Source organism: Oxyura jamaicensis, chromosome 2 (assembly GCF_011077185.1).
Source record: "Oxyura jamaicensis isolate SHBP4307 breed ruddy duck chromosome 2, BPBGC_Ojam_1.0, whole genome shotgun sequence".
Classification (NCBI taxonomy): domain Eukaryota; kingdom Metazoa; phylum Chordata; class Aves; order Anseriformes; family Anatidae; genus Oxyura; species Oxyura jamaicensis.
Genome location: NC_048894.1, coordinates 81,138,657 through 81,209,861, shown reverse-complemented (window position 1 = coordinate 81,209,861; position 71,205 = coordinate 81,138,657). Strand labels below are relative to the sequence as shown.

Genomic DNA, 71,205 nt, shown 5'->3' with positions numbered 1-71,205 from the left:
ATTTTAGTTTCAGCTGCATTTCCTAGCCTTACTTACAGGACCAAGATTAAATGACAAAAATTAATCTCAGAAGGTAGGAATCTCTTCCGAAAGGCCGCAGCACCAGAGGAAGACACTTTTCTTAAAAGACTGGCCTTTAAAAAATGAAGCAGTAAAAGCTGTTGGTCTTCTCTTAATTTCTGCTTAAAACCATGCATACATTAAAAAGAGTGGATGTCTGGCTTTCCAAAAAAATACATTCCTGCTGCAAAGATCTTGAGATCATCATTAGCAGATGGAGAAGGGATGAAGAGGAACTAGTGTTAGCCTCATTTTCCTGATGTGCAATTTTTAGCGTGGTCTTTGGTTATGTTTACCCTCCCTAGACTGAAGTCTGGTAATAAATATATCAAAGGTAGCTTTAAATAAGGAATTCTACATTCACAGTGTAAATTAGACTTTTCAAAGTCTTCATGTGCTCCGGTTGAACTACCTTTGCCTCTGAACTAATTCATATGAAGCTCTACATAGCAGTGTAGACTTTCCCAAATGCAGGAAATAACCCCAAGTTTTCCGAATCTCAAATCCAGTATCTTTGCTACCACCCTTCCTGTCTTCCAATAAAAAAGGCAGGATGTGAGAACTGGGAGGAGAGCAAAGATCTGGAATTCATCTTCCTTTTTAGCTTACAGAAATTAATGAGCTGAGGAGATCAAGAGTTTTAGCAAAAATGAAAATAATGGAAAGCCAAAAAATCCCTGATGCTCTAGAATATCTTAAGTGAATCATCAAAGACTGCAGGGGAAAACGTATAGAAGTAGATATAGTGCTAAATTTAAAACTCAGATCTCTGGCTCCCTATCTTGGATCCCCAATGAGTGAAAGGGAGGGAAGAGTCTTAGAAAGCTGATGTGCAAAGGAACTGTAACATTTGGATATTGCTGGAATATGTAGGTTTCCAGAGCTGGGTAAGTAAACGATGGCACATAATAGTGAGACTGAGCAGAAGATGTTTGTGTTGTCTTGATGACTGAGACTGTGCACAAGGTTTTGTCTGTGAGGCTAAGGCTATATTAGTAAAGGGCTACTGTCTCTGTGTTTTTATAGGAGATGCCTTAGCAGTTAGTGATTTAAAGAAAAAAGAAGTAGAGTCATTGAATCTGAGTCTAATTTAGGTTGGATGAGGTCTCTGGAAGTTACTTAGTCCAAGCTTTTTTGGGGTTTTTGGTTACACACAGTCTCTCTGGGCACCTGCTGGAGTGCTTAACCATCCTCCCTGTGACCAAGTGTGAAACTCTAGAGGGCCATGCTGGAGAACGGCACAATCATTTAATTTGAAAGGGGTGGTTGCAGCATTAGAATAAAGTGCAAGAAGTTGACAGTGAATGAGGCTACAGGAGTGGCAGGTCAACAGCAGTTTTATATAAGCCCTTAAAGTATGGCAGCAAGAGCCCAGCCTTTGCTAAAAAAGCTCCTATGAGCTCTAGGGATAAGAGAATTTAGGTTTTATTTGCATTGTTAGGTGGCCAGTTAACTTATATCCTTCTGTAGATGTTAACTCTTTTAATGTCTGACCTGCACATATTTCTATCCCAAGTTTATGCTCTCATCTGTGTGATTTATTCGTGGTCAGATACCTCTCCTAATGTTTAAAATATTCTGAGGAACTAGAACCAGGTCTAGGAACAAGATTTAATTTAGCCAGAATGCCTTCAGTAGATGCTCTTCTGTTTGGAGGATTTTTCTGTCTTTCAGAAATGCCTGGGTAGCATACAACCTTCACCCAAAACCAAAATCAATAAAAACGCTGTTGACTTTGGTGGAAGCAGAGTTAGGCTGACACTTTGTGGTTTTGAGAATTCTACCCAGAGATGACAATTGAAACTACTCAGAATATTAACTGTGATGGAAAAAATGCATAAGTAATCATATTTGAGACTGGGAGTTACAACTTACAACCTAGTAATATCATGTACTTCTGTAGGTGCCAGACCTACTCAGTTTTCTCACCTCTCTGCCACACACACACGAGTGACACCCTGCCCAAAGCAAGGCAGAAGTACCTTATTATCAAAAGGTGTCTGGGGGCCCACAAAATAATGAAACAATAGTCCAAATGTCACAAGCATACGAGAAGCACGCAAAGCACGTAGCAGATTTCCAGCCGAAGAGCAAGCAGGAGGTTTATTTGGCTAAGTAAAACCTATAGGAGAAGCAGTGCATTGCATGTCCTAGGGAGAGACTCACACTTTGCAAATGTTCCAGATGACCTGCGCCATAGCTCCTCTTGGGTTTGCACTGCTGAGGTGTCACTGAAATAGGGATACTTGTGGTTTGAGGTCAACATTTAGCCAAACTGGTTTTAGGATGCAGCTGAAGTGTGCACCTGGTCTCAGGAACTGGGAGGTTTTTCCTCTGTTTCTTAATCTAGAGGGAGCTTCAATGCCTGTCTTTCATTTCCAAGAGGTGTAGTGCTTCTGACTTTGCTGCTGCCCATCTAACCGTCACCATTTCTCCCACATCTTTGTTGAAGCAGTGACCTTCTTTCTGGTCAGCCAGCAGACTAACACTGGGATAGGGTCACCGAAGATCCACTGCATCCTAAAATGGGATTTGTGTCTGATACTGAGACGAGCTGAATGTCAGTCCAAATGTGGCTCTGTTCTGAAGTCACCGTGGAAATCTTCCACCTTCTACAGGGAAAGCTGACATCATCGCTTGCATTGGTGACCGGAGAAGGTTTTTTCCCTGATATTATCTCTGTCCATCTTGTAGCCATGCCCAATTAAGAAAATACTTGCTTCATCTCTGTGTGAAAAAACAACAACAACAGTCTTATGCAGCAAAATTTAACTCAAAGTATAAAGGACCACTTCCTTTGTTCTACAGTATATTCCAGTGAGTTTGCATAAGCAGCATGTAGGGAGACAATATGATCTTCTGGAGAAGGAAAGAAAAAAAAAATCAAGAAGGAAAGAAGCCACCTTGAGCTCTAGAGATGAGGCTGGATTTATGCTGTCATATTATACACATAAATAAGCACACTTATGATGGGAAATCCTGAAGATGACCGACATGAAACCCCACCGTACAAAGTAGAACTGCCTCTGAGATGTTAATTTTGAATTCATAAAGCTGGACAGTACCTTTGCTGAGCTCAGTGGGCAGTAAATGCTACTGTACATAAAAGAGCCTTATTTTGAGTCAAAATAGAAGAGCATAAAAACAGTCGTGCCTGGTGAGACTGCATATCCTTTTAGCCCTTTTCCAAGGGTGGCTGACAGCAAATGCCTAAGAGGGAGTAGAAGGGTAAGGTAAGGTTATAGTGAATTTTTTTCCAGTATATTCTTCTGTCTTTCAATACTGAAAGACAGAATCTCAGGGACTTCCATTGCCAAAGGCTTTCTTATTCAGTGATTCTTTATGGATTTTGGTAGTTGCTTATCAAACCTTAGTACACACAGTCTTTTACAGCAAGGGCCGCCACAGTTTAACTCTGTGTAAAGGATCACTTCCTTTGTTCCAGCCTGCTCTGTGGAAGTTTTATTTGATGCCGCTTAGCTCTTGTATTGGTAAAAAATAAAAAATTTTAAAAATCTAGGAACAGCCATCACCCGTTCACTTTCCCTGTGGCACATAATTTGACAGATCTCTGCACACACCTTTCTTCAGCCATCTCTTTTCCAGGCTGGAGTCGGTATTTCACACAGAAAACAGACGCTTTGGTTTACCTGAAAGCCTGACTTTACCTTTATACTGGAAACCAGATTAGCCAAAATAAATAAATGAATAAAATCAGTTACTCCCCTTGAGGAAAGGTCCAAAATAAAGTTCCTCTGTATGGTTGCTTTCATTCTCAGTAGACGAAGCCCAGATTCTTGGAAGGCAGAAGTGAAGGTAAAGGCAGACTTGCATATAAAGAGAAGCAAGCATTCCATTGTAACTAGTGTTTGACCCACTTACCATTTATCCTTTATGTATTATTATCCCGCAGAATAAATTATTCTGCAGTTTCTAGAGAATAAAAGATACTAAGGCCTGGAGCTGTGATTTGTGAGCAAGAACGGGACTGGGGTACTGAAATGAGTAGAGAGATGAGTGAAGGACAAAGATTAAGGGAAAAGATAAAAGGGGAGCTGGATAAATACGTACTGGGGAAACAGGGTAATTTTGCTTCCACATGTGCAGAAAGCTTGTGCCTTGTCTACTGGATTGAGTAATGATTTGTCACTACAACAGAATAAAGAAAAGAAATCTATATTTCCTTCCTCATTCTGGCTTTGACACATGGGTAGAGGAAACTGACTTCACGATCTTAAGATTTAGTATCAAAGTTTTCAGCAGAGAATCAAGTATGCACTGAAGGTGTCAGACTAACAGCACAGAGACCAAAATCCTCCTTGTATAACTACAGAGAGGCTCATAGAGGCAGCAGCAATTAAGACTTCCCAAACATCACTATAGAGCAGTCTTACTCTGAGGGAATCACTTCTCCCTACCTCCCACGGTACTAGAAATGGCTTGAGTGACCTCTTCTGTGTCAGAAACTTGTTGGAAGACTTTCAGACGTAGGGGTAAAAGATACAGCTCTATTGATTTCAGTGAATGCTGGGCTCGATGTACCAGACCTGGCTGTCACCTTTGGGTTTCCAGTCAAACACAAACTACATCTGGGAGTTTTAGAAGGCAGACATACAGCTCTCCTATTCGACTCAGCAAATGCAACCCCTTTTACTAAAGGTCTCTTTCAAATTTCTTTTAGGGGCAGACATACACTGAATTTGCAGCACGGACAGGATGTCATAGCTCCTGATCCTCAAGAGTCGGTGTTTTACTTGTTTGGTTTTCTGCAGAAAATATGGTTTTTGTTGCTTATGATCTAAAATAATCCCCACTGTTGGAGTGAGTAAACCAAAAGAGATCTACATGCTTCAGAGAGCATCCTGCTACTACGTAGGCTGTCCACCAAAACACCAGCTGGCAAAACTTTTATTCTGTATGATCACTCCTGTGGGTGTCAGTTATTTATCGCCGGGGGAGGCTTTAGTGAGGAAGGGACAGAAGAGCCAGTGGAGCAGCTGCTCTTTGTTTGCTGCATGAACTCTTTTCCCCTTGGGCTTCTTGGGATTGATACTTCAAGCAGCATAAGATACCGTCACCTGGATCAGCACCAGCTCTGCTGCTCGGGCGTGATTCAGAGCAACACAGAAAGCAGAAACGTGTCTTGAGAAAGTCACAGTAGCAACATGAACCACCCACCCCAGGGGATGCATATCCCTGTACCTGCTACTTCCACTAGCTCTCATCCTTCCTGTATCATTTCCACTGAAGTCTCTTTTGAAACAGTGACATACAAAAATGTTTCATTTTTTATATTGTTTCTCTTTATATTGTTTCTCTTTCCTGCTGTATTGCAGGGGCAATGTGTTTTGTTAATATAGGTGCTAGCCTTTTTGCAGATGTGTCAGTCCTGCTGACTGACTCCAGGATGTGCAACGAAGACAGATCTAATGAAGATGTTGAGATTTGTCTGTTGGGTTCATGAAGTTCCTCAGGTCTGGAAAATCTGCAGTAGTTTTTTAGCTCTAGCTTTTCAGGCATGTTTTCTGGGCACTGAATCTCTGGAACCACTTCCAGGAAAAGCGATCTTGTAGTCCAGCTGCCCCAGCTCATTTTTGAAAGCAGTTTTGTTCTAGCAGCTTTTGTCTTTGTTATGTCTTTCCTACTGTGATATTTTATGTGCAGCCCCGCAGACAACCTGGTGCCATTAAGCTACAGCCATCCCATTGTTCTGTGGTGCTTCCAATTTGCATGGAAAATTATTCATGTTAATCACTCTCCATTGTTCATGTCTTATCTTCCAAAGTCATGCTGGAGAGCTACACAATACAAGCCCTACTGTCAAAAGGCTTCTGTATATTTTAAGGCCTGGAGTGATTTGCCTTCAGTGAATTCAAATGAATTCAAGGCTTTTAGGGATTTATGTAAAATCAGCCAGAGTTCTTCAGATTTTCTTAATTTCCCCTCAGGTCACGTTGGCCACCTTTGCCTCTGATAGCAGGCTTTGACCTAAATGCTTCTGCCTGTGCTACGGCTGAGCCTTGTCTTGCTTCAGAGACCGACAGCTTGTCATTCTGCACAGACATGGGATTTATTCAGTTTACAGTGCAAGGGAAGGGTATTTTCTGAGCTGAGACGGAGCTAAAAAGTTGCATTACAGCTATCAGGTGAATTCAGCACACATTTTTTGCCGAGCATTGCATGCGCTGCGAAGGGTGTTTTCTGTTCTTATGAACCGACAGGATAATTGTTGGTTACGTGGAGATATAAGGCTTTTAGGTTCGTTGCCATTTTCCCCCGTTTGTATGCAGAAGATAATGCCCTGGGAAAGAACAAATGCTTTTTAGCAGTTGGGTCCACGAGCCTAATCCTCAACACTTGTTGACACGCTCAAATTACAAGAGGGAAGTTAATATTTGATCGGTATAATCCAAACCACAGGAGCAACACGAATGTAAGATCCAGTGTCTTGTAGGTAACTGCAGAAAACTGTAACATGTTTTAGAATATAAGGCAGTGCTTTAAAAAACATCAAAGCATCTTTTCAGTTGCTGTTTAAAACCACTCGTGTTTCTCAGTTTTTAAGCACTATCACTCAGCACTGGTTTTGCTTCCTAATGTTGATTTGCTTTCAGCTGAGCTTTTGTTTCACAAAGTTTGTGAAACACACCTGCTTAAACACTTTAGCAATATGGAGCAAATCTGAAAATGGCTCGGTATCTATTATTTCATAACTGAAACCTAACCAGGTTTCTTTTGTATTTTAGTATGATATTGTAAGCCACACAGGAAACCTACCTTCATTTCTATAATGACTTATTCTAGAATATTTGGTCAGATATTATCAAGTATATAATATTTTAAAATTACTCAGTGTTGGCACCACTCCTAAATGCAGGCCCGTCTACATGCATTATAGCTCTATTCGGATATTAAAAGAGATTAAAATGAGTTTCATTTTCTGCCAGACGACAAGTAAAGTAACCATCAAAGCAGGTAAAGGAATAACAAAAAGAAAAAAAAGACACTGAAATTTCCTGAAACGTCTTCCTTCTTTCTTTACCAAAAAGGTTGTGTCAAGTAATTCTTTTACGACAAATGGTGTTCCTGTTCCTACCGAAATGAATGACAAAGCTTCGCCGACTTCACTGTCAGCATAAACTCTTCCTGTTAGGCAGCACAAGTACAAACCCTGACTGTGCCTTCTCTGACTTCGGTGTAAATCTGCACGAACTCTACTCGACTTCAGTCTAACTGGAGCTTGGTTTTTCTTGCATTCCATCCAAGTGGGTTCGACTCTTGCTGATCAAAGTACAATTGTTCGCAGTGAAGACACGAGAGGATTTTTACTTAGAGAAGCAAGTTCAAAGACATGAGCTAATAAAACCAAACTTAATAAATCCGCTGCTCAGCAGAATATTCAGCGAGCGTCATCAGCATTGCCAGATGGATTTCAGTGGAAATGTACTGCTGCTTCACACGCAGTGGTCTGGCAGACCGCACAACTTGCTCAGGTCAGGGGAAGCTTAGACATAAGAAAGACTGGAAACTTTCTGGTCTCAGAGATGAACTGTTTCACCTTTCCTCGTTCCCCATCCTTCTCCCCATTCCAATTTCCCCCAGCATTTGTATACCAGTGATTTTCAGAAAACTTTTCACAGGATTCCCTCCACCCCCTGAGGGCTCATTAAAAAGCCTTAGCTTGAAGGAAGGTCCCTTTGTGGGGATGAAAAGCAAAGGTGGGAGCTACTGATCATTTCTCACAATGCAAGGAAGTTACAAGAGGAAGGCAGGGGAAGGAGGCTGTGCCAGATCCTGCATTATCCGACGCATTCACAAATGGGCTTGAGAAGACAGTGGACAGCCAAGGTGGCTGATGATACAAAGTTGTTTCCAATAGCCAAAAGCAAAAACAAACAAACAAACAACAACAACAAAAAAAAAACAAACAAAAAATCAACAACAACAAAAAACTGCCTGAGAAATTAGCACAGGGATTTTACATCAGCTGCCTGAGTAGTAGTATAATGGTAAAGAAAATATGGTGCTGATGAATACAAAATAGTGCATCTGAGAAAAATACAACCTTAGCAAATGCAGATAGTTCTGAATGAGCTGTTGTCACTCAACAGACATCTTGGAGTCACTGTAAATATTAATATATATATATATATATATATATATATATATATATATATATATATATATATAACAAACAAACAAACAAAAAACAGCTTAATGTTCATGCCAGGGACGGGGTGTGCCCCTTGGCTCAAAAACCTCTACTACTGGTTGCCAGAAACTGGAAGATATAAAAGAGGAAGGAACCCTCTGTACTCACCGTGTTTCTCCTAGGTGTCCATTACTTGTCACTGCGAGATGTGGAGCTATGCAGATCTCTGCCACGGCCTAATACATCTGCTCCTACATTCTTATGTAAAATGAACAATTCAGAAGAGTTGATCTGTGCTGGGGTCACAAAGGAAAGCGAAACTATCGAGAAGTATTTGATCTGAGAACCAGTGTTGCGAGTCTCAGGTGAAGGACCAAAGGATCAGAACAAACAAAAAAGCCTCAGAAGAGACCACAAGGAGACCCTGAATTAACACCCGGCAGGTTAGAAGCCTGCTAGGTGTTACTGGTGCTTTAGCAGAGGGCACGACTGAGACTCCGAAATACCAGCATAAAACATCACAGAAACACTTGAAGAGCTCAGAGGCAGATGTGAATAATATGTCCTGGGACTGCAAGGTGTCCAGTAGGTGTGGCAAGAGGCATCAGCTTAATGACCATGGAAGACAGTACCTACCCTTGGAAAGACACTGGTTGAAAAGAAGGTAAAAGCGTTGTCAACTTGAAAGCAAACGCGGGCCCATCCCAGACTACTAATTCTTATCTTCTGTGACATAACTTTACGGCTAAACTGGTGATTGCACCTGTTGTGCTAGACAAGGCATATGCAATATTATAATGTCTGAAAATGCCTTTAGTTTGATGACTCTGAAGTTAGGCCAGAAAAGTATGGCTTCACAACATTGGATGTACTTCACTGGGCCACGTCAGTGGGATATCTCTCAGGAGAGACCACAGTGCTCAGCAGGAGGTGATGTTAGACAGACGTAGGTTCTGCAGAAGTACAGGGAGAAAGAAGTCCGGGCAAACAATAGAATTTTGAAGTCCTGGCATTGTTGCCGTTTCCTGAGCTTGACTTATATCCTGTCCCTAATCATATTGATCCAGTCCTATTGATAGAGAATAGTAGCTTGGTTTAGTAGAGAATAGCCTCTTGGTTTAAACATTTAGAAGATAGATAAGTTCAATGGATATAACGTTTTACAGGCTTCCTGCAGAGACGTTTTGTGAAGACCCCGTTTCCCTAGGATTTCCCATACATGATTTGGAAGCAGCGTTTAAGAAAAAGTGCTTAAAGCTGTTTTTCCATTTGAGGACACTTTGACATGTACCTAGAGAAACAAATACATACCTAGCTTATCAAGGGAATGCGTTTGGATGTTTTCATTCACACTCAGCAATGGACTATTCTTAGTAACTATTAACATACGCGTGCCTTGCAGTATGCTTTTTGATAGCCTTGCTTCTATTGAAAATACTAGTCTTGCTTTTAGGCATCAAATATTTTACTGTATCTCCCCCAAATCCTGGCTTAGTAGACAATGCCTTGCTCTTTTTTTTTTTTTTTTTTTTAACGTATCTTCCTGAAAAATAAATAGACCTGCTAGAAGCAATTTCTTTCCTACATAATAAGCATTGGAGGTAATGGTGTCAGGCTGACCTGGTAAACATGTGGAACAAAGTCAAAGCAGAATGAGTTAAGGGTTAGAACTGATGGCTTTAAAGGTTAAGAAATTGTGTACATTTTAACTGGTTAGCAAAATCCGAATTTTCAAGGCATATTATTTTTTCTACCTCTATCTTCTAAATGTTTAAACCAAGCGGCTCATGACAATTCCATCTACACCTCATTTGCAATCCAACCTGATTATTAAGGTGGATTAACTTTTTTTTTTAAAGCCTTAAAAACAAACACACAAACAAAAGTGACTGCTGGCAGGTTTAGAGGCACAGAAGTGCAGTAATTTGGTACATGGTTGCCATGGGAGCTAACCTACATCTAAATTACCTTGCACAGTTTTCTCAGCCATTGTCCAGTGTTGCTCCTCCTGTCTGAATCGTTAGTTCCTTCCTAGGGGTCTGCCTAGAAAAAAAACACGAACCTCCTTTCTGCTACTTTTGCCTCATCTGCTGGCTCAGCTCTTTCATCTTGGCACACTCCTTATTCCGGTGATGCTGATGGAAGGGGTGGTGAGAGGAGTGTGATGCAGAAGGTGACCACCCTCTCAGCACATTCAGAAAACAAGACCGGTGTTATTTATGAATTTTAAGGCTTGGGGTTGTTTATTTCCGGGTGAAACCGTTCCTTCCTGTCAAACCAGCCTATTTCAGAGGAAAACTGACAATTTCCGACTAGCCATTCTTTTTATCTCCCTTCTTGCCACCTCTGAGAACTAAGCTGTGACGCCACTTCAGGGGAACCCAGCCCAGGTCTTATCAGTTCCTGGCAGATCATGGATAGCTGAGATACCTTTTGCTTATGGCCGAATGTGAGCTCAGCACTCCAGGGTTTACAGAAAGTGAGATCAGAGGATAAGAAGATTATTTACTTATTTATTTTTAACATAACAAGCTCAACATACTGTCAAAGCAGAAGTTTTGTCTTTTTTTTTTTTTTTTTGAAGTCGACTTAGTTTCAGTATCGGTTTGTTTCTGTTTGTTAGTTTTCAGGCAATTGCCTAGAAGACGATCGCTGCTGCTGAACTCTTGGCATCACCAGGTTACCTTTGTGTGCAAAGTCAAGAAGTGGAGATTACTCAATTTACCATCCCCACATCACAGAGCAGTAGAAGCATCCCCAGATCTGTGGGGTTATGGGCCATTCTGATGTGATGGCTCTTTTCAGGGATACCAAAAGCTATGAGATCTGGCAAGAGCTTTTTGCTCTTCTTTGCAGGTTTTTTATTCAGTCCAGTCATCTCAGGATAGCTCGCTTTTTAAAACAGACTTTCAAAGCATTAAAAACAGTGCAAATATTAAGGACAAGTAATAAGATCCCAGGAAGAAACAATCAAGGAACACCAATTGTTGATTTAGGTCTGCTGAAGACCAGCCTCCATAAATGCATTATGTGATAGTTTATTATAAAGAGTGGTGAAGAACTGCAACTATCGGTTTTTGGAATACCTGTCAAGAGAGACGGGTCTGGCAACTATATCAGGATTCCCCCTCTAGAGCTGTGGGGAAGAAAAGCAGATACTATACATCACCCTAAATGTTTAAGGTACATGTGGATTTCCTCCCACTGCTATTTAATCTTGGTATGTTGCACTCTCCCACTCTAATTTTTGTTCCTTCACTGTAGAAAGCTGCACACATGCAATAAAATTCTAATAAGGGAAAGCACTGCAGGCTGAAGTAGATGTCCTGAAGGGAGCCACGAAACTTGAAAATAAAACAGAGAAGACTGCGTGACACTTCCCATTCAGAAAAATGTTAGATGACTAAGCTAGATGCGCTTGTATTCCGTCTGCATTGCCTAAGACAACGTAACGATTTCACATGTATTGCCCAAGCACAGGGCTCTTCAGGGCTCTTCACAGAGGACAAAAATACTGTCCTTTGCAGATGGAGAAACTGAGTTATGGGGAACTGAAGTGACCAGGCAAGACTTCCAGCATATTGAGCACAAGGCTTTCCAGTTATCGCGGACCTCTTAGCACAACACAGATCAGGAACTTTACTTATTATCTTTTTTTTTTTTTTTTTTTTTTTTCATGTAAAGAAAGCATTTGCCAGTTGCTGGCAAAGAATTCTTCCACTTTGGGGGTAGAATGTGTTTAGTAGTTATTATGGCAAGCTGCAGTTCAGACCTTTTGAACCTTAGCTGTATTTTGTGTGGCATGACAATAAAGTAAATTGCATTCTGGAGAGCTTTGCCCATGAAATATTAAAGCCTGTATCTGCAATAAAGCTCACTGCTACGCTTTTCAGAAGGATTGAGGAGGAAGGAAGGAGAGAAGTGAAGTACGTTAGGTTGAGTAGCTAGCCTTCCAGCCTTACAAAGAGCTCCTCGGATGTTTTTGCAACTAAAGACATGATATACACCACAAACCCTATGTAGCCTCAGGGAGGGGGAGATTCAGGCATGGTTCAAAAGCGAAAGCTTCATCTCCCTGGTGTCCCCCTGTTCTGCTGTGAGCTGGGGCAGGGCCAGGCGTACTGGGAAGTCCATACGATCGTGTGGAGATGTCGTGGTGAAGCTAAGATCTTGATCCAAAATGGTCTGGGCTGAAGCATGAGATGGCTTCCTACTGACCTTCTGCCATGGTCCTGTGGAAGGCAGGAGGGGCCCCGAGCCTGCCCTAACACGGGCTGAGGTGTAAGCTCAGAAGCACTCCCAGGCCCACCCAGTCCAGATCTGAGTGGCCTAGCTTCAGCAGCCCGTGCTGGTTTATTTATTTCCTCTTAGAAGCCCAGGTAAGATTACTCAGCAAACCTCTTGCTAGCAGCCTGCCTCCTCGCCAGCCGCTTGGCACCCCTCTGTCACGGGTGCTGGCTCTGAACTGCCTGGCAGCTGCAGGCAGCTCGAGTCGTGCCTGCATCAGCTGCCGAGAGCTGTGCTGCTCCAGCAGCGCTGCTGACGGGCGCGTTCCCTTCCCTTGAAAATTAAGCACCTGTGGAGATGACATGGCTGTTTTAAGGGAAGAGTTTCCCAGCTTTCCAGGCAGGTGTCCCAGTTTGAGGAACTGATGGCTTAACTTCTATTAGCTTTCAAGCATGTCGTTGGCTTCTGCGGGAATAGCTCCGGTTTGGGACGATGTGGCCATCTAATGACGAGGCGTGTGGGTCTGCTCCCAGTCTCCTCATGCTCTGGTCCAGGCCCGTGGGGAGCAGGCTGTTGCCCCCAGCCACCCGTGGGGCTGGGTCTCCCAGCGGGCTCACTGCTGGGGTTGCTCAAGGAAAGGGGCACACACACGTACTGCTGAGGGCAGCACGGAGGACGCGTGACCGCCTGTTTGCCAACACTGAATTACAGCTGCAGGTTGTGAAACCACTCCCTGAGAGCATGCCTGTATTGGCATGCACTGCCTCCACGTAAGCGTTCCCCGTCGCTTATCTCCCAGCCCTTCCAGAGTTCATCCGTCAGGTGTTTGATACCTGGCTGTGTTGCCTGTCAGCCCTACTGAGGCGTGCCTTACAGACCTCACAGCACCAGAGTCACAGGTGACACACAGACATCCATTTAGTTACTGCATTTATTTTTTTTAGGATGTATGTAAAAGCAGCTGCGAATAGTGACGCAGCTGTCTGCGGGATATTTTAAGTATTTAGGAAAAACCTTCGTACGTTTCATAGCAATGCTTGTACAAATGAACAGAGCGCCTGAGGGGAGCTGCACAGCAGCGTGGCTCCTGCTGCTCACGCACGGGAGCCGCGCAGGATGTGGTATTTTGGCAGGATATCGGGCTGGTTAATGGGGGAGATGAGACGCGAGACACTACGGACGTGTTACTTGGGCAGGTTACCGGGGAAGATTTTACACATTCACGCCCTGGCCCTGCGTATCTGAACCGTGCATATCCCCTACATCCATCCCTGCCTTCCTTCCCCACTGCTCTAATGTAGGACTTGGCCGGCCGTGCCCACCGCAGGGCGCTGCCGCCCTCCGCCCTCACGGCGCCCGCCATGCCGCCGGGCTCCCCAGGTGGGGCAGGCATGCCGGCCGCGCCGCGCGGGGGCCGCCGGGAGTCGTAGTTCTGGGCGGGCGGCGGACAACGGGGCGGCGCGGCGGCGCGGACTACAACCCCCAGGGCCGCCCGCGGCGGGGGCTCAGCGGCTCCGGCCGCCCGGGGAGGCGGCGCGGCTACCGGGGGCGGCGGAGGGGACCCGAGCCGAGCCGTGCCCAGCCGAGCCGGGGGGGGCTGCGCCTCGCCCTGCCCGCCGCCCTCGTTCGCAGTAAGCCCGTGCCCCATGCGGTCCGTGGCGTGCGGGCGGCGGGAGCCATGGGGAATGGCATGAACAAGGTAACGCCGCCGGGTGCACGGCCCCGCCGCCCCCCGCACCTGCCCGCTGAACAAAGGAGGGAGAGGGGAGGAGGGCTTCCCCGGCGCGTTTCGGGGCTGCTTTATTTTTTTTTTTTTTTTTGTGTGTGTGTGTGTGTGTGTGTGCGCGTCTGTGATCGTGTTTTATTTTATTTTATTTTTTCCCCGGGGCGCGCTTCCTGCCTGGCCGCAGCCCCGGGGAGAGGGGGGAGGCGGCCCCGGTTTCGGTGATGCTCCCCCGGTCGTCCCCGCCTGGCCGCCCCGCTCCCCGAAACAGCCCCACGCCTTCCCATCTCCCTCCAGCCCCATCTTCCAGCAGCCCCTTTGCAGCCCTCCCCCTTCCACCACCCCCTTTCCAGCCCCCTCCCCGCTTTTCGGACCCTTCCCATCCCCCCCCCCCCATGTTCCCAACCCCCAGCCACCATGTCACCCCCCAGCAGCCTGGCAAGCCCCCCAGCCTCAGCCCACATCCCTCAGAGCCAGCAAGGGCAAAGCAGCTCAGCCCCTCCGCCTCCCTTGGGCTTGCAAAAATGCCCACCGCCCCTCTGGAGCCTGCCCCAGGAGCTGAGCGGGCTCCAGCAAGGCAAAGCGCCCAGCAGGTATCAGCCACGGCGCTGGTGTCGTTCCAGAGGGACAGGAAAGCCCTTTGCCCCGTGGAGACCGCGGTGAGGAAGGAAGATGGAGCTGAGCTGCTCAGGGTGTTGGCTTTTTGGCAGTGGGGGCTCATTGTCAGCGCCGATTCCCCCGGCGCGTTGCGGCGGTTGTCGAAGGGCAGCTGTGATTTCTGTCAGCACCTCCACCTCTCTTCTAAACCCAGGTTTGAAAGTGCGGTGGTAACTAGCCACCATATATAGCTTACTACGAGGAACAGGAGTTGAGTCATCTCTTCTGTCTAACATCCTGCTTTGAGTACTTCGGGAGCAGCCTCACGGTGAACGTGGGCCTCCTTACAAGGAGAAGAGCTGGAGGTAGCTGCTCGCAGGTTGCCCACATCTGACATCCTTGCCACTGGAAGCCAGGCTGGCAAACGTCCAGAGTACTTGGTGTGCTACCTGGGAGGTGAAGCCTTTTCATCCCGTGGATACACACAGTGAAATAAGAGACTTTAGCTCGGGAAAAGATCTGGCTGGCTAATCCTGCTGAGTTAGTGGGTAGGACCTACTCAGTAGAACCTACTGAGTTAGTAGAACTAGCACCTCCCCTGGTCTTTCTTTCTAGGTCCAAGTTTCAAATTCTGGGGATAACGTTCTGATAACGTAGCCATTCCTTGGAGGTATCTTCTAGGAGTGGCCGATGAGGAAGAAACACAGCTGGAGAGGCTTCCCTTGGATTCTTGGGATGTCTGTAGTATTTTGCAGGGAAAGTTTGGAGTTACCCTGTCACTCTGAATGTTTTGGTGAGGGATGTTAATGTTGTAATGTTAAAAAAAGACAATTCTCAGTCCCCTGAAGCTTAGCACTCTTTGCCTTGTGTCTCGCTATGGTACCACGGGAGCGGGCTCTCTGTGACTCAGGGAAATTTGGTCCTTTTGGTTCTGTTGTTTGCTGTCACCCTGCCATGCTCTAGCCGGGGCGCTCAGCATGAGCATAGCACTGCGCTGGTTTTCGCTCCCCCCCCGCTCTTACCGCTGTCACCAAAAGGATGAAACGTCCAGCAGGTCTGGGAGAGTTGGCTCCTTTAAGGAGGCTACAGCCACCTTGGGTACTGGCCATCAGGGTTTATTTTTGTAGGGGTCCCGTGTGCAGGTCTGGGACTTGCCACCTTCAGAATGTGCCCCTGGATCATCTGTTCCTTTTGATCTTGCGAGTCAGCGAGAGCCGGAGGGGCAAGGAGAGGTGTGGAGTCACCAGCGCCGGCGTTGGGGGCTGTTTGCTTGACTCGCTGTAGTCTGCCAATACAAATTACCTTGGTTTCCAACAGATTTTATTTTTGTGGGGGAGTTATATGTGCACAATAGAAGAAAATAAGCAGCTTATCCAACGGTGGATTATTTCGTTTAGAGAATCCCTTTGTACTGGAGCCAGGGGAAGAGGATTAGTGGTGACCTGTAATGGGTATGGGTAAGGAAAAGCCCCGGAGACGGCTACAGCTGCTGTTGCTGCTCTTGGATGCTGAGCCTTTCTCAGTGGCATGGTCCCCTCCTCTTTTTCTGTCACATGATATTGATGTATTTCATAGCAAATAGTAATTGCACCTGACCTTATGTGGCCGTTAGTGCTGACTGGGGGGCTTGAGGCCTGACATACATCTATTTTTAGCTGGGGGGTTTCTTTAGTTTTCTCAGTAAAATTACCTGTGTTAATTTTTTTATTAAGGCCATCCAAGCCTCGTTTTTCCCAAATTAAACCAAAAGCATTGGTTTATAATACTCTTTTTATGCTGCTCAGAGAAATGTTACCTGTTAAGGCTACAGAAAGGCAATTCGGTACTGACTGTGCGATGGCTTCAAACCCATCTCGTCACTACTATTAATTTTCGGTGCTTTGCTTCTTAATCTCTTTTCTAAGTACAGAATGAGTAACGGGGTCTGTTGGGAAATGGGGTGGCCTGGTTCGTCTTTGCCCTTAAACGTCTAGCTTTGACTTGTAAACAACGTTCAAGGTGAAGCCTGTGGTTGAGAATTACGAAGATGGTTTTCCAGGAGCTGAAGTCTAGCGGCCAAGATGGTGAGAGATCGACAGAGATAGCCGTACTCAGGTTTGGTTATCTGCGAACAGGGTATGGTTAGAGTTTTCCCTGGCTCTCGCTCCCGTGTCCCGTTAAGGTTAGTCAACTGCCCGTTATTCAGAGACTTCTCTGAAGGGGTGAGTTGAGTGTTACCTCTGCAAGAAGGGCAGATAAGCTGTGTGCGTGGTGGGGGCTGATTCAAAAGACGCGTAAACCAGCGTGGACAGTCGCAGCTGATGCATGCACTTCTGTGGAAGTCAGCAAAGCTGGGCCAGTTCTCATCCCTCTCCTGTGCTGGCTGACAAGGTGGGTGCGTCTGCAACTCCTGCAGCACCTTGCTGGCTCTGCGGGAGCCCGATGGATGGACGGACTTCTCCAGAGCATCAGCGCCTCTGGAAGCAGTGTTGGGCAAGGCGTTGGATGCTCTGTATTAAGTACCTGTGTAACCAGGGGACAGCAGCGAAGTAGCCTGCTTCAAGCCATTCTCCAGAGAAGCACGTTTTCCAAGAGGACTGATAAAGAAGCGTTAGCTGCCCGCTGTAGGGCTCTGCCTTCGTGCGAGGTGCAGAACGTGAGCCGCTCTGGTGTGAAGCACGGCCGAGGACAGGCGTTGCTCCCCGTGCTTCTCGGCTGTGCGCACTTCGGCATCTGTTACTTAGTCCGTGGTCATTTTCTCAATGTTTCGGATTATATAAAGAGGCTACTGTTTTTATTCAGAAAGCGGTGGTTGCGGAGTTGACAAAAACAACCACCTTATTTTTTTCTCTCTGCTGACTCCCACCCCTTCTCTCACACGCCCCTGGCAGCCATCGGCCTTCGTGTTGCGTGGCCTGGAGTTGCAGTTACTGCAGGCAGTGTGAGATGACACAGCTGAAAGTTCCCAGCCATAGTCTGGTGCCGGAGTATTAGTCAGCATGGTACGAAGATTCACTTCTTTCCAGGTAGCTTTCACCCAGAGTAATGTTTCTTGCTTCTAGAATGACTAGGACAACAGGGGTGACAGCTGTCCTTGGTTGCACGGTGTCCTAATTTTCTACCGAGCATACAGCAGCGCTGGGTAATGCACAAAAGCAAACTTCTGGACTTTTCCGCCTTTGCCAACAGCCATCTAAAAGGCCTCCCTTTTCAATCCCTCCGCCCCGGTGCTTCTTGGTATCTCTTTAATTTATAATGTGTAACATTAATGACTGTGACTGGAATTTAAGCTTTCATTGTCTCCCGAGAGCATGCCTTTGATGCAGAACAACATCCTGGAGTCTAAAAGGCTGTGCTGTGCAGCAGCGGGGTTGTGATTTGAGACTTGGGCTGCAGATAGAGATACCAGGCTGCTATTTAAAACTACCAGAAAGGCTGTTGGGTGGTTTTTAAGCTGCGGGAGCTGGCTGGGGTGACCTGGTTAGTGAAATTGGTTCCGAAGTAGACTCTTTTGCTTTAGAGCATGGCTTTTGTTTGCAGAATCGGGCCCATAGCAATGGCCACTGGCCGCCCCGCTCCTTGGAGCGACTGCTGGCGTCTGATGCCTTGCCTGGCTTCTAGCAGTCAGCAAGCATGCCTGAAATAATAAATCAGTCCAGGAAACCGTGAATCTCTTCTGTTTTTCATAAGCCTAGGTGGATAACAGCGACCACAACACTTTTACCAGGTGAAAGGCACGGCCTCAAGGCAGACCTGGGGCTATTCTGCAGGTCCTTCTGCCGGCCTGCCTGGCCTTTCGGCAGGAAGGCTGCTGTGAAGGGGAGGATTATCGAGCGATAATCCCCGACGAAAAGCCCTCCGTGGCTCTCGGGGCTTTGCGGCTGCTGGGCTGAGCAAAACGGGAGGAGTTTTCCCTTTAAATAGCCACGCTGGGGATGCTGTTGCTGCTGTTGCGATGACACTTGGGTGTTGCTAAGGCTTTGGGAAGCTGGTGCTGACAGATCTGTATTGGTGGCATGCTCTGCATGCGCCGAGGGAAAACTGGATCGTGCGCTCGCCCTGCCGCACTTGTGGTCCCTTCAAAGGATGTGGGCGTGGGTCAGATTGTCCAGGTGGCAGAAAATGAAATTTTTGGCCAGAAAGCATGAGCTGGGTCTGCCCGTTGTTTTATTTTTACGTCCTTGCTGCCGTTTCCAAGTAGGGAGGGTTATGAGAGGGTGGGAGGGGTAGCGCCGTGTGTTTACCCGTGTGCGCCTGCACGTGTCCTCGGGCTGCGCGGGGCCGGGCCTCGGGCTGACCTTGACGCTCACCAGTTGAGGAAAGTCCTGTAACTGAGACCTGAGCGTGCTCCTAGGAGAGCTGCTGTGACCGATCAGGGCTGGGGGAGGAAAATGCAACTCTCAGGCTTTCGTCGATTCTCACTCTGTGAGCACACAAGGAGCTGCACGCGGCGATTTGCTCTGCCGGGGAGCCCAGCGGGGCTGCAGCCCCCCTTGCGTGGTTTTGCACTGAAAGTCTCGTTGGAGCTGGTTTTGCAGTGCTTTGTCCAGCTTGCTTAGCAGCTTTAGGCAAATTGCCTTCTCCGTTTGAAGTTTCATCATTAGTTAAATAAGGGCAGCTCTTATCGCGCCGTGGGGGGCAGGGACAGGCCGTGAGGCCCACTCCATGTTCGTAAAACACCTCTCTCAGCCTCGGAGAGCACCCGTTATGCCAGCGTCCACGTTATTAACAACCCCCAGTTGTCAGGGAAAGCCTTCCAAGCGTGGTGTACCTGGAGTAACGTAGTTTGAGACGGCTGCAAAGGTGCACGAAAAGCCGTCAGCGCTTTTCAGGCTGCATTTGACAACAGTCTGCTAAAGTAGTATGTTCCATCCTGTATGCAAATTGAACTTTGACAAATTGTCTTACCACAAGATATCTATATTTGATACTATATTTCTTTCTCACAGATTCTGCCCGGCTTGTTCATTGGCAACTTTAAAGGTAAGATTAGTTTTATCGTTGTCTCTAGGGCTGCTTAACAGGGGTCTTAAGGTATTGTTTCGCAGGCCTGCCCGATGCTCTGACGTCTCTGCAGCTTCTCTAACCCCATCTTGCTTTGTTCCTGGATTCACCTGGCAGTGCTTAAAGAGGAGCCTGTTTGCTCTGTCGTCCGTGTGCTGTGCTGCTGCAAGTACTTTAGGAGAAGAAAAATGAACGCCATCTCCTTGGTGCATGCTTCAGCTGGAATTCCTAAACACTGGCCTGCCTTAGACGATTCCTGTGCTAGGCAGACAAGCATGTGGGCCAGGCAGATTCTTTATAAGGCTTATTGCAAGCCCTCCTTATAAGTAAAGGCTTAGCATGCCTCCTGCTCATTGCTTTCATTATTTTGGTTATTTATAACAGCTGCTAAAGAGTTCTGTTATCACTGCATGCGAGACCAGTAGGTCTGCAGGCTGCTGTCTGACCACTGATACTTGCGCTGTCCGTGCTGCAGGTGTACGATTCTCTGGATTGTTTACCCTTTTACACGAGGTTTGTTTTTCGTGCACAGAAAGACAGAACCATGTTCAGGAAAAACAGGAAACTTTTTACACGGGCATCCCAATAAATGACCTGTTCTCAAAGCAGTCTGTTAGCAGCAGTTCCAGCTGACTGTCCCTGCTCAGAAATCAGCGGGTCCTGCCTGTACAGTCGTGTTGATACATGCTGTTAGCTAGCAAGGCAGGACTACTGCAGTGTCATACCCTTCCCGATCTGTTGGGTATCGTAGCTGCTCTGTTAAGATGGGACAAGGTCTGCACTGGATTCAGGTGGTGCTGTGTGTCTTCTCTGCTCCACTCTCCCTTCCCCCCCTCCACCAAAACCTGCAACTTCACTTTTCTTTCTCTGAACTGCTGTCTGATTTCCCTGACTCTGGCCGTACTGACCCACGGTCCAGTGCTTGCTGCCCCTGCGAGGTGGAGCTGATCACCTGGAGAGGCAGCCCAGAGGTGCACCTGAAGCTAAAGGCTGCCTTTTGTCACGCTGGGGTGCAAACACAAGTACCAAAGCTAGTGTGCGAGGGGAGTTAATCGTGCCGTGGTAAGGGAAGTGAAAGGACAGACAAATTTATGCTGGTGGAAGGCGGTAATGAGAGGAGAAAAAGAAAGGAAGAGGAAAAAATGAAAATAAGGGGAAGAGGATAGGTTTGAAGACTCCTTGGATTGACCAGTTCCTCGAGCCAGTGACAAAATTAGCTTGCTCACAGCCACATTGCTTCCTTTTCTTTGTCAAATAATACGGGCGAGGGGCAGGATGGGAGGTTGGATGCCGGGCAGCAGAGTCCTTCAGGACAGCTCTCGCTTCATCCCTCTTGCTGAGGCAGCCCTGTTGGTGAGCCCTTGGCAGCCCACCCAGGGGAGTGAAACTCAGCTCTGTTTCTCGGTGCCATTCTGCTTTCAGCCAGTGAACAACTTGACCAGCTGAGGGGAGGTGGCCAGGGTTGCAGAGTGAGTCAGCACTGCTGCCTGTGCCAGGGCTGTGCTGTGGACTCTGTTTTTAATTTCATTAAAAATGGGGCAAATTGGTCATTTAATTATTGCTGTGACCTCTGGTCACATTGTATTTAATAGTTAACCATCGCGAGCACCAGTTACTGCATCTCACGTAGACAAAGAGGAAGAGAAAAGATTGGTGGTGCCGTACTTCATTAATACAAAAGCGAATTCTTATAGTTTTTTTTTTTTTCTGCACACCCCCCACCCCACCTGCTTCAGAGCGATTGCAGTGAGCTTTCATGCAGTGAAGTCATCCAATTTAGGAACGGGCTATTGGTTTATCATCAGAGTGTATTTCTGGTGTAATCTGATTACGTGTTCTTGGGGCATGTTCTGATCTGTGGCACTATTTCAAAAAGTGACTAATAATTTTGAGACTTCCATAAAGGGGATCGTTGCTGGGAAATACTCGGCAGCACGCAGTTGGGATCGGTTAGAGTCTCCCGATTAGGGCAGCAGAAACATCTAGCTACTTCTAAAGACACGGGTTCAGACAATGATTTCCTGTAATGCCCCTCTGAGCAGTCTAGCTGCTTATTCAGCTGGAATTGAATAAAGCTGCATCTGGTCAGCCAGAGCAGTGCTGCATCCCTGGCATTGCTCATCTCTCCTGGACGCAGAGCTGGGGCACCCTCGCAGTCTGTGTGCAGGGGGAGAGGACAGGAGGGAGCTTCCTCCAGAAGTGGATTCTCTGAAATGCTCTGATCTGCCCTCTGGAGGATAGTCTCTCCTCCTTGCTCCAGCGACTGTGCAGGGAGCCCAGGCAGGCAGGATTTCCGTAGCTAGGTCCTGGAAACCCAGTTCTACACACGCTCGTCTCCCCCTGCTGCATGGAGACCTCTGGAGAAGCTGACAGCCTAAAGGAAAAGGAATGTTTTTCCAATTCCTTCCTTCCTGGTAAATGAAAGCAGGATGTGAAAGGATGCTAAGGAGTGCCATCCTGGAGGTGCGTTGTCCTGAGATGCCATTCAGCAGTTTTTCAGCAGTGTTTCTGCTCTATATGTAGGGATTCCTACTGTCTTTTTAGACCTAGTTAACACAAAAGCAATCCATGACCGAGGAAGTGCAACCGTGTCCACATTAACTGGGAGATAAGCTGAGACCCAAGAAAAACACGTAGAATCGGTTTGTGGCAGAAACGGGAGCTGAGCTTGCTACCTCTGGTTTGTGTGCTGCTGCTCTGCAGGCTTTTAGGCACACAGGATGTGAGGGATTTTTGTAACTACCTTAGGGTCCTCAGGTGAGAAAGTCGTGTGTAGTCCTGGTTATGGAAAGCTCTGAAGCTCGTGCTGAAATCCCACCAAGTCCGCAGCACTTGAGTACGTCTCTGTTTGTTATCTCTGAAGATCTGTGGGCATTATTCTACTCCAGCAGTAGCACATTAAAATTGTAGTATGTTCCCGAGTTAGTGTGTTTGAGGTTGCACAGCTAGAGGGCAGAAAAATTCAAGCAGAACCACAGGTGTCCATACAAAGTCCTCTAGACTGAGTTTGGTGTGAAAGCCCAGAGGGAAACAGGGCTCTTGGGCTTCTTCAGTGAAAGTTGGTGAGGAGTTGCTTCATTGTGAAGGGGATGGGAGGGCTAGGGAAGCAAAATGAGGGAAGGGAAAGAAGTAGTAAACTCTTCTCCCTGGCTCTAGTTTGGGGGGAATTTTGGTTTGTTCCTTTCAGGTGAAATTCAATCCTGCAACCCTCAGAAGACAAGTAATTTATTGTGGGATTGCCTGTGTCTTCTGTGCTGGAAACTTGATTTCCCTTGAAAGGCTCCTGTGCTCATGCTTTGTTTCTTAACAGACTGACATGGCAAGGAACTTTTTAGCTTTTTCCTGCACAAATAGAACAAATTATTTTTTCCCATCTGAGGCTCCAAGCAAGTGCTTGTTTGCTTCAAAATCAAAAGATGTAGCAGTAGTAAGCCCCAGAGATTCAAGAGTGTTTCTACCTTGAATATTTGAAGAGCTTGTGTCCTTCCTTGCTTGTACTCATCATTGGAAGATTCGAGTTTTTCCAATGGAATATTTGGGGGCTTTTTGATTTGAAGGGGAAAGCCACAATATGAGGCTTAATTCCCCTGAAGAGTCCAGTGTTGCTGTGGATGACCTGGAGAGTCTTGGGAAAGTTTATGCCCTTCCTGTTCCTGAATATAGAAAGGCAGTGCCCCCCCAAGTGGTTCTGCTGTGTTTCTAGATCCATCCAGTTAACAGCTTGGTAGTGCTTGTGGGAAAAGTTCCCTTTTTTCTAAGGCTTTGCTTCAGGTAGTGAAAACAGGAGAGAATGAAGATACTACTCCCTTTTCCAGGTTCATCTTTTAAAGGAAGACCTTTTGTAGGTACTGTCATTAAAGAGAACACTGGGCACTTTGCCTCAGCTTCCTTGCTCCCTGCAAATGTCCTGCTGAGAGTCTGGGATAAAATATTTATTAGAATGTAATTTGAAGTGGTGATGGCAGACGTGGAGTTTTTGTGCAGGTGTATCATGTGTGTATGTGTGTGCCTGTAAGCATGGGTCACTGGACTCTGCTCTCCCATCAGGAGAGCTTTGATCCATTCATTTTCAGTAGTGGCTCTTAGTGGTCTGAACCACTGGAGATCAGATTTTCCTTAAAACCCTAGAATTATTTAAATTGGAAAAGACCTGCACCATCACCAGGTCCAACGGTCAACCTGACTTACTAAGACCCATTACTAAACACGTCCCTTGGTGCCACATCCCACGTCTCTTAAATACTTCTGGGGATGGGGACTCCACCGCTTCCTTGGGCAGCCTGTTCCAGTGCCTGACCACCCTCTGTGTGAAGAAGTTCTTCCTAGGATCCAACCTAAATCCTCCACTTTAGATTGCTCTCTGGTTTTCTGCAAAGCAGAATATAAAGTGTAGAAGAAAAGGTGTTTTATTTAAAAACACACACAAATCAAACAAGGAAATGCTAGAGATGACGAAACTGTGTGGAGTCTCTGTGTCTGCAGCTTGAGACCTGACGATGTACTTAGGGGCCTCACTTGCTTTGTTTTTGTGTATATAACCTAAAATTTTATACTGAAAATATAATAGCTACTAGCTTACTGCATTACTAGAGTGCACGTTCCTTTTCACGCTAACAGCAAAGTCAACTGTGGGCTTTGGAGGAGGAAGAAGAAAGGATGTCTTCAGTGTGGGATAGCTAACCAAGGGGAAGAAAGGTAACAAACTGAAAATATGAAATGAAATAGTCTCCACTGTGTGGAGACATCTAATCTTCTAAATTAACGGGTGTGTTGCAGTTAAATGTTGCAGATTGAAACCTGTGCCACTGATTTTTTTTGTTGTTGTTGTTCCTGGCAGGATCAATGCTTTTGTATTTTGTTGTTAGTAGTAGAGGTGGGAATGGCTACGCAGCTGAAATTGAGGAAAAAGAACCTAAATAAGGGCATGGGAGTGAGAGAGGAAGACTTCTCTGATGTGGACTGCATCTTCTTATACCAGGAGTGAGTTTTCTGAAGGCTTTACTCAAAAGTCCCCATTAGCTCAGAAGCGTTTCGTTGTATGGAACAGAATATTAGGTAATCTACTGTGAAGAACAGTCCCACGTTTCAGGGACCTTCGGGGATGCGCAAGATAGATTCTGACAGGTTTCTTTCATCATCAGATTCTGAAATGGGGTGATTCTTGCTGTGATTTCAAAATGTGAGCCTGCCTGTGGCTGTACAGCACTGTGCTATAGTAAGGAAGTTAGAATTGCTGTCATTGATAGGTAATTTGTCTGGCTTTTGGGGGTTCTTTACATAACCCCTTACATTTTTGTGAGTTTATGGTACAAGACTGTGAATGACAGGATATCTCATTTGTACGGCTCTTTAAATCAGCTTTGTCTATATTATCTGTAGAAGATTTATGACGGGCTGGGGGGAACAAGGGGAATTTCCCTTCATGAACTGTTTACAGTTTAGATTCAGATAACACGGACTGTCCTATACACTATTATTAAATCTGAAGGTCTGGTGTATTAGAAGACCCCTCCTGGCAAACATTGGCATTTCTTCTTTGAAATGCACACGCTGAGAATCTTAGGAAATTTTAATTGTTCTGTGAAGCTGGAGCTTATTTTTTTTAGATGAAATTTGTGCTAATTCTCTCCTCAAGGACTAGGTATCTGCCTTATTTGTACAGGCTTGAACTGTAGCAAGTGAAATCGATTCAGTTTTGAATCTTCTCTCTATTTTATTAGCCCCAAAGAAGCTTTCACAATTGGATGAGGTTTAAATTTTGTTGCCTATTACTGTTCTCATGTGGATCTTGTCTGTGGGGCAGTATAATTAAATGTCCAATTCCTCTTTCAGATGTAGAAAAGGCATTGAAACTTTATAGTAGAGTGGAATAATATGAAGCAAGAGAGGCTGATTGAACTCTTGCCTGTACATAAAGAATGTACAGGTGATACTATTGTTATTTTTGTACCTAGAGAGAGCCGGTTTGAAACCTCTGTGGTCAGTGCTCTTTTTTTTGTGTGAAACCAGGCTAATGTGAACAGATTGTAGGGGTTGATTGGGAAGGCAGGTGTTCACATCTTAAAACCACTGCTGTAATTGCCATGACGTGTTGTGCCATATTCAAGCAAAAAGGTCAAAAGTAAGTGGACACAAATTAACGTTTACCTGTATTAGTTGTTCTTTGAGGTCATTTTCTGACATGCTAATGGTTAAGCATGGGGAAAGTTGCTCAATGATGACAAATAATCTATTTTACCTTCTTTCTCATAGAAACAAACCCATGTTTTCACAATATCTAGCATCAAAATTTCTTTCACCCTTGTTTGCTTTCCAGTTTTGAATGTTTGAAACCCCTTGGTTAAAGGTCTAGGAACTACCTTTTCACAACTATGCTTCCTTGCTGCAGCATTTTTCATGCTTTCAATATCTCCTCAGTCTCTCTTCAGACTTAAAATAAAGCTGTATATTTGCTAAATGCACCTTTGTCCCTGCTAGTCCACAGAAAGTAAGAACCTAGTTCTGGTGTTGGATGGCCTGGTAATACCTTAATTCAAATGATTCAAGCCACCTGGTTGGCTTCACTCCTCAGGCCTGGATATCACAAGGTTGATCCCCCAAGTGAAATTGTATCTCCTGAAGGGGGATTTGCGGGTGAGGGGAGGTAAACTACTTCTTGTGGAGCTCTGGCTGCTTGTTCAGATGGCCATCACCTGCACACAGGCATGCACAGACTTATATTTCAGATGCAAAATACATGAAACTTTTGACTTAAGAACACATTCCTGAGTCACTTAAGCTTGTTCTTTATATAGTATATAATTTGTTTTGGAGTTGAAATATTTCTTCCCCGTCCCCCTCTGCTGATGGTTTTCTAGAACAGCTGCATTTGGCGTTTTGCTTTACTTCACGAAGCTTCAGAAAGAAATGTGGCAATGACAGTGATTTTCAATGTACACAAGGGAAAGGGGAGTGGGCTGTTTCAAGAGATTAAAAAAAATCTTCATTTTTTTCCTTCATCACAGATGCCCGAGATGTAGAGCAATTGAGCAAGAATAACATTACGCACATTCTTTCCATTCATGACAGTGCCCGTCCTATGCTTGAGGTAAGAGGGGTGGGACTCCACGATAAACCTTTACTTTGCAGTTGATTGTCACACTCATCTTGGGGTTAATTTCATGTTCTGTATGTCTGGTGTTTTGAAACGGAATTTGGAAATGTTTGACAGCTGTAGGCTTGGGATTCAGTCACAAATTTTGTTGTTGCTGCTGTTACAACAATAAGAAATGTAGCTGATGAGGGAAGAGACAATTACAGTGTCAATCAGTATAACACAACAATGGGATTGTTATTAATCTAATAGTAAAGGTAAGTTTTCTTCTGTGTGGAGTTCATGCATCACTTAAACAACAACATTCCTGCTCCCCTTTGCCCACAACCAACTCTGCTTTGTACTAGGCCACTTCCCTGAATCTTTAAAACGAATCATCTGAGAAGCTTGCAGTCCTTTTCTCTGTAAAATAGCCTTACTAAGGCTTGGGGTGTGGGTGAAACAAGTGCTCCTTCGTATAATGTACCCTAAGGCAGCAGAGCTTCTGTATGTCTCCAGCTCTTTAACATGAGGTATTATTCCCCGTTTTACGGAAGGGGAACTGATCTGAGGAGTTGAAATGACACGACTTGCTGTGTCATCTTAAGCAGCGAAAGAGCTGGAACCAGGCTGCAGGTCTCCTGTGTTTGACTCAACCGTCAAACTTTCTTTATGCCACGTTACCTTGAGAAGAAGGAAGTGTGGCTGGACTTTGCTACACCTTAAAATCCTGCCATTTGATTTATATTGGAATTCAAGGCTTACTTCAAACTTAGAAGCGAAAACCACTTTTTGTAGTGTCCATTTAACTTATGTTGTGCCTGATGCAGCTTAATTCTGAAACACTGAACTTCAAGACCCTCCTAAGTTGAGGGGAGTTGCACTGACTAGGGGAGATGTAATGTTTCCCCTAGGGTGTTCTCTAAAGTGAGCAGAGGCTTGATTTTTTTTTCTTTTTTATCATCATGATTAGAAAAGTAGGAAGACTAATTATGGCACAGCTCAGCTGCAACCTCAGGCCAGTGTTCCTTGTGGTGTTGGTGGTAGTTTTGGCAGCCCACATGCTGACCCTTGTCCCCCCGCCCCCGCCATCGTTTGTGGTGGTGCATCTGTTTGTGGGTCTGCGTGGTGAATAGATCTGGGAGGTTGTGTGAGTTAAATATAATCTAGTCACCTTTTCTAGCTACCCCCACAGAAAACATGAATGATTACATTTACTGAGATCAGTTCCCAATCTGGTTCATGATGCAGTCTGAAAAATTACAGTGGAGTGGGAACAGTGACTGACTGAGAGTGGACTTGCTTTGTTCACCCCTGCCTCTGAAGGAACAGTTTCTCTAACTGTGCCTTCTGTTTTTGCAGTATGCAATATATTTGTCTGTGTGCTGATGGTGTGGAAAACTAAACTTCTCCCCAGTTCTTAAAGTAGTGCAAGGATTGCAAGTTTCGTTTGTTCAGGAGCTTAGCTGGTTACTGTTAACTGCTTTATCACTCATGGTCTTGGTGCAGTGTTTGTCTGCAGCTTTAGCTGCTTCTCTTTAGGAACAAGGGCCTAGAAAATACCTGTTAGGTTGTGTTACTTCCTTTGTTATTTACATCTTTGCCAGGTTACAGGTAGGTTTCTTTACAGCTTCTGTCTCCACATGGTGCTCGAGGCTTGTTCTCGAGTCCACTGAAGTCAAATGGGAATGCTTTTCTGGTGCATTTTCAGGCTTCACTGGCAGCAAGTGAGGGCTCATGTTTGCGTTCATTGTGTTCACAACATTTGATGTTATTCGGACCTTTAAACATGCAATTGCTGTGATATGAGAAGCATTTTTCCCTGAGGCACCCTGTTTTGTGTGTGTGCATTTATGTGGATGCTGCTCATCTCTGAGAAGCTCTGTTTTTTTGTATTGTGGTAGTTGCATTTGTCTTTTACTAACAATATTTTAAGTATTTCTTAATCATCCTGTAGGAAATGCTACAAATATTTAATTAAACAAAGTTTTCTCTGCAAGCCACGGAAAGGTAAGTGGTTTTAGAAACAGAAAAATTAATGTTCCTGAAGTAATACGTTGTCAAAGAGAACTCGGCCCTTTTTTGGTGCTCTGTAGAACAAACAAATATGGGACCTGTGCTCTCAAAGAGGTGACAAATTACCCATATCTCATCAGATTTTGAAGTTACAGTACAGATTGCTGTGATGCACATATTCTTCTGATACAGCACTTAAAGCTGAAAACATTGGTTAGAGAATGAAAATGACCTATCTGGTTTCATTGTCCATACGGGGTAGGAGCATTACTCTAGAAGTAAAAGCAAATGTCAGTATATAAGGTGAACACCAACTTGTTAGATTGTAAAATTACTTTCCACGTTAGTAATTGACAGCATTGCCCCTCTCTGAGTATGTGATGTTACAGAGTGTTTTTACCTGATTGTGTTTAAAGTATTCACAGTAGCTTTTAAAATGTGTGCTTCTTTCTGTGCTTTGTGTATGCTGCAGTATTTGGAAGTACGCTTCTTTAGTTCCTCATAGCTTACTAGCTTACTTGAAAATGACTGTAGAGTTTCACAAAAAACACTTGTTATATTGGTTTAGGTTTCATAGTGTGTTCCTGTTGAGGAGAAATGATTTAAAACGAATGTTTTCTCACTGAAATTTGGTTTCAGAAGTTATTTTGATGATTATTTACAAATCCTCATGGACTTCTGAGTTAATGGGAGTCTCATAATCAAAGTTTGGCCTTGGGAAGCTACTGTCTACTTTAAAGCTGAGGTAACTAGAAAACGTAGGTTGAATCAGTTGGAATATAAGACCTTTTATACCTTTAGACATTGGCAGCATTCTTTAAGTACAAGACATAGAAATGATTTGTAAGGTTTCAAGTGTTTTAGACTTGAAGGAATTTGCCAAAATATGGACTAATCTATCTTGCAACATTGCCACTTAATTCATTTTATATAAACTGCTTCAAGAAAATTAGTCCTCTAATAAAAAGCAAATCTAGAATTAATTTATATTTAGAAAGCATCCTAAGGCTGTGACTTCAACAAAGTACACCATTGCTATGTGGGGTCTAAACCACAAAGGTAAGCATTTTTGTAGTTTAAAGATACGTGTTTATAACTCCATCAGAAAAACTACAGGTAACTGGTGGCCTGTCCAAGTGAAAGGATTGTTCCACGTGGAACAAGGTTTGTTTCCTCAGATGCATGGAAGGAATCCCCTGTTTAAGAGTGGTGTGTGACAGCACCGTGTGTATTCCTGCACAGGCACAGAGGCATTAGCCCTGGTGAATCCAGTTGGCTCCTCGAGAGCACTTCAGACAGCTGCTGATGGAACACTCACAGGGGTTTTATAAATGCACACAAAAGGCATATGCAGAAGAGAACAATTAGGTTTCTTGCCACCTGCTTTCTAATCTCTCTCTCAGCTAGTTCAGGTTTGAAAATCTCTATTCAGAATGTGGGAGAGTGAAAGGCAGATGGGAAAACAGGTATCCATGTGCTTTAAATAATTGTCTATCTGGCAGTGGCCAGTTGTATCTCTTGGTAGAGCTCTTTTATTAAGGACAGGACAAATAGCTTTTGGGGTTGGAGACCAAAAGGCCTGAAGGCCTGACTTCTGCGCCATCCAGATATCCTAACCAAGCAGGTGCAGTCAGAACACACAGTGAAGATGGACACACCTAACTCCTCCTGAGCAGTTTTTCCCCATCTACAGACAACATATTTCTTCAAAAAAATCCAGCTAGGTCAGTTAGAGCCTTTGCTTTTGGATTGCCCCTGCAACCATTGCTCATTTGGGATACCCTACAAAAGCTGTGAAAAGGCGTCCAAGATACATTTCCTGTCAAGCTCAAATGTTCCTTACCTGCTAGAGCTTTTCAGTGTGTTAGAGAATACAAAACCTAACACATTCAAACCTGCCTTGCTGCTGTTGAGCACAGCAAAAGTCATGTCAGTGACCTTTACCTTAATTTCAGTAACTCCGCTCCGTTAAGGCTGGGGTCTAACAAAGTTTGTGCCAGTTGATCTCAATGGAGGAAGTAAAGGCAAATCTTGTTAATCATGTTTACAGGAATCTGGTTACAGGTCTGTTAAGTAATGTGTTTTACCGTGGAATTTCCAGGTGTTTGACCCTGTTCTGAGGGATGGTGCTTGGAGAAGGATGTGGGTCCAAACCAAATAGGATGCTGATGTGGACTGTGCAGCTGCTTGAACAAAACTGCATCCCATCCTGGGAAGCATGTGCTGTTCTGGACAGTCATGTTCCAATGGCTGGACTTGGGTCATCCTTAACTGTCATTCTTACTCTTTCCCTGTCCCCTTCCTCTGGACGCACACATGGCAAAAGCAAGAGTGCTTCCTCCACTGCATTGGGCAGTGGTTGCTGTGTGTAACACGGGAAGGTACTAGTCCTAAGGGGCACTAGACTTTCTTCTGTTTTGACAGTCGTTCAAGCTCAGTCCCAGAGACCAATATCCACAGAGAGGCAGGGAATGATCTGATTACAGCCCATGGGTCCTCATACAGAGGAATCACCTCAGAATAACATGATGTGCCTGGCTGACAAATGAGGTTACACACATTCAGGCTGGAAGGAAGCAAGATTTTTAACAAGGAGGGTAAGTTACTGCTGAAATATTTTGCCAAGGCAACGGTGGATTTTCTTACATGCTTCACTTTTGTGTGGAAGTTGGTTCAAGTAAGACTGTTACAGAGGTCTTCAAGCTGTGCACCTTACAGTCAGGGTGTTTCTCAGACCTTGGTCTGTCCGAGATGCTTTGAGGTGCCAGCTGAGGCAATCGCTGTGTATGTTGTAGACACCCGTCCATCAGTCCGGAAAGGGACTGAAACTACCTGCTTCTTTCACATGGTCCACCACACGTTTGTCAGTTACTAGTAATTTTGTTGTTTCTCTTGAGTAATGCCGGAGGGTTTGACCTAGCAAATGCTTAAAATGTGTTACCAGTCACCTGTGTTTGCAGAGCCCTTTGGGATTAATTTACTTACAGCATTGTCATTGTTAGGCAGGCTACTTCTGCGTCACAGGATAAGCTGCACTCATCTTGGAGACATCGTGATGATCACAGTAGTGTAGGTCTTAAATAAACAGGACTTTACCTGGGTGTTCTGTACTGTCCTCTGTCACAAGCTTTCTGTGTTAGCAACAGCTCTGTTTGCAACACGTTGCATTATGAGTAGGTTTTTGCATGTGTGCCGCTTCTATATGCGAGTTTTTTTCTGTGCTTTCTGTTGCTAGAGAATGTCTTTTTTTTTTTTTCTTTTTAGTGTCCTTTTTCGGATGAGGAGTGTATCAGAGTATGTGGCAGTTTCAGTTGAAGTCATTTGACTGAAGCCTCAAAAACTGAAATCCCAGCAAAACATGCCTGATTCTGGGGGTCTTGAGGGTTTTGTCATTTCGTTCTGCCCAGTACCAAAGCACTCAAGTTTTAAGCAACCCCATTTCATGTGAACAGCCAGTCTGTGTCCTGGGGATAAGCATGTATGCAGGTGGTGCTGTTTCAAGTCTTGTGGCTTGCTGGATTTATTTTCTAGACAAAAAGAGTGATCTTATTGCAGCATTCAAAAATCCACACAGTGCTTTGTCTTCCAGTTAGTAAGAAAATTAATACCTATGAAGCATCTACTCTTCTTTGCCTCCAACGCTCAAGATACTAGCTTTACAGGTTGTTTTTCTCCTCATTCTGCATAGTTAACCAGAGCACCAGCAGAGTACACTTATTTGTTCTTATCTTCTTTAGTATTCTGGTGGCATTAATAGGATCATCTTAATCTGGTACATGCTGTCTCCAGAGCAGTGGCTTTCTTCCCCATTTTCCTGAATCGAGGACTATGTAAATATGGTAGGTAGGTGGAGGGGGTGGTAAAGAAGAGATAATTACTAACTCAACTAAGCATCTTTCTTTTCCAGTCTGTTTGTGCAGCCAGAACAACTTAAATTAATTGTATCTGTAAGATTAAACTTCACGGACCAGGTGATCTGATAAAGAGTTTGATTTTCCTTGAAAATTTGCCTAGAAATTTTAAGATTTCTGCCAGAAATTTGGGTTTCAAATACTCAGTCCCTGAGAAATTGAACTGAAAGGGAAAAAGCACAATTAACACTCTGTGCTGTTAGTTTAGAACAATCTTTCATGCTCTTGAGTAGACAGCCAAACACATTAATAAAACAATACGGCCAACAAAAAGATACTGTAATTAGAACAGAATCAGTGTGTGGAACAGAAATTACAGAAAAAATAAGGTTGTTGCAGAGAAGCTGTACAACTTTTCAGCACCATTTTCAGTGCTGAGTGTTGCAATATACCTGCTTGGTAAGGTATTACGGGTGAGAAAGTTGCAGGTTGGGAAATAGCAAGAGAATGTATTGGATCAAATTTATGAATTAAAAATAAATTGTCTGGAAATAGAAAAACTAAACGGCTGATCACTTATCAAAAGCTGAGAAATATTTCAAAGATCTAATGGTCATAAAGTGCAGGTCTAGTATAGATAATGCATTCGTATCAGCCTGCATTAAGATCTGAAAGCTCACTTCATGTTTTTAAACCTGGCTGGATGCTGCAAATCTTACTGCAGTTTTAGCTTGACGTTATCGCCTTGCGTGTCTAAAGCTCCTCTGTAAACTATACTTCTGCAGGTTTTTAGAAAAGGAAAAAAAACTAATCTGTGGAGGAACTGAACTGGCTGCTCTGGCACAATGCAAGTAACCTGCTTCAACGTTTTTGGCTAGTGTTTTTGCTGTGGTGTTTTTTTTTGTTTGGTTTTGCTATGTGCTGTTGTTAGCACTTAAGAATACGATGGGGTTTACTATGGGGGGCTTTCACTGAAGCTATGAAGGGGAATAGCCTCAGCATTTTTTAGTTTTCTAACTCTTCCTTTCCAGCACCAGCTTGTGGTAGTTCCTTTTGCTCAGCTACACATTCTGGACAGGATTTTTCTTTTATTTTATTTTTTTGGTGTGTGTATTGGGGAATACCCTGTGGTGAAACAGATGGGGGGAAAAAAATCCTGTCATGCCCTTTGCTTCTTCAACTCTGGAAGTGCTGAAAGTCACTCTAGTACTTTCTTCCTTGGCTCTGTAATGCGAAGGAATATCCCCACACAGAAAACAGTCCAGAAAGTATTTGACTGGACTCAAAAGCATACCACTGCTCAACATGAGATAACTAAAAAGAGAAAAAATGGGAAACTGAACAGCCAACATGTGCTACTTCTGGACAGATGTGGCTCAGTGAGTGAGAAAGGCTATTAAAGCTGTGTTACTATGCTGGATAGCATACAGAAGCCTTGAGCTGTAGGAGCCCATTCATGTATCAAAACTGCATCTTGATGATGTGCTGAAAGAAGTCCCTGCTCTGTATGGCTGGGCAACATGTTCTATGCATAGGCTCCGCTGTCTTTTTTATCCAGTCCAAGCACTTATGGGAACTATTAGAGTGAGATGGAAAGTCAACCTTCAAAATCAGAGTTGCTAATATCATATCGCAAGGCCATTGCTGTTGTATCAAGATCAGCTCTGGAAATGATTTAATCAGGTCAGTCTATTTCATTTCCATTTACATCACTAAGCTCTCGTATCGCCAGTGTTGCTATCAGTGTTGCCACCAGTGGAAGCCATCAATTTTCAGCCTTTGATGCTACCATCAAGAGGAAGTGTAGAAGTGCCTCATCTAGTCAAAAGCTTGACTTTCTTTTATGGTGTTTCACTGCTTTTTCATGGTAAGGTTTTCCCCTCATGAGATGTTTCAGAAGACCATGCTGAGCAAAACAGCTACCATTTTTCTTTCAGGTGTAGCAGCACCAGAAGATTTTCTCTAGTTTGAAGCAATGCCCAGTCTGGCTTTGGCTCTGCTCATGAAGTTAGGGGCTCTGACTAATTTTTCAAAAATGACTTAGGTGCTCCACTAAGAAGCCTCCAAGAGACTTCCACAGAGCAACTTTTAAAGTGTGTCAGGCCAGGTCTTCGTCATGAGTTACCCTTGGCAGAGGCCGCTGTGGTGATGATACCCTGAAATTAGTTCATTGTTTGAATTGCTCAACACACACTGGCCCTGTCAGGGGAAGCATGTTCCTTTAGTGACGAGTGGTAGGAAAGAAAGGGTGAGGAGCTTCTGAAGCTTTCAGTAGCCAGTTGTTGGTACGAGGGAGTTTTAGACCAGCAAATGCTTGGGCTGGTGTGGCTCACTGGTTGGATACCACGTTGACTGCAGCAGAACAAGTGCTCTGGCCCACCCTGTGGAGAGCCTTAATCCAAGTGTGTGATGTGTGTTCCAAGGGTGTTACCATCATGTTCCAGCACTCCCTGGGAGAAAGGGGCAAGTGGGATATATTGCTTTATCACTGTACTCAGAGATTCCCCCTTAGGGTTCAGGGACCAAGTGTGATAGGAAGTGCTCAGATTTTAGGTTTGCCATGACGTGCCTGGGGGTTTAAGTACACCCTCTGGTAAAGCCATATGAACAAGTCCCTTCCTCCCAGCTGAAGTGTGTAGTCCTGTAAATACTCTCATGTGTACTGAAGGAGATGAAATGTGCAAAGTTATTAGTATTTTCTCCTACTTCCCATTCCTTCAGGTGAGCCAGGTTAAAAATACGATTCATGTTTAGGATGAGAAACAGTATGTGCAGCTCTTTGTAAGTCAAGTCAAAGCCTTGACTTTTCAACATTTCCCCCTTATAACGTTAGAAAGGTGGATTGAGTGGAGAGATTGGGAAGGAGAGCTTTAAAAGGACACTTTGTGACTGGCAATTTCCAGCCTTAAGGCTGGGCTTTTCAAAAGTGTTGTTGAGCCTACTTACTAAGAAAACCATAAACTTTACAAAAAAAAAACCCACAAAACATATGACTTGTAAAAAGCTTTTTTTATTATATAATAATACAACACAAACTGAATGTATAAATTCTATTGCAGGAGCTTCCTGCTTTCTGTAGTTCATATTCTCCATGCAATTTCAATTTCATTTATAATACTTTTTCAAAACCAAACGTGAATGTGGTGTTAACTAAAGTCAATTAGTGGTTGTGTTTTTTGCTGAAACACAAATGTATTTTCTGTGAGTCATTAATAAAACCAGCACCGATGGTGATTGCTACAGAAAGTAACTGAAAGGACAAACAAACGGTTGAATGGTTTTCAGTTTAGCATGTTCAGTTTGGTGTATTACTGGACAAAACTCTTGATTAACTCTTGTTGGTTTGGCTTGAGGAAGCTTTGTGCTGGCTGTTTCCCACTTTAGCTTTTTTGCTGAAATGCCCCTAAACAAAAATAAGTCCTGTCCTCATCTGTTGATGTGACGACTCAAATTAACACATGGTTTTTGACTAACCTGAAAGAACTTGCCAGGTGCTGGAGGTTTTCTATTTGCATCTGGCTTCACAAATTTAAGTTTAGGGGTTTAGGTTTAAAAAAAATTTCTTGGAAGTCGTTGATGGTATCTTTACATAAATTTAAATATAGAGAGGTTTATTGCCAAAAATACAATCCTGCTCTTTTTAAAGTATTTTTTTCTTTAACTCCACCCCCCCCGATGGAGAATAGATTTTGTAATTTTACCTTCTTTTTTTCCTCTTTCTCCCTTGTCTTTTAACATTCTAAGTTCTAGATTCAGATTTCCCGTGCTAATAAGAATGTCCACAATGTTGTATATACAGCAGTGGAGGGGGGCAATGTTCTGAAGAACGTCTGCCAAGAGTACCGAGTTTTATATAAAAATGATTGGACTGTTTTCTTTCTCAGATAAACTGTATGTTAGTATGATTTAAGCTTGTAATCAAAGTGAGCCTTGTTCTTAATCACTTCGGAATGTCTTTTTCATCATTGGAGAGGAGAAAATGTCTGTATAGGTGTTGCACTTCTCTCACAGTACTACTCTTTACACGTTATCCTGTTTGGAGTCGAAATTTTTCCTGGTATTAAGATTTGTGTGCTCTTTAGAGATCTCATTTTCAGTCGTTGACCCATTATCTGACACATAATACGTGCAGAATTTTGCTGTAGCAAAATGACACATCTACGTGTTCTACTATGAGAACAATGCCAGTTTTTGCAAGTTCAGTTAAAATGAAGCTCGAGTATTTTTTCTTTTTAAGCTAAACCATAGTAAGTAGATTAGAAATGGAGCATTCATTAAGAAATCGGACTGTTATTTTTCCTGAGCACTCTGTGAAGTACTGGATTTTATAACAAAGATGTATTTTTTTTTTTAAGAGCTAATAAAATTTAGAAGGTCTTGTTTTAATGTTACTGGCTTTTCCAAATGTGAAATTACTGTTTGGTTTCCGATCTTAGTAGATTGACCTCAAAAAAATAAACACAAGTTTGAAAAGGCCTGCAATTACTGTAGTATCTTTTTAACTTCAATGTAAAACCTCTGTGTGCGTGCGCGTGCATATTTGTGTACATACATACATATATACGCGCACCTAAACCTTTTTAGTTTTAATACCTAAACATTGACTGTCACGGAACTGATCTAGTTCTCTGAATCTCTGAAATTGTGCAAGTGTTGTTGTTTCTCAAATACCAGTGAATTTTAGAAATTTTACCTAACTCTCGCTTGTTTCAACTTTGACAATCTTGAAATCAGAATACTTGCTCTAGTTTTGTTAGCTCTCACTGTATCGGTTTAACTGTAGCATGTAGTTTCAGGGCCTAAGAGACAGAAATCTAGTTTTGGTGGTTACTCTGTCTGCTGAAACAGAAAACAGAAAAGTAAATGATGTTTTATTTTATTCATTTTTTTTTGTAATCTTAGCAGTTCAAATGCAGCAAATGAAATAGGAGTGATGTTTTAATTGATTAGGGTGTCGGAGTCATCACGTGAATAATCAGGAAAAAGTTTAGGAAGGTGCATGTTTCGGAGGGTTTGTTGGTAAAGGTGATAGATGGAGAAAGGAAAGTGAGCTGTGATTTAAAAGTAACAAATGGATAGTAGGAGTGAACTGAGAGACAAGCAAAAGAAAGCCGTCTCATTCTCTTCAACATCTCATTGACCTAGGAACTTAGATTTGACCTGATGAATATTCACTGGAGGACAGCTTTTCCTTTTGCATTAGGATATGTGTGAAATGTTTCATTACCTGAGAACGTACATATATTCTGTTTAATGAGAAAGTTGGGTTTATTTTTTTTATGTTAATCTGGGAGAAAGGTTGTTTGGAGAGACAAGACAACTGGCAGGTATCAACTGAAGAAATGTATGAATAATAACATTGGCACCAGTGTTCAATAAAGTTAATCTCATACTTCATGTATGATTTAAAAACACTTCTTTTTACCTGTTCTTATAGTTGCAAGCTTTTCTCTTTGCTTTGAGCAAATACCACAGTTTTGGGATGAGTAGCTATTCTCTGGCACCTAATTTAATGTGTGTAGTTGAAGTAACACAATATATTTTTGGGGCTGTTCTGTCCTTTCTCCACTGAATAATTCTTAGAAAACTGTCAGTCCAAGGGAAGAAAAGACATTTACTTTAAAATAATAAATAAAATCCAGACTTCCATACAGTATGACATTAAACTTGCATTTTGTATTCCCTTACTGCTGTGCGGTTTTGGATCAACTCTGTATATTGCATGTGCAACCAGATTAATGTTTATTGAATGAGGCTGCTGACTTGCTCCTGGTTTGGAGGTTGCTGAAATCTTCGCTAGGAGCTAGTCTGCTCGACTCTTTAACAATCTTTTGATTTTTAGCTTACTCTCTTCTAGTTGTCGTGTTTCAGTGGTTGTTGCCTGCTTACATCTTACACTTTGCAGTTTCAGAATTGCAAGTGAGCTCTGCTGGATAATGAAATAGAGATGTCTGTATCTTTCTTGCATGCTAGTACCCCATCTAAAATGTTGTAGCTATTTACTTGTTCCCTTGACATAGTGTTCTGCTTTGAGAGGTCCCTTTGGGACAGTTCTTAGATGTTATCTGCAAAGGTATGTGCACAGGAGGAAGAGCAGTGTCTCGGGACACAAATAAACAAATATGATTCTGGGTAGTGTTTTTTTATTTTTTTTAAATAAAGACAAGAGGGTTCAGTCATTAAGTATCTTCCTGTTGCCAATGTTTTAAAAAACAATGTGTAATCAGCATATGTGAGTAAAAGCTAATCCCAGTGAAGTATGAATAGCTACACAAAAAATCCCTTGGTTCTCATTTATGAAACCCTGCCTCATACAGTCCTGTGTAGCTGCTGTATTTCTGGTATCCAAATGTGATGAATGATACTTGATTCTATCATTATTATTGTTTAAACATAGAGAAGCAAAACTTGATGGTAGGGTGGGATCCTCAGGAGTTACCAACTCTGGCCAAACTGCTTGGGTTGAAGTCACAGAGTTTCACTGTTGTATTTTTTATTTTTGCGTGTGTGAGAGTTGGGTTAGGCCACTGCACAATACTTCTGAAATCCCACCTCTAGCGATTTCTGAGTTGAGTGTGTGATTATTTCCTCGCAGGGAGGAGTCCATCACCACAGCCTTCCAAAAACACCACACACAAGACCTGCATCTGTCCAAATACCAAATTCCAGTAGCTTCTCAAAGAGGAGATGTTTAAAGTTGTTTTATTCAGGCTAGTTGATTGATGCCGAGCATTTGTTGGCACAGTAATGAGAGGAGTGCTGGTGTTACTTCACTGGAAGTTGTAGGTGCTGCAGACCTCCAGGATCGGGCTCTGGATGAGCCATTCAGTACCATATGCGGTCTCCTACAGGCGAGTTTCATGCTTGCTTGCGGTAGTGGGAACTAGCCAGCCATGACAAAGAAAAAGAACACTGTGGGTCTTCACCTTGTGCTGGTGATACTTCTGCTTTTAAAGTGAACATCATCTGAAAGCCCCTCTGCATTCAGCTTGTGAAGAGCACTCAGTGTGTGCCATAGCTTCTCAAATCCGTGGAACAACTTGTACCAGTCAGCCTGTGTTGTAGGAGCAAACCAAAGGCATATTGCATGTGCTAGTGTTAGCCTGTCTCCTGTCTTTACTTTTCTTTCTGTCTTTTTTTCCCTTGGTGGTGCAGTTAATGGCATGGAGTGGTGTAGAGGTGTGACAGATTAGCATGTAACTTTGCTTTCAGGTCAGAGGCCCTGTTTCTACTGGAGTGACTCACTTGGAAGTGATACTAGTGTCCAAGATGAACCTCTCAAATGTGTCATACAAGGTTATTATTGTAATTATCTGTCACAATACAATTACCATCCTTGGCTCGGGAGCCTATTAGTATTACTACTACTGCAAGTTTCTAAGTGGATGCATCTACATGAGCCCTTGTGGATCACCTTATGGCTCTGAAGCCATCCTGGTGTCTCGCAGTAGACATCCCTTATCCTGATACAGGGCAAGGAAGTCTGGGAAAGCACAGAGGGGACAGGCATGCTCTCAAAACTGTATGGCTGTGAGGAAAGCACAGGCCAAAGAAGTTCTGTCAGGCTGAGAGAAAGGCTGGTGCTTTATGGAAGTGTTAGTAAGGAGGTAGGGGTGAGGGATCACCACATCCTTTCTGACATAGCGGTGAAGTTCATGCATCTAGTAGATGATTGGCATGATGGTGTGTCATGGTGCCAGAGGCCAGGACCACTTATAAAAGTGATTATTATTCCTTGGTGTGAGGTGACGAGTGAAGTAACCAAGTGCCTGTAGGGAAGAGCAAAGAGAGCATTCTCAGCCAACATGGTACAGGCGGTACAGGAGAAGATGCTACTTCAAGTAGCTGTCACAGTTGAGCAATGAACTTTCCACACACAGTCCTCCACCTAGTAAATGAAGTGCCCAGCAGATGCATGTTATGTTCCACCTTGTTGGCAAATGTCACTTGAAGGATCTCTTGTAAATAAATGCTTGATTTTTTATTTTTTATTTTCCCATGTGTGTTACTGGATGAGCATGCAAAGTTATCAGGGGTTTTTGTATTGTTACAGAAAGATAACCTAATGTGTATTCTGTGGTGGACTCTTTGCTGTGAATCCTTATCTTTACAAGTACATCTGAAAAAATTCACAACTCTGCTTATCTCAGATGCTGAAAGACTTCCAGTGAATAATTTAGTTTTTATGTACTTGAGCTGCAATCTGTTTTCTTGGAAGTCCTATTTGAGAAGTCAGCTAAATATGTTTTCAGAAGCGTTCTTTTTCTTAAGTCAGAGGGGCAAAATGGGCTTTGAAAATAAAATGACAGTTAAACTGAGCGTTAACAATGCAAAGCAGTAGAGTATGATTATACTGATGTTTTAAATACACCCAGAAACGCTTCCAATGCATGAGAAATGCTTGTCTAACTTCCCTAATTAATCTTGTAACTTACTGTGATAGCTGACTAAAATGGTGAGGCTAACTTTGTGGAAGAAAAGTACGGGTTTTATGGTTGTCCTTCTTGAACTTTCAAAAAAAAAAAAAAAAAAGGCAAAAAACACCCCACAAACATAATTTTCTTCTCCAAAATGCATTGCATTTTTTTTATTTTACCAGCCATGTGAAGAGAAAAAAAAAAAAAAAAAAAAAAAACACACAACAAATTATTAGCATGGATTCAAAAGAACTAGCTTATGACAGTTTTAAGTTGTAGACTTTGTTCAGAGAAAGGGAAGGGCAAGAGATAACTTAGTTTTACTAGAAAAATAAGAATGATGTTTTTTTTGGGGAAAAAAAAAAGCTATGCTTTTTTAGCAAAGATGTTTCTGTTTTAAAAATCTTGCTGCTGGTCCTTGGGATAAGCATAACTAAGTTATGTGCTGGTGTCTTGGCAATAAAGCAGATGTGAAAACAATGTTTTAAAATCTGGCTGTACAGAGATGGTCTTTGCTTGTCTGAATAATGGTGCATCTTCCTCAAAGTCTGTAAGACTGCACCAGTCTAGAGCACCAGTAACACAGTGGTAGATAAGTGCATTTAACTGGGGTGTTTTCTTCTCATTTCTTTTTTTGCTTCTTTACACAGGGAGTGAAGTATCTCTGTATTCCTGCTGCTGACTCACCCTCGCAGAACTTGTAAGTTACTTGAAAATAAAACACAAAAACACGGAAGTCCTTCAGTACTGTGGTGCCTGTTTTACAATAATCTAAAAGATCTGATTCTGATCTCTCACAAATATTGCACTACTGTGTTTTTTATCTGTTAACAAAACGTAATTATGCTTTCTTGCAGCCACTTTGGTTCTGCCCCTGCTTTTTGTGTGTAAGGGGTTTATAGGAGGGTCAGTACATAAACGCTGTTCATCCATTTCTGGCTTTAAACTGTAGGGGTTCCTCAGTGAGCCTGCTTGGAATTTATTCCCAGTTTATTCCAGCCATTGTTTTTGTAAATCTTTCTTGCTAGTACTATCTCTAGCCACTAAAAAGTGGAAAATAAGTGAAAGAGCTATGAAGCCTAGTGCTTCAAAGGTTAAAATAAATTCCTCGCAGTGGGGTTTTGATATAAAGTCCCAGTGTGCAAAGTACTCCTGCAACTGTCTGCTCTGGATGACTTGCACCTAGGTCCCACTGCTCTTATTAGTAGTCTGGCATGGTGGGGAATTTGTCCGCACTGGAGCGATTGTTGCCTTGAGCATGTACATACTGAAACTGCTGTGGCCCAGCCTCTATCTTTCTCATTGCTGCTCGCATTCGTGAAATGCTGATTGACTTGCCCTTGGTTTTAATGTTTTGAACCATTGAACTGAAGGTGCCTAGCAAATCTTGATTCCAAAGAGAAATCAAAACAAATTTTGTAAGAGAACTTGGATGGTGACCAATTCTTTCTTCTAGAACTCACTGTTTATGTTGGGGACAGATGAGGGGGGTTTCAGCCACATCCTGCTAGCAAGTTTTGTAGAGAAGCAAGTACTTGAAAGAAGCCTGGTATGTACGGAAGGAAATGCAGCAGTGCTTTTCTCTCACATCACAGCAATATTCCGGCTGATGCTTTCGGTGGATATTTTTAGAGAGTGTATTTCTCATACCCTAGAAAGATTCCAGTGTGGCATTTGATGTATATTGGTTTGTCTTCTCATTCTGATGCGTTTCTGTAATGGTTTAAAAAAAAAAAAAAAAAAAGCTGTCACCACCAACAAATAAACACAAGCTCCCCTTCCCCCCGTCCCTGAGCCCCAAACCCTTAATTTTCAAGACAGGTCTGTAGTGAGAAGGCAGATGGTTAACTACCTTTGTCACAGACAACTGGCTACATTTGTGGCCTTGATACTTAAACTAAATTTAAAAAATAAATAAATAAAAATCCTTTTTTTGTAGAGGGGAAAAAGTGAGATTAGAGGGAAATGTTCAATGTCTTATTAATTGTTCATTGGTATTCTGAGATCTGTAGCATTTCTGAAATGTTTTCCAAAATCTGCTTCCTTTTGTTAGTAGAGATCTGGATTAATTCAGGGAAGGGAATAGAGGAGGCAACATATTTGGTGAATGTTAATTATTGTACAGTTAAGTCCTTCCATCACTGTTAAAAATCAAGGAGTTACATCGAAAAACCACCTCCAGCACTTGAACTGTCTGGTGTGGTACCAAAGCTATTAAAGCTTCAGTAAGAATATACAATATTTGCATGAGTATTGTTTCTGTTATGCTGAAGGCGTCTACAATTCTTGCTTTGGTATCAGGTGGTTGCAAGCAAACGTCATTACTTCTAATACTGAGACATTTTATCACTTAAAATAAAACTTGATGAGTAACCGATTTTTCTTTTCTTGCTTTATACAGTGCAGAAATTCAAGTAAAGTCAAATCATGATGTCCCCAAGCAGTGTTTTTACTTGCTTTGCACATACAGCCCTCTGAAGCAAGAGGAAACTGTTTTTGTTCAGACTGTGAGGACATGACAGTCATATCTAGGAATGGGTAACCGCACCGTGTATGGGCCCCCTCTGTGGAGGGGGGAGATAAATGGGGAGTAGATCCCCCTGCAACACCCTTACATATCTACCCTCTTCTCTCAAAGGAGATTCTGGTGGTCTTGGGGAAAGAAAACAAGAAAAGCACCATCCTGTGTTGCATATCCTTGTGTTAGCAGTTGCTGAGAGGCCTGACAGACTGGACGTGCACTGTTCTCTTGCATGTGTTGCCAAACAGCAAGTTTGTTAGAAGCTCCTGGAGCTTTGTTGCTATTTTGCAACTGCTGGCAAGTTTGAGAGGTCCAACTGAAGGCCCTAACCCACTGAACTTCGGGTCTACGAGCTCTTAATTCAGTGCAGCTTAGTTTTTGTGGGGGGAACTTTGTGTGCATACGCTTGTTTAGTGGATCTCTTTTCCTCAGAGGGATGAATGGCCTGAGAAATATGACAGGGATTTCCCTGTTGATATGTGAGCACTCACTGAAGTGGCTTGAAAGCTTGTCTCTGCTCGTGTGTTCTGCACCCACTTAGTACAGCGATGAAGCAGTTGCTTTTGAGACCAGAGGTGCCTCCTAGGAGTTAAATGAGTGTTTCCCTGGACAGTAAGTATTTTGCCTTGGGCCACTGACTTCCCCAGAAATGTGATGTCCTACAGAACCTGTTACTAATAGGGTATTCTGTAGAAACCAAATCTTCCGTTTTTCTGTCCTGTTCTAACCAATTGTCTTAGGCTATGTGTTTCTAAGGAACTAGCATCCAACGGTCAGGCTGGTAATGGTGATAACACAGAAGCCAGGGGAACCTATTATGAAAAGCAGTTTAGGTGGGCCTTTTTTGCATTTAGATTGCCAGAAGAAAGAAACATCAAGATACCTCTTCCTATCTGTTTTTCCTCACGTTCTTTTTAACCCTTACAGTATTTCTAGAAGGCTGAGTAGCAACTATGATATTTAGGTCTGGTATTGTAACTCTGCCCTCTGGCTAGCTTTGGATTATCCAGTTTGCTACTGCTCAGGTGTAGATAACTTTCACATCATGCTGGTAGGGGCACTGTACTGGTTCTTCTTCCTGTGGTGTTTCCCACTGTGAAGGTGGTGTAGTTTGAGACTGAGTTTTAAGCTGGAAGATGTAAAAGTAAGGTGTCACCTAATTAATTGTATTTGAAGTAGCTGTTCAGTCCAACAAACAGGTTGTGATTCAAGGCATTTGTCAAGTGTTTTCCTGTTACAGATGATAATCAACTGTTCTGTGGTTAATGTAAGACTTGCCATTCTTTGTGTCTGTGGCAATTGCCATAGGGTTAACTGATCCTCAATCTTGTTTTTTGTTTTCGTGTGTGTAAATAAGTTTGTATCATAACTTTGAAATTGTATTTAGGCAATCGTGTCTGCTGTGCAGCCAGCAATGGTCTTAACACCACAGGTTGTGGAGAAGTACGTTTCTCCTTTTCTCTGACTCAAGGTGAGGAGGGGCTGTGGTTCTACAGAGCAGCCCTGGTTCTAAGCTTTGCTATTTCTCTTCTCATTTTCATGATTGCCTGCAGACACTTACACTTGACAGTGAATCAGCAGACTGAGTGTCAGCAATAAGGAAGGACAAATAAAGCTGAGTGAATGGCATTCACTGCTAGCTATATTTAGTACCTTGCAAAGGTGCTATGCTCATTCACAGATGCTTTTCAAACCAAAGCATTGAAGTGTTTAACCAAAAGTTGTGCTAGACCATTGAATTCACGGTGCTTGGAGCTGCTCTGTTGGCCAGATTCTCTAGAGAGAGAGAGGAAAGATGGGTGTATGAGAAGATAAGGATGTTGTCAGTCCAACCCTAACCAAGCTTCACCTGATCAAGTCCACTTAATCTTGGACAAGCGCTCCTTTGTGCAGTAGCAGTGTCTCTTGCGCACACAGCCCAGTGTCATTTGTCACCTGAGTTATCTATGTGAAGCTGCCAGTTCCCCACAGATGGACCTAGTATCATGATTTATTGCAGTTCAGCCAGTGAAAATGTTTGGAGCAGCAGTCTGAGTAGAAATGCATTCATTAGGCTTCCTCAGTCTTCTACACTTATCCCACTGCATCAATTTCTTGAGAAACACAGAATCCTGAGTTTACTGCTGCCCTAAAGCTTGGGGTTACATCATACTCTGACATTTTTCTTACAAGTCACTCAAGTTTCTTCCAGCTGCATTCTCCACATTGCATCCAGTGATGCAAAAGCTGCCTTGGGGAGTGAGTCATGGCTTTGTGATCCCTCTTTCTGGATATATCAGCCTATATACCAATGCCTTTGCAAGTCCCGCAGGCAGTCACTCTTGTATCACTGTCCTCCTTCAGTTCTTAGTGTTTATAGTATCAACAGCTGCACTGTTGGGCAGGAAGGGAAGCTTCCTTTTATGTGGGCATTCCTGATTTTTGTGTGGCTGCTGGTGCTGGGCTGAGGTTTTTTCTTTTTACCCTTGTGGTATAATATACACTCAGAGGGGGGAAACATCTTGAATACAGGACGTTGTGTTTCATGGGTGTTAAGTGCAGTGTGCTTTCAGGTTCGTCTTTGCTTCTTGCAAGGTATTCAGTACCACGCTTACTGGCCATCTCCTCTGTGCTACTGCTTGTGAGCTTGACTTGCACAAGCACTCAAAGGCTACAGTGAACTCCAGTTCTGTTGAGCTGAGAGGTGCTGCTGACACCTATGGTAGATTGCAGACAGCCCCAAGGCTTTGCAGCCTGAAGGGCAGGGGCAGGGTGAGCATTTCTTTTCCATGAGTCTTTTCCGTGTTTTTTACCACAGTGCTTAACAAAATGTAGACTGTAGGCAGGGATTGGCTGCTATACTAAGTAACAGTGGAGCCATGACATCTATGGGGAGGAACCTGGAAGGAAATGAAGTAGCCAAGACTTGAACAGATAATTTATTTTCATACCAGTGACAAAAGGGAAAGATTTCATGTTGCAGAGTCATAATATTTAGGTGTGTTCTAGTGCATGGTTTGAAGGAGGAGAAGTCAAAGTTAAGCTCCCGTTTGGGTAGCAGGATGCCGCTTAGCGAAAGGCAATAGACTTAGATTTCACATAGCCATGCTGAGTTTCACCTAACATCAGAACATACTCAAGGAGACGTGAGGTTGAGTTACTAGTTAAAAGAGGAATAAAACACAAACTGAAACACAGACTTGCCAGTCATCGGAACAAAGCGTTTGCTGATGTTTATTGCACTGTAGTACCTAAGATACCAGTTTCTCCTTCAGGTAGCATGGTGAAAAACTATGCCAGTGAGTTTGGGGTTTCATCGATCAATATTAACTTTCACATTGCAAGCCCCGTGTTCAGGTCTAAATTCTCGAAACAGCATTAAGAAAGCTTTCGGATGCATTTTTCTCTAAGTAGTGATTTTACTAAATAGAGCACTTTCTTTACTCCCCTTCTGCTTCTGTTTTCAGGGCAAGGCATTTCAGAGAGAGCATCAAATTCATCCATGAGTGCCGGCTTACAGGTGAAGGCTGCCTAGTTCATTGGTATGTATATCACTGGCCAAAAAAGCTTAAGGGTCTCTGTGCATTTACTTGTATGTTTGTGATGTTAATGATGAGGTAGTGTTTATCTCCATTTTATAGCAAAATCTGCTTGGACTGAAGTGCTCCTTTTATTTGAAGATCCCCAGAAGATTTGAAAATGCTATTAAAGCGTCATGCAACTAGAATTTTTGAGCCACTAGGCTGCGCAGCTGTCTGAGAAATTCTGACCTTCTCTCCTAATCAAACCTTTTTATTGATCTTTTTTAAGAAAGTAATAATAATAAAATCTCTTTGACTAGGGATCTTATTTATTTCCCATTATTGCTAATAATTGTATTTCTAAAGATTTCTGTAGTCCTAATAATTTGATTGGTTTCCATGACAGCTATTTGGGTGACTTCAATGTTACTAAAAATAAAAAAAATAGTAAAAAAAAAATCTGAAAATATTTTTTCTTCCAGCTGCTGAAGCATTCAAATGTTGCTTTTTTCTTAATAGCAAGTCTCTGATTGGAGAGATTGCTCCTGGTACTATAAAAAGTAAAAAAAAGGAAATCCCACCCTGTTTTTTTTCTTGCTCTCTGCTATTGGTTGTAGCCTGTGCTATATGTCCAAATGGCATATCCGAGTCTATATCTGGAGTCGGTGTCATCTCATGATTTGAACACTGGACTTGAACACAGGCCCTGAGTGTAAATGCTCAGTTTGCTATCAGTTCATAGCAGGGCTGTGAACGAGTCATTTGGTCAGTCTCCACATATGTAATACAGGAATATCATCTCTGAATTGTGATAGTTTTAAAAAGCACATATTTAAATTTTGTCATATACTTCAAGGGCATAAGATGGTTTGGAAATGCCAGCTGAAAGAATCTGGTACAAATGTAGCCCAAGCACATTCGTTATACTCATCGTAGTAAGACTTGTAGTTCTAGAGCTGTCAAACCAGTACTAGGGAATGATTCTTACTTTATCCCACTGTTTCAGGAAAGTAGAGTCCTGAGAGCGTAAGTTACACAGTCCATGGATAGCATAAATAGGAAAAGAGCTCAAGCAACCAGACTCATGCACTTTACATTTCAGTTAAAGTTTATTTCAGCTCCATAAAAATGTAGCCTTTATTCATGGTGAAAAGGGAACAGTCTTACTTTAGTGCTCTGATCTGTATAGGCAGAAGAATGTGGGTGACTTAGCTTACTCAAAACCAAATCTAACTTAGAACATGTGTGCTGTCCTTCCCTTTTGTGAAGCCAATGCTTATTCCTTCATTTCTAGTCTCATATGAATTATCACTCTGAACCAGCTTTCTCAATCTTGTCATCGATCTGTTCTGATGCATTTGAAAAAGCAGTACCAAAACCCCCTTAACTCAAGTACAGCAGTATTTCTTTATGGTGGCAACCAGCACAGCAACCTGCTGTGGTTTTGGGAAGTGATGCTTTCAGTGCTGTACTTCATCTGTTTGTTGCACCTCGTTTGTCATGCAGCCTTGCAGGTGTCTCCAGGAGCGTAACATTGGTGGTTGCCTACATTATGACCATCACAGACTTTGGCTGGGAAGATGCACTGTCTGTTGTCCGAGCAGCGAGATCCTGTGCCAATCCCAACATGGGCTTCCAGAGACAGCTACAGGAGTTTGAAAAGCATGATGTCGATCAGGTAAATGACCTACAAACAAATGAAATGAGAAACAGAACTCTGACTTAATTCATGAGCTACTTCTCACTAGCTGGTCTGACTCCTTGGTTTTGGTTTGTGGAGTGGCCTCTTGGTTCAGCCTGCTACACTGGAGAGGTACAGAAGGAACTGAAGGTAGCAGGGAATGTGGGATGGGAGGAAGGATGAAACACAACATCTAAGCATGCTTTCTGCCCAGCTGTGCTCTCAATCCAGTGATCTTCATGTGTGCTGAAGACATGATACAAGACTTAACACCTTTAGAGAGAGGGAAAAGTAAAGAGTGAGTAGCTCAGAATGCAGCATTGAGATCAACCTTTAATACTGGTTGCATAAAAGTACTTTTTTCTCGCATTCATTTGGAATAATAAGCAGGAAAGAAATCATAATCAGAGAACTTAGCTATCCAGGAGTCAAGTTAGGTTCTCATTATGACTTATGTCCTCCCTCAGCAATACCATCTGTGGCTGAGGCTTAATAAACATTCTGATTTGTAGAACAGTCTCCAATCTGACTCCTCTGCTTATTTCCTAGCCTTTGGAGGTTTTGTAGGGCTAGGAGAGTTGAGGAAACAACAAGACTGCAAAGTGGTTATTACGAAATAAAAATTAGTTTCTTACCAGTAAAAACAACCATCCTACGCAAAAGACCTACTCCCCATGGGTGATCAGTGACTTCCACTTCCACTGACTTCCTCCTCTGTCTGCCCCTTCTGTTTTCCATTGCTCAGCATGTTGCTGTTCTCTGGACTTGCTTGGATTTTATTTATTAAAAAAAAAATAACAGAGGCAAGCCAAAATACATGAGGCAAAGGAGTTTGGCTTTTTTATTCCATCCCCATCGTTCTGCAGAAAGCTCAGAGTTTAGAAATTACCATTTGTTTTGCATGATGCAGCTTGCAACCGTAAATATTTGTGTTGATTTTTATTTTAATATTTAACTGAATGTTTCCTGGATCGTTTGGAACTGATGTAAATGGCAGAGTAACTGATTTTTAAGAGACAGAAGTCAGAGGGGGACTTTCCAGACTTGTCTCCTTCCTCCCTTACAGTCATTTCTACTCTAATTGGTCTGGGCTAACAGCAATGACAATTAAGGCTATATGCAAATAGCCCGATAAAGACAGTAACGTCTCTTTTTTCATCCACAATGGACGGGGCATTCTGCCTACTTCACTGAGGGGGAGGCAGTAGGTTTCAAAAAGAAATATCCACCTGTAGTCACTGGCTGGGTTGTAGTTTCCTACTGTCTCTTAATAGCAACCACATCCTTAGCAGGTGTCTGTTTACACACCTGATTTCAGTGGAATATTGCCATCTGCAAAGGGTGTGAACTTTTTTCTGATTTCAGCACCACGGGTGTTTTGCTGTGCATATATAGGGTGGTATCCTGTGGGGTTTCTGGGATGGGGTCCCTTAGATCTTGGTCATACAGGAAAGGGTTTAGTCACTAAGAGGGCCATGTGGTTTGCAATAACTCCGCACTTCCAGGTGGTAGCCTGAGGCTTCAGATTTGACTCAGCATGTTAGGATCTCTTAGGAATGGGAGGTCTTGTCTCCTGATGATCAAGTAAATTGTCTTTACAGCTAAAGTTGTCCGTAAGCCCCAAATAGAACAAAGCTATGGAAGTTAAGGCTTAAAAAAATCACAGGAATAGTATCCCCACTGGGACAGGACAACTGGAGTCTCTGTCTTACTGCTTCTACAGAGAAGACCAACAAGATAGCCAGGAGTGACTAAGTGGACTTAAATACTTGAACTGGCAAAGAAATGACAAAGGTTTATAAAACTGAGCAGAATAGAGAAGGTGAGCAGGTGTGACTTGCGCTCTACCTTGTAATATGATGTGGAGCTCTCAACTGGCAGGTCCCAATCAAAGGATAATATTTTCATTACAATATGTACTTGTAGATGATGATGGCATCCACATTTGTTGTGGCAAAAATCTGTGGATTTGAAAAGTGATCTTATGGTAAGGAAAAAAAATAGTTGTTTTTTTTTTTTTTTGATATCAAGCACAAAGATAAGATCCTGCCTCAGTTAAAATATCTGGAAGCTGAGGAAGATGTCCCAGCATGATTGCCCTGCTATTGCTTTGTTCTTTCAGCTTGAACCAGTCCCGGTACTTCTGTTACCATATTCAGTCAGTCATTTCAATAACACATAAGATCCTATGCTATAGCTGTTAAAGCTCATGGCCTTTTTCTTCCTAGAAGATACCTTTCCTGGTATCTACAGTTCAGTTTCTACTGCTGGTGTCTGTTAGCTCAAGATGAAAAGGCCATATGAGTGGTTCACTTTCTGATCTCTTAACCTTCTGAAGTTATTTAAGCCTGTTGTGACTGGGGCGAGTTGACTGATCTTGTTAGCTTCCACACGTACTCATCTCATTGTTTGTATGTGCAACAAGAGGAGGCTGCTCTTAAGTCCAGGATGTCCTTACCCTGCGGGTGTTCCTTACTCGGTAGTACTCCACTCAGCCAAGCTGTTATGTCAGCATGTCATTTTAAGGGATGTAAGGGACCTCAGTGATTTCATCTGTGTTCCTATGCCTACGTATTCTGTGCTGGTCGGGAAGGGCATGCAATATCTACTTTTTTCAGATTGCATGTGTTCTTAAAGGCTCTTGAAATTCTGTAGGGCAGGAGGGAGTATTACATCTGCATCAGTCTCCTGTTGTTGCTTTATCATGTTGTATCTGTTCAATTTCTACAGTTCAGGCAGTGGCTGAAAGAAGAATATGGTGAAAACTCTTCTCAGGATCTGCAAGAAGCCAAAAATCTTCTGAGCAAATATAAAGAGCAGGCAGAGTTGCAGCAGAGTACTGGGGGAAGACAGTGGAATAACAACTTCTCGTCTGTGCCATCTCTCTCATACAGCAACTATACAACAGAGACCTAATTGTCGAAGGTTGAATTTTTCTACCTTTGAAAAACATCTTGCCGTAATTTCCATCCCATCTTCAAGACTGTCAGCAGTAATCATGCAAACAGTTGATTTGTAGAAAGCTTCTTGATGAAAATACTACATTATGTGTGTGTGGGTGAGTGTGTTTGACACAGTTTTATAATTTGGGCAGGATCAAACTCTTTGTATGCTCAGAGACATGATCCAGTTACTGTGGCTAAGCCAGTTTGTCTGTTAGCCACAGCTGTTATCCCCACGTAGCCTGGCATTTGCTGTGAGGTTAGCTCAACTCCTTTCGTTGTAGGCTAGCAAAGGGCCCTGAGAGATGAACTCTGGTGATTCAAGCTGTGGCAGTTTGACATCTCTGTGCTCTTAACGTGGCAAAGATGTTACTGCACCTGAAGAAGGGAACTCAAGTCTGTCTCTGCTGCTGCTGTTCACAGTTCATTGGCGATACCCTGGAGATGGACTTGCACTTGAATGCTAGACTGTAAACTGGAGCAGGTGAGATACATGCATATACCTTTCTGCCAACAGTAACATCTAGGAGAGAAGTGTGACAGACAGCTCTGACTAATAACATCTTCAACTGCCACAGTTGTACTTGCTTCAGTGCACGTGAGACAGAGCTGTCGGTAGAACTGCCGCAGACCAAGAGCACAGAGGCTGTCACCACAGTTCAGCTGATATGCAGTGATTTAAGCCATGTTCGCTTGATTGTCAGGAAACCAGATGCACATAAACTTCTCTGGAGAGTAGTTTGTCAGGTTTCCAGTACCACTGACCTTCATTCCCTGTGGAACACGTGCCTCTTGAACACATGCCCCTTCGCGTGTGGTAACGTGTCTCCAAAGAGTGGGCTTGGTGTGAGTGCGAGCACCTGTTTCATTGCTTGTGCTGTGGTTTGCTCTTTGACTTCAGCTACCTCAGAAATGCTGTACTTGTCATTGTGGTTGTAAATGCAACCTTGAAAATTGCCTTGTGTAATCTTAATTTGACACTGAGTGATGTAAGTGTGCGAGTGTGCGTGCGTGTGTGCGGGGGGTGCGTGTGCCTGTTTCACAAATGTCTGTATTTGAAAAGTTTTTATTTTAAAATTGCCCATATTCCTCACTAGTTGAAAATTTGCGTTGTTTGACTTTCTGCCATTTAAAAACCACGTATATTTTGCTGTGATCAGATTTACAGGAATGCATTTATAAATTATGTTTTAAACTAGGTTAAAGTTAGGGGCCGTACTCTGCTCTTGGTTAATGTGGTCTGTTTCTAGGATGGAGGCTTGCCTGACTTAAGTGTGTTCTCAGAGTGTAGCGTCAAATATGTCACCAGAGATGCTGGGCAGTGTGTTGGTTTCTGATGGTGTAACTGGGGCTGTCGCTGATGCCAAGATAATGGTTTCTTGTCTTTGCCTCAGAGGATGAAAGGCCTTTTTTTTCCTGAGGATTGAATAAAAATTAAAATATATCTCTGAATAACCAGGGTATTTAAAAACAAACAAACAAACCCCGCAGTTGTTTAAGCATGTGATGTATATCACGCTAAAAACTGAGCACTGAGGGAGAGTCAGTCAGCATACTAAATACAGCTGTCATCTCTTTGAGTTGTTTTGGTACTCAGGCCTCCCATCCCTTCACAAAATTCCTCTTTGTGTGATTTCCTGCTTGCTTTGGGTGGCAGTGGATTCTTTGGATGCTGAGAGCAAGGCTTTTGGGGTCAAGTAAGCTCAGGCCGTGTTAAATATTTTCCTATCATGTATCTTCTGTTTTGTGAAATATGGATCTTGTATATCAATAAGTGTCAAAAAGGAGAAAAAAGGGATGGGGTGAAACTGGTCCGAGCTCTTCATCCAAGTCCAAGCCTAAATCAGACTTCTCATTGTGCACGTGCTTTAGGTGTTCTGAACAAAACTGGAGCAGGACGATCATATCTGTGTTGGAGTAACGGGTGCTGTTGGGCTTGGGAAAGGTGCTGGAGTTTGTTTTCAAGCTGTTGTAGCTAAATGAACCACTACCAATTTGGGATGTCCAGCACCTGTGTTCTGTGTTTGCCTGGTAACAGGAGTATATGACTCTTCTCAGGGGTGTTGGTCTGCCAGTAAGTAGCTGTTAAGGAATTCCAGCACAGCAGTACCCTCCGTGCTCTGAGAGTGGACGTGCTAAATGGAAAAGGCTTTCCCTGGTAACTGGGTCTGATAGACATTCAGGGTGGTGGTCCATTTGTTCAACCCTCTCATGAGTTTGTGTAAGATCAGCTTGTTCCCGGAGGGTAGCTGCCGGAAGTATTCTGCTGATGCCCTTGCAGGTATCCAGCCAGTCCATCCTGTAGATGACTGCCAGCAGTACATACTCTGTAATATCTTTGGTCCTCTCCTCCTTGGAGTAGTAATGCTGTGAGCGCAGATGAGTTGGCAGTTTGTCTGTTCTGACAAACACAAGGCAGAGCGGGAGACGTGTTAATGTTTGTGCATCCAAGATTGTGCACCTGTATTGATTTTTCTGAAGTAGTTTTGTTATCCCCACAGAATCAGTCCCAGAAGTGGGATTTTCTTAGAACCGAATTTGGATTTAGGGCCATCTAGCCACATCAGTGTGCATCATGCTGCAGCTGGTAAGCAGATACAGGGTAAAGCACGAAGACAGAGGGAATGCCACATTATCAGCAAGTAGAAGTGCTTCTCTCCTTTTAAAAGACAGAGGAGGTATTTTCTGTTGTCTTTTGCTCCTACATCTTTAGCGGACTGTACACGCTACATAAAATATTTAAGAGTGGCAAAAGAGGAACGGCAGTATAAGAAAACTCGAATCTGGTTGCTCTGTAGGGAGCAGGATAGTTTTATCGCTATAAGGTGCAGAAGAGAGAGTAGCTACGATTCTCGCCTTTGGTCTTCTAGAAAAAGAGAGGAGCAAATGCTGTCTGAGAACTTGACATGATTTGTCTTCCAGCCAACCTTTCAGTGGCAGCGTGTAGGTCTTTCTAGCTATCTGGAACATGACCCCCGTCCACATCTTCATTGTTGGCCTTTATAGTGTCGGTGATGGATTCAGTTGTTTTGTTTCTGTACTTCAAACCATTGTCCTCATTTTGATGTTCACTGGAAAATGTATAAAGTTTATAACACCTTATTGGATATCCAGATTTGAAATGCGTAATCTGTTTTTTTGTAAACTTGATATCCACGTGTGATTATAAGGAAATAGGTAGTGTTATACAATGTAGGTAACGGGTAAATGCATTAATATTTATTACCTTGATTTTTAACCTGGAAGGAGTTGCTTTACATTTTGTGATTGATTGGGAAGATATGGCAAATCATATCTGTTTTTTAAAAAGGGCAGTAATAACATTGGTTGCTATAATGGCCACTGTCTATAAAGAAGTCAGTGAAAAATTATAGTAATTACTTCAGCTAGTTTAAAAGCTCTAAACCTGGTAAGCTTCTTGATTCTTTGTCTTCCTGTTCTTCCTGGGCATCTTAGCGAAGCCTTGATTGCGTTTTCCAAATGTTTGTATTTAATACGTTCTACAATTTTTTTATAAATAAAAGTAAATGTTAGCACCTGATCTGCTTGTATGTTTCTTAATAGCCTGTGAAAGGCTTCTAGTCACTGTATCCCTGCAAGTACAGTAAGAGCACCACGCTAACTCAGTTTGGAAGTTACACGTCTTTCCGCCTGTATGCAGACGTGCTGAGACTTCGCCTCTCTTCGCTGAGTTCTTCCAGGTGAGTTCAAGAATCTGAAGCACAAGCATCTCTTTGATAATAGTCCCCAAAGAGGATGCTTTATGTTGCTTTCTTGTCGCTGGCCCATCATTGCAACATGGTATATGTAGCAAATCCAAATTGTTTTATTATTCTGAAATACCCTGTTTTCCATAAGACACTGATCTGGGGCTTAATTAGCTGTACAGCTAGGTTTACAGGCTGCCAAGGCTCAAGGCTGTCAGTAGTGGTTTGTCAGAGGAAGATGACATAAGTGCCAGAAGATGATGCCAAGGCCAAAAAAAAATTAAAACTTCTAGTGTAAGGGGGAAAAAAGCCCCGTTTGAATTCCCACAGCGCGCTACATTTTTGGTTTGCCAGAATTACCCTCTGAGCAGAGGTAGTGTCATTCAAACGATTTAAAAATAAAAATAAAATAAACCACACCAAACCACCCAGCCTGAAAGCATAATTGGTCATGCCTAAGCAGCCAAATCTCAAGGCCACTGGAGTCATTGCTGTGTCACATCGCTGAGAGCAACTAGATGCTCAGGCACAATGGGTTTGGGCCCTCTCCTCCCCTGGCCAGCTCCTACTAGTTTATAGAGCACTGGGAAGCTGGATGTTTCCTCGGGGATTTCGGGGATCCAACCAACTGAAAATATTATCTGCTAGAATAAAGGTTTAAGGGGTCCGTAGATAGCTTCAAAGTACATGTAGATAGCTTCAAATGTACAAGATTCACCTTTTTCGTAATGTATTTCAGTTCTGGTTCTTCAGGGTAAGTGGGATGGCTCGGACTTCATCAAAGTTTTTCAATCCTTGTATCTTTCTGTAAGACTTCAAATTCAGTGCAGCCTGTTATTTATAGCTTATAGTATTGTATATAGCTATAGTTAGCCTGTTATTTGTAGTATAATTATCTCATTTCTCCTATGCTATCTGTAGCAATGTCTTGGAAATAAGTACTATAGCACTGAGACAGAAAATGTTTAAACTGTAATCCCTTGTGAATTATGAAAATTTCTTAAGTTTTAGAGGAGGCTTCCCGCCACCCCAAGGGAAAACAAGTTTCAAAATGAAAAATGTGCTGTTGCTTTGGCTTCCTTTCGACCATTAATGCCTCTCAATGGCCATTTCTATCCAAATCAGATGGAAAAGTTAATTGTGCTGCGACTGTGGTGCCGTAATACTGTTCCCAAACGTGTGCACTGTTGTATTCAATGTTACATGTAACCGTGATGAGTTCTGATTTGATTTGTGTAGTCTTGTCCCTCCTTGCAGTAAACTGAGGGAACTAGAGAGCAACACCACGTGTACGTAGGTGTGCTCAGAACTGGGTTAAGCGTAAATTAGGAAAAAAGAGTCCTTACATCACGTCAGGATGAACATATTGGTGGAGGGAAAATGATGGTCTCTAGAAAGTAGACAGTGAGGAAGGTGATCTTACACCTTAGAGTGTGTCTGTAGAAACCCCTGGAGACATAATATGGGACAGAAACAGCTATTTTCACACTTTGTTCTCAGTAGAACTTTAAAGGTCCCTCTCATTTTCCACCTCTTGCATGTTTGACTGTTGCTGATTTAACCATGTTACTACAATTCTCCTGTTTGTGTATCTGTCCTGATGCCGTGGTGGTGTCGGCTGAGCCTGCCATGATTTCCTGTAGGTGCCGTTGCCTTTTTGTGACAAGCTGTCGGTGGCTCCCAAACAGCACTGGGTGTTTTGGAGAAGTAACGCCGATCCAGGACACAGCTGTGTTGAACCTGTCACTTGAAAAATTAAGCACATTTAACTTGTATTCTTCTGTCAAAAAGCAATGCTCACCGATGGACCAGCATCACATGGAGGTTACTGATTAGTGTTTGAACAGTTTCTCACTTTTTAAGGCAAGATGGGACCTTGTTGAAAGCATGTAAGTAGGGTAAAACTCTACCCTGTGTCCAGAGAAAGTATGTGTTGGAGATGTCAGAATAACAGCTGGGTTTATGCGGGGTCACCGCATGTTTTCACAACGGTTGCCATCTGGAAATCTTGCAAGTAAGTCGAGTCTGCAACGCACAATTTTACCTGCAAAGCTGCTGAGGTAATCCCCAGGTATCTTTAAATAAATAAAAGGGGAGGGGGAGGTAGTGGTATACAGGCTTTGGTCAAATCCTCAAATGTTAGAGATGAGTTTCTTTGGCTCTTAGGTAGCTTTTTTACTTGATAATGGCTGGTTTACAATAAGATTCTGTTTATATTTGATAAAGATCTCTATCGCTCTGGAAGATAGGGTATGCCATGCAAAAATACTCAATAAATTTGAAGGAGTGTGGAGAGGTGTGGCACGATACGAAGACCATCAAGGTATTTTATAGTAGGGCACCAATTCATGGCAAGTGGACTCTGGGCTTTGCTGTCACTAGAAGGATCTTAAATGTCCCATTCGCTTTCTTAACCGTATTTTTTCTTGCAAGGAATAGGGTTGAGCTCTAGCATATTTAGAGTTGACTTTACTTTCCCCAGGCTGGTCACCTTACATAAAGTTGATTGCACTGGAGGAAATGTTTGTCTTGTGAAAACTAATTTATTTCTAGCTGGACTTCTCTTCCTTAAAATTATTCAGCCCTGAGAGGCACATACATTTCCAAAATGGCATGGAAAGGGTAACGAGAGCACCTGCAGTGCAGTAAGATAGTCTAAGAAGTTCAGTAGTCCCTTTTCACCTAAAAATGTTGTAGTCTGAGTTTATCAAGAAGGCGTACTGAGAGACTGCCACCTTTCTTCAATCCACGAAAAACAGGACTGAGAAGCATTTGGGTTTCTGTTCCCAAATCTCTTACGGTCTGCTGTGACTAGGCAACCTGCTTCATTTCCCCAGTAACATGGGGGAGAAAGAAGTGTCAGGGCTCTCCTGTACAGGTCTGTGAAACCACAGATGAGAGGCACTGCATTAGTGCTGGTTGTGCACTGTTCAACCCGGTAGCTGCTCTAGATCTGAGGGGTGTAGAAATACCTGTGCAGGAGAGATTCTGAAGCAGGACGTGGAGCTGTGGTGGCTTCTTGCTAGTTCTCAGCACCTCACAATTGCACCTCAGTCCACCTGCATGGGAAGTGCTGTGCTGCTGGGTGCTGGGAATAGGAAAAAATCAAGGTCTGATTCCCTAGGTGTTGTTCCCCAGGTTGCTGCATTTCAGCGTGAATTGGGTAAAATGCAGATCTTATTTCTACGCAGAAGAAGGAGTGAAAAGGAAGAGTTGCAGAGTGATTCTGATTTATGACTGCCTGAGACAAAATTCTTCCTACAGGCACATCTGTTGAACATAAAATCTCAGGTAAAAATAAAATAGTGGGAATATGCAATATGCCTCTGGTGTCAAAAACGATAGGGCCAAGTGGAGGAGGAATAGCATATAGAAAACAAAAACATTGGAATACCTGAGGGTAATATGGGAAGTATCTATGGTACGTGTGCTGAGATATGTTCCATGCACTGCAGGAAAGAGTCTGCATATGGGAGGGGGAAGGAAAAAAGAAAGGGAATCTCTGCTATTTCCTATACTTTGTATATATGGTTAATATGCTAGAAAAAGCGGTGTCCTGATTTTCTCCTAGTGTTTTTTTTTTTTTTTTTTTTTTTTTTTTTTTTTTTTTTTTTTGGAAAGAAAGTGCATATTGAGAGTACGTCTAATAAAAACCGTTCTGGCAGATGAGAGCTGGAGGAGGAACAAAAATAGCGTCTCCTTGGGCAGGCGGCAGCTGCTGCTTTTGGACCGCTTCATGGAAGGCATGAATTTGATTCATTTCCAAAGACAACTTGGAAACTCCAGGCAGCAGAGAAAGGGACTCCCCCTTGACTTAGCTGTTTTTCTCTGAATGTATTGCACTTGTGTGAAATGCAGTCAGCGCCGCTTCTCAGGTCATTTCGGGGGGGGATGCCAGCGTGTAGGGATTGACCCTCTGTTCCTCGGTTCAAGAGCTTTGGGAGCACTGGTGCCTCGACACACATCGAGTTTCAAGAGGGGTCGGGGAATTTGCAGCGCCTGCTGCGGGCACCTCAGTGGAAAAGGAAATTTCCCTTGAACTTCAAACCAAAGTAGATCTGAAGCTTCTCTCTTTACTGATGGCCACTATCTCCTTGACCTCCCTCTGGTTATCTCCAGCACTGATGAGGGCTGTCTTAGTCCCTCTACACCCCCCGTCCTCCTAAACTGACTGAAGATGGTACTCAAACCCTGCTGCTCTTTTGTTCAACAAAGTCAGGTTTTACCCGATTTTAGTTTGACCGCCCTAGTATATGAGCTTCGGGAACTAACAGACAATTTACCTAGCTGAAAATAACCTGTGTGAGGGCTGGGCTGCAGAAATAGCCTAGGTAAGTGTAGGGAGAGCACAACTTCTCTGAGCGTAATTTGCCAGCTCTGATGGGAAACAATAATGGGGAGGAAGAGACGGTAATCAATGAATCAATCCGCACGGCTCACTTAAAAATACCTCCTTTTTTGTGGCTTTGGTTACAAGAACGCTTTGTGGGCCACAGCAAAAATACATTAGCAGTTGTTTTAAGCTGTATTCTAATTTCTTGTTTTATGAAGTCCCATCAACCACTAAGCAACAGAATTTCCCCCGCTGTATGTACTGGGGAGGAGAGGGAGAGCAAAGGGACAGTGGATGTTTTAAGCTGTTGCAGCTGAAGTGATCAGGAGCTTCTGTAGCTAGCAGTAGGTTGCGGTTAAGGAGTGCATTTGCTTGAGAAGGGGCAGGATGAGACACCAGAAACCCTACTTCAGAAGAAGCCACCGAAATGGCCCTTGAAGGAAATGCTTGGCCAGGAGGCTGCACGTAACAGCCGCCTTCTCCTGCCTAACCCACCCCACGACAATATGGTGGTTCCTCCATCACCTAGGATAAAACCTGCACAGCAAGGGGTGCCTGCTTGTGCATCCCAACGCACAACGCCTTGACACGCTGCGTCCTCTGGCATCCCAGAGGGCTCCTTAGCTCGGTCACAGCAAAGCCCGAGTGCAACAGAGCCAGGTCAGGGTAAGCTGAGGGCCCTTCCCACCTCAGGGTGACTTGGGCGCAGACTCGTAGTATGGCTTGCTTAGACTCTGCACGAGCCAGACCCCAGGCAACTGGAGCCTGATTGTGCATTGGTAACATGTTGTCTGGGAGTGGATTAGGCTGGAGACCTGGAGGGGAAGCTTTAAACATCAAGTGCAATCCTAAAATAAGCCTTTAGTGCACATTCTCAGAAGCGAACAGTGCTTTGGGTAGGTTTGCTTTTTAGCCACACTTCGAAGGAGGGTGGTAAATATTCTTGGTCTGTCTCATGCTGTTACAGCTTTAGGAAACAGGAACTTCATGTTTCAGGGATGATTTTCATCAGGCCCCACAGATGCAGTTATTCCTAGAGGGAGGATGTGGCAATCAGACAAACGATGACCTCTGTTATGATATCCCTTGTCTTCCACCTGTCAGTGATAGGTGTAGGGAGATTTTATAATGATCGCATCCTAGAGAGGTATTATTTATTTTAATGAGCCCACTGATGAAGTATATCTAAATCCTAAGGTTTCAAAAGAACTTCCAACAGCTTGGTGTGCCTAAACTCCGCCTGGCATCTGATGACTTGAACAATGCACAAAACAGTTGTTGGACTTAAGCAGCGTCCACTGCAATTGCCTTTGAAAGAAGCACACAAAATGCAGTGGAAAAGATCGCAGTTGCTGTCTGACTTTGGGTTGTCATTAAATTTCTTCTCTTTTCTTTTTTTTTCCTAAGCTCTTGCAGTTTGCACCAACAATTCTCAGTTTCTGTCATTATTGATGTCTTGGGCTGTCACAGTTCGTGGCTGTTAAGACTCTGAAGGTGAACAGTTGTTAACAGATAACGTGATCTTAATGAGGCTTCTGGTGGCCTGGCTCAGTGAAGGTAAGGGAAAAGCATAATGATGTTTTCAGAGGGAAGCCAAGCAGGGCTTTGAATTTGGTCTGTTGTTTTCCTGCTGCTTTAGTACAAGAGGAAGGCAGTACAAGCAAATAGCGGCACCTGTGGGAATTGGATGGAAACCTTGGAGGAGCTTTCCGGAGCTGCATACATTTCTTGAGAAAGATAATGAGGCGTGGTTGAGTCTTGTTCTGGATTTTCTGCAATGGGAGAAAAGATAGCAAATGAAAAAAAGGGTGTGGGGGAGGGTCTCTTAAAAAAGAAAAAAAAAAAAGAAAAAAAAAAAGAAAAAAAAAAAAAAGAAAAAAAAAAAGACTACTGCACCTCAGTGTGCCAAACAGTGATGAAAACAAGCTGACTAACCAAAATGGTGCTTTTAGCCCAAAGCATATAGGCAAACTGGCTGCTACTGAACCATACTTGGTATTGCAAGGTTTACAGCACCTTTGCAATACTTCCAGTGAGCAGCAGAAATAGGAATTGGTTGAGAAAATTTAGGACTCGCAGACTTAGACTACGTGAGCCCACGCTGATACTTGATGTTCTCCTGAGCAGTGGAAAACTAGCCCCAGCTTTCCACTTCTTATAGTGATACGTGGTACTTTAAAAATCTGCCTGCATGGAGGGGTGAAAGGAAGCCAAAAACACAGCTGGAAGGTGATGGTGCAGATGAGCAACCTTAAGCTCTGAAGAACTTGAGTGTGTGCTGATGTGAAAATTTCTGATTTCTGCAGGTGCAACATCAGTTCCTTTGTGCAGTTTAGTGGCACCGGCATTTATCCTCATCACAAGGCATTGGAGGCACCTACATTTGTTGCTGTGTCCTGTAGGTGCTTTGTGCGCTCATAAACTGAAGTAGGAGGTGACTCCGTATCACTCCTCCCTGCTGGGACAGCCCTGTTCTGCCTTACAGACCTTCCTTGCACGGTCTCTGTGAGTTGTTATTTTGAAGTGTGAAGTCATATCGGGAATTCCCAAAAGGATCCTTTCAAGCTCGGTTGAGCATCAAAACTATGGGAACCTGGCTCAAGGGGACCTTTTAGAGAAGAGGAAAGATGTGGGCCCTAGTAGAACTGGAGCAGTCCTTGTAATAGAGGTTCCCAAACGAGCCTCAGGCAACAATAACGAAATTGACAAGTTCCCAGTCCATTCTGACCTTTTTTTTTTTTTTTTTTTTTTTTTTCCTGATGAAGTCAGCTTGTACTGCTGCTTCTCCAGCAGTATGTTATGGTCTGTATTTGTCACTACACAGATTAAGCAACCATCCTCTAAGGTTTCCCAGTCCTTAGTAGAGAGGAAGGACTTTATCTGGCTGTCTCCTGTGGAAATGCACACCCAGGCCAAGCAGGATTGCCAGAGTATCCAGACTCTGCTTTCTATAACATAGCGAGACACGCTGAACAGGTGCTGCACTAGGTTTCAGGCCAGAGTTTAGGCAGATATAGAACATCACCGAAACTATCCTGGGACTGCTGTTGGCAATGCGGTGTCCCCAGGGTTACAGAGGCTAGGAGGTAACAACACGAGGGGAGTCCTCACCTGAAAGATGCCTCAGGAGCCCCAGCATGGGGGTGATTTTATGCATTTACCATTACTTGGGAACCAGTGTGCCAGTAGGGATGCCATTAGGCATAGACGTCAGTCTGTGCCCCTCTAAGGGCTGCTGTCTGCCCTTTTCACTGTGTCTTTGCACAAGTCATTGCCTTGCAGCTGCGGAGGGACACCTCATGGTTCGCGGCTTCTTGGGCATCACAGCAGCGCAGACAGGACTGGGGCTCTCTCTGTGCACCAGTTTGCTCATCGCCCTGATGCTTTGCCCCCATAAAGCCCGTGGGGAAAGTCATCCCGAGATCAGTGACAACAGGATCTGTCTCTCAGTGCTTTGAGTAACAGTTTAAGGCCACCAAGTGGCCATTTCTTTCTTACCTCTTTTTTTTTCAAGGCAGTTAGGCAGCACCAGCCTCTCAGAAAGGCTAGGGTAGTAATAAAGAGATGTAACAGGGTTTTGCCTTCCATAAGGCGACCACATCACTTCGCTGCTCCTCATACCACTGTGCTATCACAAATTCTCATATCTGCAAGGAAAAAAGGATCTGTGAAGGAAATGGGTTAGAGCAGCTTTCAAACACACGGCAGTTTTGATGATGTGCTCTTTACAGCAAACGTTGCCAGCTATTGGTATGCTGTTCAAGTAGTAAGAACCAGGGAGCACTACAGACAAATTTGGGTGGCCTTTGTAAGCCTGGCAGGTCTGGCTATCCAGATATAAGGACGGATGAGCTGACCTGTGACGGTGCTGCAGGATAGCCAGACATTTATCTGTGGGCAGCCTCTTGCTCTGCCCAGCAGCCCATGGTACCTTCCCGCTCAGTCACAGCCAGAATTGCGTTTGCTATAAACAAGCACGATGGGCAGTTCTGTGCTTTTTTTTTTTTTTTTTTTTAACAGGCAATGTATTTTTGACCCAATCCACAGCAAAAAGAAAAAAAAAGAAAAAGAAAAATTATGCAACCAAATGAGTAATGCTAAGTGGGTGAGGGAATTTCTTGGTGTTTTCTAGCATGCACAGCCTTCAGTAGAAGTGTGTGTGTGGCTAAGTTTGTATCACTGGCAATGTGAAAAACTTTATTTTGCTTCTAAAGAGAAGCATTCGCCCATGCTAGTAAGTCACCCTTCAGAGTATCCTTCCTGTTCATGCTAACCAAGGGTAGCCATGCATGCAGAGGTCCCTCTCTTTTTTTTTTTTTTTTTTTTTTTTTCACCCTTAGAAAAGATCAGCTTGGTACTAAAGCTAATGAAATAGGCCGTCCAGCCTGCATCAGCTGCCAGCAGCCGTTGCAGCTGTTAACTCATCAGAAGTTACCGTGGGGCAGCATCAACCGCCAGACAGGATTCGGAGAGTGTTCAGAACCTGTCTGAGAGAAATGGAAACGAAGTGAGGTGGACGGTGTGCTTTAGGAGGGGAGTTTTTCCATGTCACTAAAAGGCAAGCAGCACTCCGCTGCCACCGAAAATGTCCCTACCTTTGCAAATCTCCCTCTTGGTGTTGTGCTTTCTTTCAGCTGCTGTGAAGTGAGCTTAAAACCGAACACTGGCCATAGGAAACCCTCTGTCTGCGCACAGGCTTCCCCAGCTCTTCCTGGAAGCAGCTCCGGTGTGCTTTGTAAGGTTTTCTGCCCAAACTTTGCAGAGTCCCAAATGTTATTCTGCTGGTTAGACTGTCCTGGGTTGCCCTTTCTCACACACCAATATCAAAAGCTGCTGTGATCTGGAGTGGAGAAAGGTAGGAGGAGGCACAGCAACATATTGTTGCTCTAATAGAGCATATTCACTGCTCCGGGAGATGTTTCCAAAAGCAGACAGGCACCTTTTTCCAAAATAGCCACAGCATTATGAAGTCTCCTGGTAACATTTTGGCTCTTTTTTTTTTTTTTTTTTTTTGGTCACACTTGGTACTTTTATCCCACATCACCTAGGTGGTGATGGTGTGCTCTCAGCATCTTTGGAAACAAGGCTTGGCAAGCATTGTGCCACTGGAGGAAGGATCACTTACTAAGGCACCTGGCAAGCCAACCCGCTCGAGCAGCGTGTGCTGCCCTGCGATCTGCTCGCTGGCTTGAATCCGCTGAGGATCCAGTGGCTCACCTGGCTCTGTGATGCAAAGTGAAGTTTGTGTTTTGTGGTGCAGCTGATGAAGGTGTTTTGTGTTTTTGAAAACTCTCAGAAAGCCTTTGCTGATTTATGTACTTGCTAGACTGCTAACTGATAGCAGGAGAAATTCTGACTGGATGTACTTGCTACTCTCCATTCTTGGCCCCCACTGAAATCCGTGTTTACAAAGATTGTTTCTTTTTAAATCATTCTTCTGCGCACCTAATAGGGCTGACTCGCTTCTTTTCAAAGTGAAATACCACTGCACATTCATTTGGGTTGCACATTCACTCCCTCTAGAAAATAGCCAACCTCTTACATTGTGCTGGTGTGAATGAAGAGAGTCAGATCTCTACTCAACAGAACAATGCTGGCATGTTGTTTGTGTTGCTGGTAAAGGAAGAACAATTAACAAGTGTTTTTTTTTCCTTTAAGTTAAGTAATAACCTTCCTTGCTCACTATGTATTTTTCCTTTGGGGCTGTGAGTTCCTCTTTTGTCTATCAAAAAGAAGAAGGTAGCACAAACTGCTAGACCATCAACACCACCTCCTTCTGTCAACCGTCTGCATCTCATCAGCATCTGCTCAGTAAGTCCATGCTGAGGGTTTGCCCCTCGCTAATTAAGATAGGATGAAACAAAATCATGTTTTATATTGTACAGGGCATGCTATGCCTATGTTCTCTGAAACATTTTCTTCCAAAGGGATGTGTCTGCCACAAGTGACTTCTGTGCCAAAATGGCCACAGACAAGAGGAGAGCCTCTCAGATAAAGCAGGGAAATGTCAGTGTCAGCTGCATCTACATTACATGTGAAACTTCACAAAGCTCCCTTCAATTTGAGTCCTTATCTCTGTCATTTAAATTCCTGCTTTGTGTCGCTTTTCTCTAAGATGCTTCCGTATAAAAAGACAGAAAGCCCAGAGAGTTTTATGTTTAATTGAAAATCGTAGTAGGTAGTGGGAACGGAGTGGTCAATACTTATGTAATATGCATCTTGTGGATTTTTTTTAATGTTGAGTGTTTAGCTTTCAGAATCTTTCATTCTTCTGTCACACTGATCTCTTCCCTCCCCATGTCATTTTCTGATTTATTTGAACTCCTTGCAGCTTATTTTCTTTGAAGTGGAACCTCAAACACAAAATGCACAAAACCAAGCTGATCTTTTGAACCCAGGAAATGGTGTGGGTTTGAAGTTAGACACAAACGAGCCCAAGCACAATAGTCACCCTGTGCTGGTATGAAAGCAGGCAATGATTAGTTAAAGCAAAAATACTCAAAGTGGTCCCACAACCTATCGGGAAGTCCACCGGTTGGTGCTTTACCCAGCCACAGACCCTTGGCAAGCTCCAAATCCACCGGGAATTGATCAAGATGCCAGCCACAGCTTCATACTCTCCAAATCCATGGATGTTCGCTTCCACCTCCCTTCTTGCTGGAGGAAAGGACGCAAGAGAATGACCTTAGGGGGTCCCACCGCAGCCCATGCACCTAGCCGGCAGCCCCCAGTCCCACCTTGTCACCAGCTGCATCCTCGTCCCACTCCTGCAACAGCCAGCCCCACCCTTTCCTTGCGTGTCTCACGATATGAAAATGTACTCCAAAAGGAGATTTTTTCAGAAGGAGTTAAGTCAGCTTCTAACTTGCTCTTCATTATAATGAATCGTATTTAGGTTGGGTGTCATTGGAATGGTCCTGCTTCTCCACCCTGGTGAGATATCAGCCCCAGCTTGGTTTACCTGCGCTCGTAATCAAGATAATTGAGGGGGGACACGCAGCCATGCTGTAGAGATGCAAGTCTCAAATTATTGGAGTTACCAGAGAAGCTGCTGCCAGCACCTCGTGGCCAGCACCACAACGTGAGACGGAGCTGGCTGGCTTGTTTACTGGCGGTCAGTAGAAAATGAATCCTTTTGCACTTAAAAGCAAACAGACTGCGAAGCACCAAAATCAAATTTGATAAAACATTGTCTGAAAATAAAAATATGCAATTTTTACAGACCCTCTGAAAGTGAATGAACAGATTTTTCCTTTTTTTTTTTTTTTAATTTTTTTTTCTTTCCCAGCAAGCATGTTGGGTTTTGAGTTTTCATATGAAAAATGAACAATTTTTTATAATTGTTTTTCTAAAAAAGAAGTTCTCCATCCTTTCTTAAAACTAGTTGGGAAAGAGAGTTGCTTTTTTCTTGGCCTGCCCTCACTGCTGCAATGAGTCCTGCCCCCAGCGTGGGTGCTCCCCTGGGGCCAGGGGTCCCCGCGGTGGCTGTCACTCGTGGATGTGGGATGGGGTTTGGCAGCCAGAACAGTGACAGTGAGCAGTGGGTTGGCTGACACGCCACTAGGGGACTACATCCTTACTATGTCAAAATGGGAAAAAAAAAACACCATGTAGTCAAAGTCCAGGTGTTGTGTATGCACCACCTAGTAGACCTCACGATCTTCAAGTTGACTGTAGGTAAAACAAGACCGCAGTTTTATTTTAATGTATGTTTTACAAAGCTGGACAAACACGTTGTTCAGTGATGCCAACCAACGCGTTCCTTATTTTTCACTTAAAGTCTACTTGTGTTTTGTTTCCATTAACAATAAGACAAATAACTGGTGCTTGCTGAGGAGAGTGGCTGGACCATCACAGGCTGAGCTGCTCTGGGGAGATAGAAAGGGAAAACAACAGTGTATTCAGAAACAGAGCCAACACGGAAAGAGAAAATGGGAAAAGACTCGCTCTGGAGTATATTACTGCGCTTCACCTCCAGCCTCAGCCTGCACTGAGTCCAATTTCTTGCTCATTCAGCAAAAAGCTCTCTTGTTATTGTTTTTGTTCATAATGTTGGATGATGTGATTAGCCACACTGCTCATTCATGTTTTCATTTCCTCAACTTGGTGGAATCATTAGATTCATGCATCCAGCACAAATATGACTGCAGGGGTTTTTCATGTGTCAGAAATCTTCACCTTTTCTTGCAGTGATTGCTAAATAAAAGGGTGTGATACGGAGCTGCCTTGTGGCTTCTCAAGGAGTGCAGAGCGACCCTTAAAAAAATACTTCTTATCACGATTGGCAATGTTACCAGTATCCCACTAAAGGCAGGCACATGCACAAACACACACAAACTTACAAAATTCAAGCTTTTTGCTCCCTTATGAATTAATGAAATACACAGCATCTCAGGAGTAAAGCCCACTCCTCCAACTAGTTTTGTCCTGGAAACGTTAATGCTTTTGGTTCTAGATGGCTACACCAGGCAGCTTGGTTGCTGGAGGATTTTCCAAGTCCTATCCTTAACACTCCTCTTTACTCCTCTAGTTTCCAAAAGGCAAATTCCTTTTTTTTTTACTTTCTATTTCCTTGCATTCTCCCAGGGCACTTGGCATTTTCCTCAGATGGCAGTGATATTTATTAATAATCTTTTGTACTGCAATAGAAACAAATACATACAACCGCTCTAGCAGCTGTTGCCCTCAAGCATGCGCAATCTAAAAATGCCTGTTTTCATGTAATACTAATTTTCACACATTTCTGCGTAGTGATAAAAAAAGTCAATACATTTGAACATCAGTTATTCCTCATTTGAAACATCTGTTCAGAAGACATACGGCGGAGCTGGACTTGCATCTCCTTTCCCAGCCAGTGTGGGCAGTGTCCAAAGGCATCAGGAGCAGTTTAGGAATGAGACGTGCCATTAGATGTGAATGCATTGATTGCATTATTCCCAAGACAGCCTTCAGCAGGCAGCAAGCAGTGTTGCTCCAGCTGGAGCCCTCCCTTCTGGAAATAATGTGACCGTGTGGCCTCTTCCATTGGGTGCCCAAAAGGGACCTGGGCTCCTGGGGCACAACTGGTGGGCACCGGGGGTGCTGATGCTTCACGGGGCTGAGGCCTTGCACCCCCTGCTTCCAAGAGCACAGCCAGCCTGACAATGCCTGAGGGAAGTCCACAAAAGCTTTGCTGTTGGCTTATGTGGGGGAAGGCATCAACCCAGGGCTTCTGAGCTGAGTCCTGGTCCTTGTGACCCGTATCAGGGGGTGAGAAAGCCAAGCTTTCCTCCTCAAAATAAAGTTTCTTCAGGTGTTGTGACATGTGGTGAAAGGTTATTTTAGTCCCAGACACAAGCTGATGTATGGAGACATGAAGGCAGCCGTATGAAAGGCGGTTTGAAATATTCTTGTCTTTGAAGCAGAGGGGGAAGTACGCGAAAAGGAAACAAAATGTACACCAAATCCACCAAAAATAATGACAAGCGGACCGTGAGACTTTTCTGTTTAAAAGTACAGAGACATGGCTGTGCTGGCTGTTTTGCTTTGTTTCTGATGATCTAACGTGACTGTTTAATTACTAATATGGAGGATGATATGTGATAGACTAACACTGTTCTAGAGGTCACTATTTTAAATGGGGGAACTGCAGATACCATCCTGAAACAAGAGAGGAGTGCCTATGACACAAGAAGTCACCACAACAGAGGGTGCTTAAAATCACCTGTGGTGACTGTTGCCAGACTGTTGCTTCCAGAGCAGGTGCTTTTCTGGAGTTGGTCGAAGCAATTGGGAACCTGCTCCAGATGTCCACCGTGTATTTGACTTCTCTCGATGCCTTCCATGGAGATCTTTCTTCTCATGACAAGTTAATTCAGCCATTGACTGAAGTGCGGGGTGGTCAGACTTCAGCGGTGCTGTTACTTCGGGTCTGAATTCTGCCGCTGCTTTGGGCAGCCAAGGGCATCATCTCTCAGATACAGAAATGGGGATTTGTGGGGACTTCTGTAGGAAGGAGACACCCAGAGGAAACTGGTGCCAATAACGAGGCATTAAGCCCTTCAAACCCCCCTGTCTCAGGAAAGGGATCTTGGAGCAGGTAAAGAGGTACACAGGTGGGCTTTTCACACCCCCGTTTAGGCTCTTAATCCACTTCTGAATAATACATTTGCCAATGTTGTTTGTCAAGGGCTTCAGTACCAGCTTTGCTGGGCTCCTGGAGGCCCCTGAAGCCCAGTCTGTGTGTGGCCGTGTTTGTTCCCACTGGGGTGGCCCAGCCACTGGGTGACAGAGCAGCAGAGCCCTATGCTCCCTCCTGCTTCCTGGGCCAAGGAAAAAATGCATCAGCATGGCTGGAGAATGTGCAGGGCCACAAGCATTGAGGCAGGAAGGAAAGCAGGGAGAGCTTCCTGGCTGAGAGCAGGGGTTGGGTGCCTGGTGCCTTCATCCAAGGCCAGAAGGAGATTCCCAAGGCTGGGAACCAGGCTGCAGGCCCTGCCACCACAAGCACATTCACCTCAGTGCCGCAGGACACGCCATGCAGCCGGCACGGCTCTCTCAGCCAGGCAGGAGCAACGCCAGGCTGAGCTCAGCCTGCGCCCCCCAGGTTCCTCTTCTGCACCCAGGGGATTTCATGGTCTCCAGCATGGGGAGAGCCCCTGAATAAGCAGCAGTCCTCAAAGGGCCCCTGCTGCGTGGCATAATGCTGCTGGCATAGCTCCAATGGGTCCTTCTGGCTCGTGCATAGAGGTCACCACGTGCCCCAGAGAAGTGGCAAGGAAACCTTTCTGTAGGATTGCCTAGGCAGCGTGAGGACTCAGCTCCGGTGTCACACGCGAGCCTTTGGGCTCAGCACTCCACCCTGCCTAGGGGACCAGCCTCGCATGGCTCGCGGCGGCTGCCCTGAGGCTGTGCCTCCTGGCTCATCGTTCTGCCTCGGGTGCAATTCCCACGTGAGTCAGCTGGAACTTCAGAGGTTTTTGGTGAAAGCAGAAGCCAGCTTTCTAATGCACCGAGCGACTGTTGAGAAGAAACAGTCACTTTTCCTGGCATGCCTTTAGTCAGTGTGACCTTCAGAGTGTGAATAACAGGGGGCCTGGTGGCGAATGCAGTGGTTAAGCAGCAGCAAGAGCGTTTCACAAGAGGACTCCAACTCAGTCATTGACACAGAAAACTTCCATGTAGACAGTGGGGCTTTTGGGCAAAGTTTGAAGAGTTAGGTGCTTGCAGTGGTGTGGAAATCACTAGAAAAGATGAACAGGCTGTGAGGTGGTCTAAGTGTTCAGATCAGGAGCAAGACCAGTTAGGGAGTAATCGTCTCAACATATGCAAAAAGGACACTACGAAAGTCTACTGGCGCGCTGCTGCAGCATTTGATGCAGATAACACAGTTGCGTTATTGATCAGAGTTTGCTGCTTTGCAGACTGAAATGGTGGTCCTAATT

General features: G+C 43.7%; 1 protein-coding gene across 2 annotated transcripts; it reads left to right on the top strand.

The window, feature by feature from the left end:
- Positions 1 to 13,997: 13,997 nt before the first annotated feature.
- Positions 13,998 to 55,283, top strand: DUSP22 (dual specificity phosphatase 22). 2 transcript variants are annotated; one of them, XM_035317550.1, is made up of 7 exons: positions 13,998 to 14,138; positions 19,688 to 19,721; positions 26,747 to 26,829; positions 41,749 to 41,798; positions 47,066 to 47,140; positions 48,626 to 48,797; positions 51,531 to 55,283. In XM_035317550.1, exons 1-7 carry the CDS (start codon positions 14,118 to 14,120, stop codon positions 51,714 to 51,716), a joined length of 621 nt encoding a protein of 206 aa, XP_035173441.1. In that variant the 5' UTR covers positions 13,998 to 14,117; the 3' UTR covers positions 51,717 to 55,283. The 2 variants fall into 2 exon arrangements, with proteins under 2 accessions (XP_035173441.1, XP_035173442.1); XM_035317551.1 differs by lacking the exon at positions 13,998 to 14,138 and adding an exon at positions 17,722 to 17,740.
- Positions 55,284 to 71,205: the final 15,922 nt, after the last annotated feature.

What these genes read in the sequence shown, in the direction of transcription:
- DUSP22 (XM_035317550.1), top strand. Translation starts at nt 14,118, where the DNA reads ATGGGGAATGGCATGAACAAG. An exon ending in GTGCCCGTCCTATGCTTGAG is followed by an intron (nt 26,830 to 41,748) that starts GTAAGAGGGGTG and finishes TTCTTTACACAG; the next exon opens with GGAGTGAAGTATCTCTGTAT. An exon ending in AAAAGCATGATGTCGATCAG is followed by an intron (nt 48,798 to 51,530) that starts GTAAATGACCTA and finishes CAATTTCTACAG; the next exon opens with TTCAGGCAGTGGCTGAAAGA.